Genomic DNA, 72,089 nt, shown 5'->3' on the forward strand with positions numbered 1-72,089 from the left:
ATTTCGGCCTTTCTCTTGTCGAGTGGTTTAATAAAATGCTTGAATGGTTTATTTTATTAACTGTGCCTTTCGCCAACTTGTATAAATTAAATTGAATAGTAAAACGTTACATTGTGCAAATAGAAGTTCCAAAGTTCACTTTGTGCTTTAAATTTTAACACTATTTCCGTAATATTATAAAATTGTAAGGTAGTGTAAGACTGCCATACTCCAATATGGAGACTTAGAATAATTTTCTTCTATTGAACTGTATCGTCCGTTGTAAAACAAACAGAAAAACGAAAATTTTCTATTTTAATATTTATCACCACATAAAACTGCATCTATCATTGCGAGGTGAACTACGGATTAACCAAAAGAACCACTTTCGTAAGTGTCAGGTCAAGTTCAAACAAGTTTAATCTCTCTTCACAATGGGCAGTGCTGGCCCAACAAATTATCGTCGATGTCGACACTGTAACTATCGTGATTGCCTCTTTTCACCCAACGCTGCCCATTGCAAACAGATCCCAGTAGTTATTCATAATCGACGAAGTGGTGGCAAGCATATACGATCATTTGTTGGGCCAACGTTGCCCATTGTGAAAAGGGCCCATAATGAAATCTCGCTACTGTCATTAGTTATGCTCAAATGATTCACCTTGCTTTACCGTTTTGTCGCGTATAATCCGCTTTGAGGTTATTTTGTATCACAATAGCATACATAATTACCGGCTAATCGCTAAAGAAGTATGTCATAGTTTTTTGGTTAGCAAATGGCATCAATTCTGGTTCAGTAGGTACAAAACTGTTAGATAAATGTGGCAAAATTATCCTACCTTGCATTCTGCAGTCATAATAATCAACACTATTATGTAAAAATGTCAGTGACCTATGAAAATTCGCACTTGGCGAGCGTGGCGGATTATTTACAGGAGACCTATAGTGAGATAAACGCCAAAACTTCTAATTATTCAATTATAAAAACATTTTATTAGTTAATTTCAGTATAACAAGATCTTCACTAATCATTCTAGAAACACAATATTATCTCATTCACAAATTCATTCGTGTCTCAAGACTGTTCATTCGCTATACATACGTCATTCTGCTCATTGATACTCGACTAAATTGTATTGTGTTCATGGTTATCGGATTCTCATAGTATCCGACATTCGTAGCTTGCGGCGGGGTGTTAACAGGCAGTAATGAATAGCTGTAGAGTACTAAGGCTGCGTTTCCACCAGAGATTTGTAACCAGGAATGTGTTTGTAAGTAACCAATCATATCGCTTCATTTAATTTGAAGTTTGAAGCGATACTACTGGTTATTTACAAACACATCTCTCGCTACGCATCCTCTCATATCGATGGTGACACGTAGCCTTAAGGGTGCATTTCCACCAATAATGTGCGAGGATGTGATTCATTTACCTCGCCTCTACTTCAGCACAGCTCTAGTGGAAAAGGCTCAGCGGTAAATTTTTGTGCATATAAAACAAGCGAGGAATATGTGCGAGGTGTGTTCAATAGATCTATATTTAATTTCGAGCGAGAGAATAAAGTTCACAGCTTCACAAGGCATCCTCGCACGATGTATTTACGCAGCACAGATAGACGTCCTCGCACGACACATTGCCCTCACATATTTGTGGAAACGCAGCCTAACACTCAAATAGTGGAGAGTATGTTTATTTGCGCGATTATGTGCGTAGTAAATATCAAATACTGTACTTTGTTTGACTTCGGAATTGCCTATAGGCTAAGTTCCATGGCAATACGTTATCTGTGCTATATTTAGTATTTTATAGCAGCAACTTATGAATTCTACATATAATATTATATAATCTTGCAAGTATTAGGTATATAGAGTTCGGCTATTATCAAAACTAGACGATTTTCACGTGAATTTAGTACATTTTCCTGTTATTTTTTTATGCAATTCCATCATCAAGATTGCATCAAAATGCCTTTCAAACATATGCATGTAACATTTTCTGTAGCAAAACGTGTTTGTAAAAGTATTCGGTCATTTAAAAGTAATGTTTTACTTATTTCTATAAATAAATACGTAAAAGGTAGTTGAGAGTCAGCAAGTGAAGTAGTTAACACGAACGATGAATAATGTTCGCGAGTTTTGTTTTCTGCAAACTTTTGAATATTTTCGTGTGAATAAATCAGAAATAGAATGTTATGAGATTTTAAAGCTTTATCTTTATCGCTGTTATACCTGCTTTTAGCTGAATTTTGACACATTTTTATGTGGTACTGTTTATTGATTAGTTACTAAAGGTGTGATAACTTATGTATTTATTTTACCGGCTCAATAACTGTCATTGGTTATCGTAGCGTTTTATTGCAGATATATAAATATATTCTACACTCTGGTACGATGAAATAAAAATATTAATTAAAATATGCCTGATCTGAACAAAAAGAAGGAATATTTAATATTATATTGTACAGGTAAGTATAATTATTGCAAATAGCGTATTCAAATTATAATCACAGTCAACATGACCCCCTGGAGTGGGAAAAGAGAGGGGATTACAACTCTCGATTTTTTCCCCTTGTCCCCATGATTTTTGTACGGCGTTGCGGAATAATGGATTAAAAGCAGTATAGCAATAGTATGACACAGATGCCGTACATGGTCAAATGACCAAATTTACCCCCGCTAACTCTCGGAAATTAAATAAAAATTCCGACTTGGTGGACCACCATTTTTGTACGGCACTGAGCGGTTTCTTATTATTTTTAATGGATCTATCGATGGTTAAGAATGCCGTACAAAAATATATTACCAAAATTGACCGAGTCTACCTGTACTTTTCAATTCTCATCTGCACTCAGTTGGACAGCTTACAAGTGACGGCATAGTGATGAATCTTATTATTTTTTGCTCTGCTATCGTTCTAGATATGTCCCCTGGTGGTTCATTTGACCCATATTTTTGACCTATGCGGGCTTGTAGTCTATACATTTTTCATAAGTCGAAAATCTCACTATAAAACATTCCATAAAGCCACTTCCACAATCTAAAATTAACTGCACTAAACTAAAAGTACAAATACAAATCTCATTGGGTTTCGAAACGAAATTTTCAAGCCCTTGTTCAAAGTGATGATGAAACAGCTCTTGTAATTAAACCTCAAATTTCATGTTTGCAAAAGTATTTTCCGTCGGCATTTCGTCAAATGTCGAATTTCGTAAAGGAATTTTTAAGACTTCATAGCAAAATGTCCTCGTTTCAGATTGTTCATCTTTATATCATTAGGCTTTATAAATACCTGATTAAATACATAATAATATGATAGTTATTAGTTACGTAAAGACGAATATGAATCAGGCTACTAGACACTAATTGTCATAGAAATGTGTTCAGTAATTTCAACGTGATGTAGGTACCAAACATTCAAAAGACATCAGAATATATCTAGTATATTTACTAAGTACATAATATGTTTGTTTAATAATATGATATTTAATTATATCAATTGATCTTAATTCCATCATTCTTTAGCGATTGTAATACTGACATGATTTAAAAGAGCAACTATGGATTGTCTTGTCGGTTCTTCTCCATATATACTGCTTTCCGAATCGGTGGTAAATGTTAAAAATATGTAATACCGAATCAAAAGTGCTTCTAGATTCTTCTAGATCTTCTTCATCTTATTGAATCTATACATATAATAAATCTGTAGAAGGGTCAATTCTGTACATTGAAAATATTGAAATAGTAGGGGGTGTTACTGGATCGATACCAAACCCAAATATGTGATTAAAAAAATTTTTGTCTGTCTGTCTGTCTGTCTGTCTGTCTGTCTGTATGTGAAGACATCACGTGAAAACTAACGGTTCGATTTCGATGAAACTTGGTATAATTATACCTTATTATCCTGGGCGTAAAATAGGATACTTTTTATCCTGGAAAACTACGTAGAAAAAAATTATCTAAATTTTTCAGTTTTATCCATAGACGTTGTTCTGTAGAATCGCGAACACACGTTGCGTATTATTATAGGCCTAGCCGTATTTGGTCTTTACAATAGATATTTAAAAGATGTCATTGTCAGAGTTACTCAAAATGGAGAAATAAACCATCCACGCGAAGACCGACATCCACGCGGACGGAGTCGCGGGCGGAAGCTAGTAAATAAATAAAATAAAGGTTTGAGTTTGAGTTTGATTGTGAAATTATTTTAAACTTGAAATAGGCATTTCTAATCCAGAACAAATAGCAAAAACTAACAAGAAAATAAATTAAACCTAGCTAAACATTTCAGTAATACATTATTGGATTGTAAAAACTGTTTACGGAATCGAAACAGAACGGTTCGGTCACATGTTCATGGCTTGTATGTTTTCAATGGTAATAAATTCCTTATTTTAAGATTACATCACGATTGGGAAACAGGGAAGCGATTGACCGCATTTCTATTGCATTTCTTTGGGATTTCGTTTTTAATTATGCGCAATTAAAGTGTGGATTGTTGGGAAATATTGGAATTCTATTGTTGTGCTAAATTGTGGTAGGATAAAGAATGTTTAAAATATATCGAATAAAATATTAAAGTATGTTTTTCAACAGAATTGTGTTTTGTGTCGTGACGTGATAGAAACCAAACAATAAAATCGTCATAAAGTGATTGAAAATAGACTTTAAGGTGTAGGTTTAAAGTTCATTAAATTGGGGATATGTGGTCTGTGTGGAGAAAATTCATTGTATTATACTAATTTATTTGTTTAATTAGGCGGTAATGAAATAGTGCAGGTAAATAAATAATAAATATCTACATTTTAAATAAATATCTACTTATGTAGATAAAATTAGGCGAGATATTTATTTTTATAATTTTATTGTACTCTTGATACCCAGAAATTTTCGGTTAAAACGCGTAATTATCAACCATTATACCATGAGGCACTCAAATTAAAATAATCCATGTAATTTATTATCAGGATGAAGATAGATAAGAAAAGCCGAGATATTTATATCGCACATTAAAATTCCTTAAAATTTTCACCAAAAGCTTTCTTCATAAATTGCCTTTGTTTCTTGCCTTATTATCTGCCCATTAATTACTACTAAGAGGTATAAATGAGGCTAGGAATTAGCATTTTAAAGAAGCATTATAAAAACCGCTCTGTCCTGCCGTCCATTCTATTTTAGGTTACAATAGTAGAGCTTGGCTAATTAAGATTGTAAACTTTATTTTAAAGGATACTAACGGTCCGCCCCGGCTTTGACCGTGGTACATTTTTACGTTTGCTATCCAGAACCATCCTCATACTTCAAGAAATATTATTATAAAAATAGAACGAAATCTGTTCAGCCGTTCTCGAGTTATGCGCTTACCAACACAAAACCTATGAGGTAACGGCTTTATGTGGAAAGGACAGCAAAATTAAGAAAGAAAACAAATACAGTTTAGAAACAAAAGTTACATGGTATAAAACAGGAAAAAATAGTATCACATAAAAGTAACACATGTGTAGTGTGGTGTAATGAAAAAGGCAAAGTAATCAGCATAGCCTTTCGTATTCGTATGTAAATGTAAAAATGTGTTTCAGAGTTCATGTTATGTGACATTTTATGTAAAAGAAACGAGTAAATCAGTATTCTCAAGGTATTCACAGACTTTTTACACAATAAGATTAATAAGGCAATACCGTCACGTCATGGAGTAAGGCGACGATTTTGGTATCTTTGAGTCTTGCCAAAGATGTTTCACTTCTGACACGTATGCTAGGTACATACGCTATTATTTTTAAATCCATACCTTCTAAAAGACACTGCTTTTATAATAGCGGTCACATTTGTGTCGCTATCGTTATTATACTAATTTTATTGCAGCAAATAACCGTTTGACCGCCTCCTTGGTACAGTGGTTGACGCGTGAGCGTAGCACCGAGGGGTCCTGGGTCGATTCCCGGTGGAGACGAAGAAAAAAAAATGTCTCGCTCTGGCAGGACACAGAAAGCTGATCACCTACTTGTCCCTAAAGAAAATCGATTAGTGAAACAGATGTATAATGCATCTGCCCCTTACCCCACTAGGACATAGGACTTCACAAACAACCCGTTTTGTTGTTTGACGTTTTCTTTTTTCATGAATTTTCTTTAGTCCTCACACTGATCCCTCACAAAAAGGAACAATCATTTCTTCCCATGATTTATTCTTATTTTTTGCTCATTTCGTACATAAATCATGGTAATTTAAAACCAATTAAATATGCTTTCGAAGTCAGTTTTAACTCATTCAACTCTTGCCCTTTGCTTGTGATCAAAACAAACAAAGTATGCGGATGTAAATCATTTGAATTTAATTGAATAATGCCGCCACCAAATCACAGTATAAAGAGAACAAGTAGGCCAACTCCCAGCGTGTAGGAGCGCACGGTACCTAAACTCTCAAAGGCTCTAAGTTGTCATTTGTCACGTTGATATCCTATCCTTCCTATCCTACTAATATTATAAATGCTAAAGTTTGTGAGGATGTGTGTGTGTTTGTTACTCTTTCACGCAAATACTGCTGAACCGTAACTTGGATTAACACATAGGATAGGTTTTATCCCGGAAATCCCACGGGAACTGGAACTATGCGAGTTTAGCTATGAAAACGCAGGCGAAACCGCGGGCAGAAATCTAGTTTTAAATAATTGTATAAACAAATACCGACCGCTCACAGCAATGGCACGGCCACGAGAACGGTCCATGAGAAGTAACCGAGCGTCGTTGTGTGCGTGTGTCAAGCTTGCGTACGTACATGAACAGGGGGCGTGGCCAAGCGCTCCGCGTACATACAAACGGCGCGATGTACTTTTGTTCGAAGATAACTTACGTGTTCTCTTATACTATGACCAAGTGTAGGGAACATAGGCCATTCTTCGGGAGTTTCAAGAGCCTTCTTAATTAACTTTGCTAATGATATAAGTTTCACTGCGAGTTCAAGTTCACCCGTTTTTGTTTTATTTCATTAATTGAAATTTTATCTTTGCACAAATTTAACGCTCTTTTCACTATCTTCTGTTTAAAATGGTTTTATTGTTCTTTGATTATAGTGAAATGAGAGATACTGAAAATTAAAAGAAAGGATATTTTGACCTTAAAATATTAATGTATTCTCTATCTGTGCTTAATAATAATAATTAAAGGCGAAGATACATTTATTATGACACTATTTTTAATGAAGTAACATAAAAAAGCAATATCTATTATTGGGAAAGCTCTGAAGAAGAGGAGTATTGAGAATAAAGAATAAATAGTCATAATGTACTTCGTTTTACTACTACTATTACAATAGGTGAAGAAAAATATCCCAAACAAAAACTGCACCCTAACTATGTAAAAAAAATATGGTTTTGCACGCCTCATAAGCGAAGCGTTGAGGTGGGTACTACTGTCACTTCGCGCAAAACATCTGATTTTTCAAACTTAAAATGTCTTTATGTATCATACATTGCACTTGTAAGATAATACATACACACACATATTAAGAAAAAACACTATTTTTAACATTCATGATATTTTTGATGTCATTTTTGTTATTTAAACTAGTTAAAAAACAGTTTAAAAAAGTTCTGTCTTGGACGTCCGTGTGTCTGTATGTGCGGAGGATTTTCTTGTTAACACGATAGCGACCGAAATACTTTACTAATCGAGTCTTTTTTTTCTCTTACGCTTGAGTATGCTCAGGAATAGAACCCTTTCATTTTTCAGGGTCTGATTCGATGTGGTTTAATTGTTATTAAATAAACAAAAATAATAATTAATAAATAATTATTAAAAAAAATTATGAGGCGTGCACTTTTGGATTTTCCAATTTATTTTATTATTCAATGAGTTAATCATTCGTTCTATTATGTTCACAATAAATCAGACAAGTATCTATCAACCTTCACAAACGTTCTAGATTATGGAAAATCTATCCAGTCTTTATCACGATAAGCCATTGTAGGGCTTCCCAAGGTTAAGTGGTATCGGGGGAAATTGTTAAGTCAGATCTCTTGTTTGAACTTGAAGTTATAATAGTTAAGTATGGGATAATAACTTGTGAGCTGAATTGTATGAGGCTATTGAAGGAAGTATCGTACTAATATTATAAATGCGAAAGTTTGTGAGGATGGACGGATGGATGCATGTTTGTTACGCTTTCGCGCAAATACTACTGAACCGATTACAATGAAATTTGGTATGTAGGTAGCTGATAACCGAGAATATAAAATAATAAAACACACACACACACACACACACAAAACATAAGACATAGGCTACTTTTTATCCCGGAAATTTCACAGGAATGGAAACTATGCGGGTTATTCTTTCAAAAACGGGCGGAAATCTAGTAGGGATTATAAATAAAGCCAAACTCAAGTCATGGTAACAAAAATAAAAATCTGCAAGTTGGAAATTTAAAACAATTTTTTAACAGGAATTTGTGGCAATTATTTTCTTGCACAAACACACATTTATAACATACAAAATACTGAACTTGACAATGAAGTGTATTTTTCACAATGAGTAATAAGAAAAATATTGTCTAAAATCCACTATCCGCTTTACAGTGTTCTATGGAAATATCACGAATAATATTTTCCCACCTAGATACCTTTCGGAAATGAACAAAAATTAATATACCACCTTGATCCCACCTTTCTGAAAAAATAACCTAAAAATAATATCTCTCAAGTAAATTCTAATCCCGCTGCATGTTATTCCAAAACTAACTTATAGTTATTTCCTTGTTGCAACTGCGTCTAGAATGAGTTAGTTTTAAAAATTCACTAAAATAGCCTCGCTTCCAAATGCCTCTGGGAGTCACGTTCGCTAACGAAATGAGAATTGTGGCTATATAAGAAGAGAATGAAAATTTTAATGCTACGTTCTTTGCATTATAATATAAAAATATCTTATTTCAGGTGAAGTTAGAATTAATTGAAGGGGACTAGAATAATCAATGAAATGCACACGTGAAAGACGTGTTTGTAGCGATATTACTGCTTTAAATGCTGAACCGATTTTGATAATATTTCCGATACAAAAGTTTGTTTTGAAGACTTCGATGCAACAACTTCTTTTTTCAGAAATCTGCTCTCAAATTTTCTTAAGTAATTCATTTTTAGTTATGCATAATATAATCAGCTTATTTGATTTTCATTTATTACAGTCTCGATTCTTCTCATTTCTAGATACATTTATTATTACTTAAATCCATGACTTTACAAAAAGTTCAAAGTTAATTGAAAGTAAGTGCTAATTATAACACAACTTCGTTAAATATCCTTTGCAATTTTAATCAAGATATTAAAGGTTCGTTAATCTTAACGTATATGAGAGTACATATAGTTAGAAGTAATAATTTAAATAAAAGCTCGTCTGCATGATAAAAATAAGTTTTCGAATTTTCATAGTCTTCATCTTTGTATTTTTATTTCGATAAACAAAAATTTAAAAGAATATTTCGAATGTAATCCGAAATTATTTTTAATAATTCAGCTACGCCCAGTATCCCTGTCAAAACTATATTTATTTTTAATTAATTTAATTTATTTCAAACTAGTGGCCCGCCCCGGCTTCGCCCGTGGTACATATTTCGCAATAAAAGGTAGCCTATGTCCTTTCTCGAGTATCAAAATATCTCCATACCAAATTTCATGCAAATTGGTTCAGTAGTTTAGGCGTGATTGAGTAACAGACAGACAGACAGAGTTACTTTCGCATTTATAATATTAGTAAGGATTGTAATTCATTAAGGGATGATTTTTCAATCCTTGGTTAATACTTATTCGTCGAATAACGTACTAAACTACCATTTCAAAAATGTATTCTTTGGCCGTATTTGACAATTTACGCGTGGCATTTTAATATTATCGTGTAATACTTTATTGGGCGGATAAGTCTGGATTGAAAAATCGGCCCTAAATCGTTTGCTACGTAGCACGACAGACATTCATGAATACTACAAAATTATACAAGAAAAAGAAAACTCCACATGCCACAATGGGTTAAATACAGAATAAAACTAACCTCATCCAATTAGTTCTCAACTTAGTTTCCAATTATACAAAGCATTTCTCATCTCCACTCAAAAAATCTAAACAATAAAATACTTCAATTTTTTACTCCCCACGTACGTAACAATTAACTGCACAGAGCACTCAAAGCCCAGACACGTAAACAGAGAGTCTGTTAACTACACTGTACAGGTCCATAGAGCTATAAACCAAAATCGCTTTAGAAGTGGAAGGTGCATGAGAACATAAAATTTCGAGTACGCTCTATGTAGGTTACATTTGATGTTTTGTTTGCGTGTCGAGCTACGAACGCACTATAAAAGGTAACTTTTAGTTTTCAGGTGTCATAAAAAATTGCATATTTCAACTTTTGTGTCACGTCGTGACGCAGTAAAGTGGGTTCTACAGAGCGAGCAGCCTCGCGATGCAATTGCTGCGTGAAGCAGCTTCGTCTATGTGGACGTGGCTCGGCTGTGGAAAGTGACAGCATAAAAATTCCTTTATTTAACATACAGAAGAAATTAGATATCATTATTTCAGGTGGTTGTCTGGATGAGATCACTCATAAGTGACATGGCCGCTCGTTCGCACCGTGTACCCGCCTGTTGACATTAAATATAAAAATTATCGGAATGAACTGTAACCTAATTGCTTATTCACAAAACCTAAGTAGTTAGCGAAATAAAGAAGTTGTCAAAGTAAGAACTTGACAGCGAAAGTTACATTAGCAATATAATTTGGTGCCTGAATAACTGAGCAATTTTGATAAAACTTTATCACCTAGTTTCCAACCATGGTGCCGAAAATAAATTATACGTATTTATGAAATCTCATGCGATTCGGTACAGGTGTTAATACGTAACGGTCAAAGAGATTATTTTATAAGCTGTTGCAAAGCTTCTATCGCAGGCCTTGAGCGCGGGGACCGAATCGAGAAATTCCGTAACGAAAAAACCTCACGCTCCCCACTCCGACGGGCACGGAGGTGTGGCTTGAAGGCATGCTATGCAATAGCTTTACCGCGACAGTCCCCGAGCGCCACACATCTTTTTTTTATTGAAGTGAAACTTCTTCAGGCGCGTTGAGAGTAAAATGTCAAGGTCACGTCATGGCAAAACCGTCACGTCATGGAGTTAGTAGACGGTTTTGGTATCTTTGAATCTTGCCAAAGAAGTATCACTTCTGACATGTGTTCTCGGCACACACGCTTTTTTTTACAATGTATTTTCAAATAAAAATATTTCCAAACATTTATTTAAACGTTATAGACCTCTAGCTTTTGAGCGCATGAGCTTTTTCTAATTGGTGTTATATTTTTATTATTTCTAAAAAAAAATAATTAATCGCACATATAAGCTTATATTATAAACTGACACAAACAGACATACAGTAAATTAAAAAATTCCCTGTATTCTTAATAAAGTGTAAAGGAATTTAATTATAATAAAAACGCTAGCTAATTCTCTGCTATTCTAAAATGCAAAAGTAATTTGTAAGTTAGGAATGTTAAATAAGATAAAATTAAATTACGTATAAAAATGAATTATTTCTGCGAAATAACATGTTTCTCAAAATTTCATGAACTGTATTCTAGACCTCATAAAAGGCCGAATTTAAGTAAGTTTATGACCTTATTTTTCAAAAAATAATTTACTATATCATGCAACTTTACAGAAATACGTCGAATCACGCGTGGTAGGGATAAGAAAAAGATGGCGCGTAACGGAAAAATGTCACGCGTAACTAAAAAATGTTACACTAAATTTTTTTCCGTCCCCGATAAAGAAGTTTCACTTCAATGAAATACAATAATATCAACAAAAAGGCTCATACGATATGAATTGTTTGACAAAAACGATATCTCGCTATATTTTTCAATAAACCACACAGTTTCTTTCATACAATAATATTTCATTATTCTCTCTTGTTATTATAATATTAACATATTACGTGGCTTGAATAGCTGACAAAATACACGATGTATGAATGTTCCACAATTGTTGGAACGTGACAGGTTTGGTGTTTGACCTGACCCTGTACCATGATGTCTTAAAGCAGTATTATCACCGTATTATTTCCAGTGTGGATAAAATGACAGCGCTATCTTAATATATATAAATCTCGTGTCACAATGTTTGTCCTCAATGGACTCCTAAACCACTTAACCGATTATAATAAAATTTGCACACCATGTGCAGTTCGATCCAACTTGAGAGATAGGATAGTTTAAACGTGTAGGTACCACGGGCGAAGCCGGGGCGGACCACTTGTACATATATATAGTTCGATTCCCGGTGGAAACGAAGAAAAATAAAATGTGTCAGTCTGGCAGGACACAGAAGGCTGATCACCTTCTTGTCCCTGAAGAAAATCGATCAGTGAAACAGATGCACAATGCATCTGCCCCTTACCCCACTAGGGGACATGGGACTTCACTTTTTATACATATAGTGCGTCTAGCGCCATCACTATCCTATGCTGGAAATAATACTGCTAAAAGATGGTAAGACACCTGCATGTCTTTGCCACACATTTTTTTTATTGTATGTAAGTTCACCAGCAGAAGAGCAGGCGACTCATTTTCTGGAAGCTCGTGGCTAGATAATTTTAATTTATTTAATTATGACGTTATTTGTGTGTGTAGAGGCTTTATGTATTATACAGTGTTTAAAACGATTTTAAAATGCATTTTATTCTCATCATGCTATCTGCATGCAATTTTAATTACTAATACTTTACATTTCAACAGATCCAAATTTCTCCCATCGAAGCATTACTACATCATCTAAAACAATTCCAAACGCAACCACGATTCAATTGCGAACACCATAGCTTCAAAACTCAATTAACAGTTGAGTCTTGAAAAAGATTCATAACGCTAACCTACAAAGAGGGGTGAGCTCTAGACATGCGCAAAACAGTACGTCAAATAGTAATGCAACATCACGCATCTCTTCCACGGAAGTGATATTACTCCGTAACATCACACATTACCCGATCGATTTTTAATGAAATGATGACATTAATAATATTATAATGTTTATATTATATTAATGGTGATATGTGAAGTATTACAGATCATAATATTGAAAAATAGCAATAATAACTGCAATGCTTATTAGTTATTAGTGTTATTACATATCGTAAAATTACAATTTAAGTAAATATTTAAAAAATGTAGTTGATTTTCCTTCATACTTGGCCACGTACTTTGTGTTGTTTGTTAATAATTGTAATGAACGCAAGCAAATGTAAAACAAAATAAAAAAAAGCGAGTGATGCGAGTGATGTTTGTAACTGATGCGTAATGCGTGATGTTGCATTACGTGTCAAAGTGATATTACTTTTGTACTATTACACACATTACCTACCCATGTCTAGTGAGCTCAGACAGGCGCGGACGGGCGTCGCGTTAGCACGTCAACACGTTGTCAACAAATCGGCCGATTAATTGCCGAAATGTGATACATGTTTGTGTGTGTGTGTGTGTGTAAGAAAACGTAAGTATTTCACACCTGTATACTAGTGATAGCTCTTAATTGAATCAATTAGTTGTGTCATTAACCTTTGCAACCTTTTTAATTGTTAAAAAAGATTCGTGTAAATAGTGGATTTTTTTTTAAATAATGTAAGCATTTTGTTTCAAGGATATATTGTGTTAAAATACGTATGAATAATATTGATTTTGATTGTGTTAATACTTCGCGCGTTACTACTTCTATAATGTTTCGCGTAATTTAATTAATGAGTTGGTTCGTTTTCATTTCTTATGTAATTACTTTGTAGTTATAGAGATATAGAGCCTCGTTTTTTAAGACTGAATATTTTTTTTTCTTTATTTCTAAATATTTATTTCTGTCAAAGTATTTTATTGCTTATGTATTTGGAGTAAACGTAACCGACGTAACATAACGAGTTTAAATAATTATAGTAGAGCCAATTTAATAGGCAACATTTGACGTCTATCAATTTTATCTTCATAGGGTGGTAACCTGCTTAAAAACATCGATTAAAGTGAATTAATCGATACGGACTTGAAACATTTGTCAATCGAACTTGAAACACATGTCAATAATTTATGATAATTTTTATTCCCAAGTAATCAATGCATTCGATTCTAGATGTCAGATTTCGATTTTTAGAGTAACGTCTCTGGTATTTAAAAAGAAAAAAGGTTTATTGACACAAAATTGTAGCGACGTCAGTTCTTTAAATCAGAAATTGTTCATTATGTTTAGAATGGTTTATCAGTAAAATCAAGTCCTAAAATTACTTCTATCGGTCATTATTATTATAAATATGTAATCGTAATTGAAAAAAGTTAAACAAATGTGCAGTTCTAACAAAACGAAATATCATGTTATTCTATGTCGTGGTTACTAGGTTACGTTGTTGAATTTTGTTGAACTGTCAAATGTTGCCTATTAAAATGGCTCTACAATAGATCACAGTTATGTATTTTCAAATGAAAAATATTTCCAAACAGTTATTTAAACGTAATAGACCTGCTAGCTTTTAAGTGCATTAGCTTTTTCTAATTGGTGTTATATTTTTATTGTTTCTAAAGAAAAATTATGGTGGATTAACTGGCATTTTGGTTGTTTTTATTGGATAGAAAAGAATAATTGAGATCGTTCAAATCGTTACAGTCTTCAGAAGAATATTATGTTTTAAAATATTTTTAAATTTCAATTGTCATTATAAATTACTTATTTAAATTAAATCCAGTACAATTATAACATTTCAATTATTGTGTATGATCTGTATTTGACAAGAATCAAGAGCTAATGATGTTTCAGATACAATATATTAATAACTAAATACCCATTTAGCTTTCTCACGATTGGAAATTAATTTCATGATTTTGGTTCAGTTTCTATTCACATTTAGAACAAAATTAATTTTATTTATTTTCATGATTTAGGAGTAGCCATTTTTCGGTAGGATCGGTTTGATAGCTGCTTTTTGTAGAGTTTAAATTGTAGGTATATTTTGAAATTTATGCATTTTTTTAAGGATTTCTTTTAATTATTTTGAATGATTATCATCCAGTAGAGTTCCGTGTTTCTGTAGTTAGGCATAAATACTTAAATATCTGAAAAAAAGAAACGAAAGAGGGAAATGTGATTGAAGCGGGAAATATTTTTATCCTTTTATTTTCAAATTCATCAGATATTTATAAATTACATTGAATTCAATGAAGGTAACGAAAATAATAACATTGCCAGATCTTTCAAGATTTATTTTACATCGGAAACTAAAGTGAAGACGTCTCACTGCCACGCGTTCAAGCAAATGTATCAAGGAAATAACAGGTGCTCTTTAAGCAGACTATCTTCTCGTCCTGGCTTTACCTGGGCTTAAATATGTCAAGCTGTAATACTGAAATTGTATCAAATAGTTTCAATAGTCAAGTAATTTTTGATATTATTCTTTACGAACATTAGAACTCTATCCATTACAACGTATTATGTCCTTAACAGAAAGGTATCAGACAAAAAAAATGTATTCAGTCTGTAACAGAAAGGTATCAGACAAAAAAAATGTAGTCAGACAAAAAAAATGTATTCAGACGAAAAAAATGTATTCAGACTTAATTTTTAAGCTATTGCATAGCTTCTATCGCCGGCCTTGAGCGCGGGAACCGAATCCAGAAATTTAGTAACGAAAAACCTCACGCTCCCCACTCCGACGGGCGCGGAGGTGTGGCTTGAAGGCATAGCATGCCATAAATAGCTTTACCGCGGCAGTCCCCGAGTGCCACACGTCTTTTTTTGTCATAATATGTTTTATAGATTCCTTTTAATTTGGGGTTTGATTTATTATGTAATTATTGTAAAAATAGCTGTTAGGAATAAATGAATACGTTGCCGATCAGCACCGTCACGTGGCATGCACGGAGCGTCAACAATTGTCCATACATACGGCGTTGATACGTAATTGATACGTTCTTGTGGGCATAGTAGAGCAATGGTAGAGCATATCGTGTTGCTTCCCGAGACCCGATCCTGACACGTTTCTATTACGGTCATAGTAGAGTTACGAGTACGTATACGTTGGAGTGAATAGAATTAAAGACTCAAATCTTTCCTGGTTATAATTTTAGTTTATAGTATCTGTAACGCATTCTTAGGATGTAATATCTAAATATATATAACTGAAAGGTGACTGACTGACTGACATAGTGATCTATGAACGCACAGCCGCTACCACTGGACGGATCGACTGAAATTTGGCATGCAGATGTTAAGACGTAGGCGTCCGCTAAGAAAGGATTTCCCGAAATTCTTAAGGGAACGGGAAAAAACGGGATGCATGTACAAAGTCGTGGGAGGAAGCTAGTTTATACTAAAATTTAAAAATGTAACGGAAAGTAACTTTGTTATTTTATGTGTATAATTTTATTTTAAGTGTATGCCTTTTCATGTAAATCATATTACGTATTTTGAAATACAGTACCCACTGTAAATATGTTGAGTTAATACTAATCCTATATGATACACGCTACGATAAAGTGAGATCAACTTTCCGAAGATCTGAAATATAGTCTAATCATATTTAGGCTAGACCCAAACATAAAGAAAAAGTCACGTCTATTTTCTTAGCTCTATAAATATGCTAAACCCTGTCTAGATAATTTACATTCTGAACGCGACTTCGACAGATGTGTAGCAAATGTTCAACTTTACTACTATTTCCTAAAGTGACCTAGAAAAGTTCTAGGCCTTGTAAGTTGAGGGCATAAACTGTGAAGTCTTCTAAATACTATCTAGAATTGATAGACCTAATACTATAAGTATATCACTCCATAATATTTACATGTTTTTTACACGTTTCGGAAGTCAAGATGGCAGTCTGCTATGTATGATTAGATGTTTAAACCCACGCCATATTATATTAAAATGATTCAAATACGAGGTTTATAATATGAACATAATATTATATAAGGGATACGGATTTGACTTATAAGATTAAAGTAGTAATCGCATAGCTTCATAATTTTTTTTCATAAAAAAGAAAGGACGTACGGTACAAAATTCTGTACCAGTAAGTCCAGGAAATTGGTGCGAAATTTATAGATACACGGAAAACTCATTTAATTTTTCATACTCATGTATGTAAACTATTAAATATTAATACTTTTAATATTTAAAAGAATAAGAAGCAATCAATACTCGATTATGACCGACTTCGCTTGCGTGATGCTCACTGTTTTATAGCTATTCTATTGTTAAATATACAGTTTAAAACTCACAAGCTCTTAGCCCTTTAGTCTGACAATAAAACAGCGTAATAATTACTTTGTCATATACAGCTGGCTAAAGGGTTTTGTGGGCCTTTAGATCAAGCAACAGAGGGTGAAATAAAGACCCTTTAATTACGACTTACGCATTCCCTAATTAAATTTCAAACAAACCAAATGGGTGTAATTTAAAGAAAATCATATACATTAGGACTATATTTTGCTAAGAGCTAACCAGAACTCATTTCTTTGTGATGTTTTATCGATTAAGCTTTAAAAAATCCATTTTACTTATTATTTTTTGACCTTTCAAGGTTATTAAAACAACATTCAAATTTAATATTCAGTTTTATAGAATCCAATTGCTTTTTATTTTAAAAATTTAAAATTTAAAAGAAGAGAAAAAATCGATTACTAAGCGGGATACGAACCAGCGTCTTTCCTGCAGTGTTAAGTTGATAATATGTCAGTCAGATTTTATATATTTACTAAATGTTCTGCACTATTACTTATTTTTCGTGTTTTCACTCCATTAGAACATACCATAACAAAAACGTAAAAAAAATTGCCGGATTGATCGAGCTGTCCTCGAGTTTTACGCTTAACAACTTATTTGGCAATTCATTTTTATAATAGAGATATTATAATATCCTTCTATATTACTCTCGATAATAATTAGTTTGGCTTATGAGTTTACGAGATAACGTAGATCCAACGTGATGTGCAAAGTTTCAGATTTACTTTTGTCCAAGTTTACGAACACTTGTATTGCACGACTCATGATGCGAAGCATCAGAGAGTGCTTTACGATCGAAAAATTTTTTTCGCCTCATTTTTGCAGCTATTCTTATTATTATAGCCTTGTTAGTTCACGGAATCAAGATATTTTGTCGAGATAATTTAATGGAGATTAATCCCATACTTTTTAAAAATTGATTTACTTCAATAGAATTGGAAAAAAACACCGAAATAGGTCAAAAAATTTTCCTGTCCGTCATGTGTGAAACCTGAAAACACTATAACTTGTGAAAAAATCCATCATTTGAGTTAAATTGTTTTTTTAAATATTCTAATCGACGATTGTAGGTCACTGAATGCGAATGATTAATTAATTCAGTGTCGTTTAATTGCAATTAATAAAAAACGAAAACTACAATAAGTTTTTTTTTTTTTATATTTCATAGTCAAATGAGCATTATGAGTCGTGCACTTTTGGATTTTCCAAACTTTAGTTTAAAATTATTAGGGTAGCTTGGGAAGTAATTCGAAAGTTTGTATTGTTTGGCATTTGTACATTTTAAAGATTTAAATATGATTTATATTTTAAGGTATAAGGTATGATTATTGAATTACCTATTACTCTATATTGTACAATTGTTGGTTTTATAAAATTAAATATAAAATTAAAACCAAAAGTATGCCTCTGTATGTGAATTGCACAAATGGCGGCAGCTAAGGAAGATAAGGTTTTAACTAATTTTGCCCAGTGTCATTAGTAAAAGTACAGTATAATATCAGTAGAGATTTTTATTTATCTCTTGCATACAGGGTGTAATCGTTGTGTGCACAAGCGATTATTCCGCAACTATGGCAGATATCAAACAACTTTAAACTGATATCGAAATTTAAAGCTTTTTGATATCTGTAATAGTTACGGAATAATCGCCTGTGCACACTTAACGATTACACACTGTATTACTAGCATGATACAATAAAGAAGATGATACAATAAATTTCCATTTATATACTCAAGAAAAACAAGGACTTTACTTTCCAAAATCTGTAAACAACCAAAACAAGCCTACATAGTTGCAGTGTCTTCTATCTACATATTTTTCACATGACATGACCTAAATTGCATCGCACTTGCAACCCGGCTTGTGCAATAAATTTAAGCTATTTTAACAAATCAAAATATGTATATTGAAGCTCTAGTTTCGAAATACATTCTGTTTTCTGTAATATATTTACTATAATTGAATCGAAACATGCTTGTATCTTTGTAGCTCATATATCTTTAAATGTTTTAGAAACTTTTAATTGGTTAAATTTTTATTTTTATTATTTGAAGAACGTCTATTCTTCGTTTTGAGAACAGAATTGAATGTTCAAATTGTGTCTTTCATTACATTTTTATAATGATATTAAGGGAAATCCATCTTTAGTTCGAGTTTAGTTTAAACTTTATTTGAGTTTTAGTTCGTTACAACAAGGCTCTAGATCGGAATTTTATGTGTAAATAATGATAATGATAAAATTATTCTTCTAACGAAACTTGAAGTTTACTCACCTAATTATCCGAAAAAAGTACACCAAAAGTACAGGATGTCCCACCATCGGTATACTAAGATCAAAGGAGGTTATAGTTGTGCATACGCTGAGTACGTAAAAAATACTTATAAATTCCATACACTCCAGACACATTTTATTTTTTTTTTCAAATAGATGAATTCTTAAAACTCCAAGTGTCCACCCATAACAAGCAACCGCCCAGCTTTGCCACCAGCACGTGAGCTATCGTTTAAGGCGCGGGACATATACAGGCGGCGCGGGCGCGCTGCCGGCGTGCATCGGGTGCGCTATTGGCATTTTGTATGAAATAATTTTGGAAAGGCGGCGCAACCTTGGCACAACCGTGGCGTGCCGTCTCGACGCCTGTCCAACATTCTTTCATACAAAATGTATAAGAAGGACGTGGTGCAAAACAGATTCAAGAGGTGCGCTTATGGCACGCCCGCGCCCGCGCCGCTTGTGTTTGACCCGCGCCTAAGATTATGTGTTCACATTAGAGAAGCGGTATATGCCGGCTGCGCGAATCTAGAGAAGAAAACTTGTTTTTTTTTTTTAGGAAAAATTAAGTAAACAATTTTTGACGTAATTTTGTTGTTTAAGTATTTTTTACGTGATCAGGGTATGCAAAACTACAAGTCCCTTCGCGCTTAGTATACCAATAGTGGGACAGCCTGTATAATGTAATGAATGTAAATCTCGCAATCTCAACCTAAGAAAAATAAAATGTACATTCCCATGTGCCAATAAATAAGCAAAAAGAAGTTATCCAATTTTAAATGTTTCCTTCCAAATTAAAATCCACAGACAAACGGATACGATTAATGAAAAGTTTTACAGAGCAATAAAACTTCGTAGACACGTCATTTCGTTTATCACAGTACAGTCTAATTGTTTCTAAGTCTGTGGCATTTCATTCTGAAACACAATGTAGACTATAGATATTATTGTGTTTTGAACAAGACATAATCTTCTTATATATAAAAATGAATCGCAAAATGTGTTGGTAAGCGCATAACTCGAGAACGGCTGAACCGATTTCGATAATTCTTTTTTTATTATATTCCTTGAAGTACGAGGATGGTTTTTATGTAGAGAAAACGTAAGTACCACGGGCGAAGCCGGGGCGGACCGCTAGTTTGAAATAAGAAAAGATAAGTAGATATTCCTTCTTTTAATGGATATTAATTACTTGCTGTGCCCCGCGGTTTCACCCGCATTGCTCCGCTCCTGTTGGTCTAAGCGTGATGATATATAGCTTTTCAGCTTTACAATATAGATTTGTCTATTTTGTGACTACATAAACTTCGAGGAGTTTCCGTAGCAAATAATTTAATGTCTAAAATGCATAATATCATTTGCATATTCATTTTCAGAAATTTATTGTATCAAAGTGTAAAATTAACAAAACAAATATAATTATATTAATATGTTGCGTTAACCAATCTCTACTTTGTAACGGTTAACTTTACAATGCAATACTCAAATAAAATAATATTGAGCGACTCTTTTATCGTTTCTTGAAAAAATGAGTTTGAGTTAACTATAAATAACGAAAGAGTTTACCTACATATTTATACGACAATCATTGTGTACTTGTTAGAGATAACAATTCTATAAATGCGGAATGATGAATATATGCGTCTTCTTCTTTCCTTTTTATTTTTGAAGTGAAAACTTCTTTAGCGGCGTTGGGTATAAAATCTTAAACTCGCGTCAGGACACGTGGCCTGATCGAAAAAGCGTAAGACGGATGTTTTTTTTTTTTGCCCTTATATTCCATGCGTAAGACGGATACCATTCCAAAATATCAAACATGCTGAACGTTAATAATCAAGTTTTCACTTCTGCCGGCACTCCCGGAGTGCAACCCGTCTTTTTTTTCTTAAAAAACATCAAACCTTCAAACTAGGTTAAAATTGTTTACAGACGTTTACAAGTTGATATAAACGTACCCGGGCGTGACAGTTAAACACCTGACAATATGTTTACGAGAACACTCGCGCTGAAAGCACTCAAGACATGACGTTTTTAAAACGTTTTACTTTATCTCGTTCTTTACCAGAATAAGGCTGTTTTGTGAGCCTCACGTATGTGGTAGATAGGACTTTAATACAAGTCTGCGCAAACTAAACATTTTTATCTATTTATTTAAAGATATGACATATCGATTGAAACCATTTTAGTTCGAAGCATTTAATTAGACTCGTTTCACTGAAGTAATTTTTTGAAGTGAAACTTCTTTATCAGGTTGGACAAAAATTTTGTGTAACATTTTTGCGTTACGTTACGTCGTACGCGTGACATTTTTGCGTTACGCCATACTCGTGACATTTTTAAGGTCATAAAGAAGTTTCACTTCTTACACTATGTACTCTAGTACACGCATACATTTTTTTTATATTTATTTATAGTTTAATTATTAATTGATCGATATACAATACTGAAATTTAAAGCTGCATCTCATTCTACACACACTGAATAGTTTTCCTTTTAGACATATATTTTATCTTTTTTTTTTCATTAAGTTGCGGTGTTAGGACAAAGTTTTCTTTCTAATAACCAGTCTACCTAACCAATACTGAAGAACCGTGGGGTCCTGGGTTCGATTCCCGGTGGAGACGAAGAAAAAAAAAATGTCTCGGTCTGGCAGGACACAGAAGGCTGATCACCTACTTGTCCCTAAAGAAAATCAATCAGTGAAACAGATGTATGAATAATGCATCTGCCTCTTACCCCACTACGGGGACACGGGACTTCACTATATAATCAAAACACTTCGGTATTTTAGTACCAACAAAGCTGTTCACTCGATTTGACGCCATGACAAAATGTTTATCTTCGTGTAATTAACTTTATTGGAATTTTAGCTAAAGCCTCCATTATATTAATTGAATTTACGTTCCGTAAACAGATGATCTCAATAGAAATGTTTTATATGAATTGCCAATATTGCTGTTATGGATCGATCAAATTATTTTCATAATCAAAAAACTTTCGGATTGAATCAATGTTTGTTGTTTATTTCTGTTAAGATGTTTCAAATTAAATTTGTTGAAACCTCTTTATTTAACTTTACGTTTGATGTAGATTTTATAATTATACTAGCGGTCCGCCCCGGCTTCGCCCGTGGTACATATGAAAAATAGATGTTGGCCGATTCTCAGACTTACCCGATATGCACAGAAAATTTTATGACACGAGAATTTTATATATAAGATGATGATGATATAATATTATTTATCTTTTCCGTGATTCTGCTCCCGGGTATTTCCACACGAGAAAAATATTGAAGTGAAAATCTTTAGACGCGATGAGAGTAAAATTTCAAGATCGCGTCATGGAAATATCGTCACGTCATGGAGTTAGGCGACGATTTTGGTATCTTTGAATCTTGCCAAAGAAGTTTCACTTCTGACACGTCGTGTGCTCGGCACAAATGCTCTTCTTTTGTTGACTTTCTCGTTAATGTTTTCGCTACAATATCTTATGGTCTAAGATCCGAATAGAAGTCGAAATGCAACGGCGTGATAATAGAATGAGACCAATTTTATAATAAATTTAGTGTATTAAAAAATGTATTAAAAATGGGTTGACTGGGAAAATCCTTGACAGGATATTTTTAATGAATTAAAAAAAAAACATTTATTTTAATTAATTGCAGTATCAACATAATAAAAAAAAATTATAATAGACTTAAAGTATGAAACCTACAGAATATGCAGGCATAGTCGTTTTCTAATATTTACCGGGACAAACGGCTAGGTTGGTAGGTATAAACAGTTATGTCGGTACCAGTTACTTTCACTTGATAGGATGATGAAAAAAAAATCTTTAAGGTCTCATTCTATTATCACGCCGTTGCATTTCGACTTATATTCGGATCTTAGACCATTATAATTTTCACAACTTTCAATGTTTCTCTTTAAACAGTTCACCTTAAAATGCTTGAGCCGTTCCGTTACAAAATTTTTGTATATATTTTTTCATTTCCATAATTTATTATTTATATACAAAAATACATACACATAACACACTTTCAAATGATCTTGTATAACATATTTTAATGTACAGTTTAGTTTTAACTAAATATATACAATGAAATTAATTTTGTTGTATCGTGTAACAAAATAAACCCCAATAATAATACAGAACGGAATTTCCTCCGAATAGACTTCGTTCAATTTCTGGATAAACCTAAGCCTATTTAGTGTTGGGATCTGAATCTGTATCGATAGATTTGGAATATCGGCAATTCAATTCGTACGAACTGTTTTTACTGGGAATATTTGGTATTATGGGTTTTTATAGCGAATTTCTATAGTATTGTAGATAATGTAAGTATTATTTGATCAAAATAAGTACGTTCTTTTGAAGATTCTGCTCTTACTTAAGGGTAATCATGTGTTTTTCCTCGGATATTCGTTAAAATTGGCATTCATATTGGTAAAGTCTACGGTTAGCGCGTTGCATTGTTTAGTCAGTGTACTTATCTAATGTCTAGTGTATTATCTAAATGACTAACCTTTTCAATATTTTAATTATTTTCCTATAAACTAAGTTCCCTTTAAGAAATTGCTTCTTAGCGGTCAAAAGCCTCTTCAATTTAGGGCCGATTTTTCAATGCTTGGATAAAACTTATTCGTCGAATAATGTATAAAACTACCATTTTAAAAACGTATTCTAATAATTGCCCGTATTTGAAAGTTTATGTGACATTTTAAAATTATCGTGTAATACTTTATTGGACGGATAAGTTTTATCCAAGCATTGAAAAAATCGGCCCTTAGTCTCTCTTATCAATGCTTTTAACGATCATCGGTCAATCGTAGACCTAACCTCAAAACATTGCAAAGCTTCCTGACTTACCTGGCGACGGGCACGCAATAAATTCGACTGCTATAAGAAAAGTTCAGCAGTTTCTTACACTTGCTAGTTTTCGAGGTTAATCCGTAGGCAGACGGCCAAGTGGGAATCGGGCATTGGCTTTACACGTATTGGAAACTAGGTGTTCGCCGCGGCGTTAGCTGCTTTAAGCATATTTTTCAATTTGATATTACTAAGTAACTACTTGTAAATATTATTAAACTACTTAGTATTAAACTATTTGAAAATTAAAACTAGCTTTCCGCCCGCGGCATCGCTCGCTTTGTCTAAAGCTTAATAAATTATATACTAAAACATTCTTCTTGAATCATTTAATCTATGAAAAACTGCATCAAAATCCGTTGTGTTAAAGATCTAAGCATACATACATACAGACACGGGAAGCGAATTTGCTCTATACTATTTAGTGATAACTACTAATTAAATAAAATATAAATTAATATTTCAGGACAATTTTCACACACGGCACGATCTGATCCCATACTAAGCTTTCGCTTGTGTTATGGAATACCTGATGGCTTATAAACATACATATATAATTTTAAATAAATACTTAACATTTTTCATTAATACCCAGACACAGAGCAAACATCTATGTTCATCACACAAATATTTGCCCCAGGTGGGAATCGAACCCACGACCATTGGCTTGGAAGGCAGGGCCACTACCAACCAAGCCAACCGGCCAGTCAAATACTTATCCTTATAATATAGTTTTATTTGATTGTACGAGGTGACTAATAAAACCTATTTTATATAAAAATACGACGTATAAAATGACTAACCTTTATAGAGGTTAGCAAATCTTATTTACTTTAATAATACCGATTAAATAACAAATTTACTCAGGACTAATTAACCTTATCCTATTTGTGATAGTATTATACTAAATTAATATTATCTTATGATAAGCAATGCATAATATATTTGTGGAAACAAACCATTGCATCTGCTGGACTATATTTGATGCTTTATGTAGATTTAGATGCTATAGTACATTTTACCCTATCTATAGATACAATTGTCTTTCTTCTATTTTAAATCGAACCTTCCTAGTGGTTAATATTTTTGCCGCGAAACATAATATTTTCTCAATTTCGACCCGTTACATTACCCGATTCAGAGTAAATTTTTATGTTTGTTGGGAAAATACCTATATTTTGAACCTATAGTAAAAATAATTAAATAAGATTTTAGTTTTGATTCTAGATATTATCAAAACAAGCTTGTTCTATTTCTGTATAAATTACACTTAAAAAAAAAGATAAATCACAATATTAGTCTGACTGTGTTTTTATAGATGAAAATTAAAATTCTACGTTTTGTAATTATAACGAACGAATTTTAATGCACTATGTTTTGATAGCTCTACTTATTTTTAATTATTATAGTTCATATTGAAATTTGTTTTTGGTTTATTTCGAACTGAAATTTAAAAGATTATGAAAACATCAAAACTGTTTATTCAGTTTTAATTAGCAGCCTGTATTTATGTTGTAACTTTTATTATGTTTTCTTAATAGACCCACTACAGAGATATAGATAAGATTTTAAAAGGTACATGTATAGATAGAAACAGTATGTTTGAGATTCTTTATTTCCCGCAGGTTATAAGCAATTTGTCATTACGAAAAGAAAATTGTCAGACATTGATTAAAAGTATAAATTTTTTTATGTTGAATATATAACATCTGTCTGTCTGTCTCTTCTTCACTATACCGCGAAACCAATTTGGATGAAATTTGTTACAAAAATAGTTTGCATAGTTCAGAAATAACTTTACGCGATAACATCTGTCTGTCTCTTCTTCACTATACCGCGAAACCAATTTGGATGAAATTTGTTACAAAAATAGTTTTCATAGTTCAGAAATAACATACGATTGATTTTGTCACGGAAATCCGACTGAAACGGACACCATGCGAGATTTCCTTAATTCCTTTCACTACGCAAGCGAAGCAGCGGGCAACAGCTAGCTAAAAAATGTTCCTTAATGAATCGCCAATGTGTAATTAATTATAAAAATCGTAATTATCCCGAGACAGTGATTAACTAAGGTGGAATTACATCAAGTATGGCAGTGCGGCTGGCGCGCCGCCAACCAGCATTTATATTCCTCAGCGGGTCGTTGAACTTACTAAAAATCACTATGACGTTGAATGTATTGTTATTATTTTGTGGTAATTGTAATAAGGAAATGGATATTTATTAATGCAGTAAATAGACATATAAGGAAATCGCTAATCTCAAGGAATAATTAATAATTTAACGATAAAATAATATAAAAATCGTCATAGGCTAAACTTATAGTAGTCCAGTCTGTGGGGAAATGTAAAATCCTCTGCTCTACAAAAGGTGGCGTAGAAAATGTTTTGAAACGATATTGTTTAGTTATGAAAGGTTAATAAAAATCCAAGTTCTCGACCTTGACGGACCCAGGCGCTAGCCGCCATCTTGAATTAAAGGTGCTAAAATTAGGTATATTTTAAATAACTTCTCAATCGTTTACTAAATCACAAAAGTGTCTATGAGGGGTTCGAAGAAGACAAAATTACCTACTTTTTTGCATACATGATTATTCTGTAAGTCTTAAATGTAAAAAGTTACAAGCGACGGAAATAATAATATTTACACAAATCATATAATTTTAATTTTGTTTAAAAATTGTACAGCTATCATTTTTTAATTCTTTTTGATGGCCCGGGCTGGTTAATGGTGGCTTCTTCATTATCGTCGCTGAAATTTTCTGTTTCATTGTCTGTATTTTTAATTTCCAACCATGAAATTTCGTCTGGCTAGCGCCTGGGTCCGTCAAGGTCGAGAACTTGGATTTTTATTAACCTTTCATACCCAAACAATATCGTTTCAAAACATTTTCTACGCCACCTTTTGTAGAGCATAAATACCTACTGACTGGATTATAGAAATAACAGGAAAGATAGTTTTGCAAATCGAAATTTTATTTATTGACGTCGCACTACACCATTTTTTTCAAACGTTTTAGAAATGAAATAGAAATATTTCAGGACAATTTTCACACACGATCCGATCCCATACTAAGCTTTCGCTTAACATCGCTAACTTAACAAATAAATACTTATTTATACTATAGATAATTAACACCAACGTTGAATAGAATATTTTATTATTGAGACATGTAGCGCATATTAATATTAAACCAATACAAAAAAAGTTTATAAATCTAGACATTATCCGGCACACGATTTAGTGTTGAGTTAAACAGATAGATAAACAGACAATGACTTAATTACATAGCTTACTTTATAAATAAAAACTAACAGGAGTTAGAAAAACTTTCTCATTACAGCATAATAAAGTTCGCAAGAAAAACATTTCAACCTAGTCCATTATAAAGACGAGAATAAAAGCAAAAATGTAGTAAGTATGTGCGAAATTTAAACCAAGGTATTTCGTATAAAATAGAGATGTTTTTCAAAGACTCATTTATTTTAAAAGCCCGGTAAACTTTGAACTAAGTAAATAAGTATTTGTACTAACTGGCACTATTAATTTTGCTTATGAATGTTGGAAGGGTTACAAATGAAGGAGAAATCTACATTTTCCATGTTTATTTTAATTTGATAAATTAACATTTATAATATGAATTGTTTTTTATCGTTATAACATCTTATCCAATATTTGCCATTCATATTTTACTTTGTTTTCTATGTATTTTTACATGGACTCGATTAAATAAAAAATAGAAAGGTAAATGATTAGCATTATTGAATTCTTATTATTATTTATCTTCTTACTTGTATTTGATTATTAATAATCGTCAGGTGCTTCTCAAATGTAGAGACTCACCTTAGATTATTTGGAAAAATAAATGATCAATCAGAATTTCTTGCATCATATCGTATTAAATATACTGAAAAATGGTACTTACTATAATGCTGTATGATTAAGAATAAAGGTATAAATACATAGAGATGGAGAGATAACATAATATACGACATTCTATGGAAATGTTATTAATTATATAATACATAATTACATAGTATGTTTTTGAAAATAATACTTTTTATTTTTGCTCCAAAATAACTCCTAAGCAAATCAATAGCTAGTTTGTGCCGCATATTTAACGGTCGCAGTTGGCTCTACACAGCCTGTCTGGCTCAGATAATTTACAGACAAGTAAATGAGCTTATTTAGTGCGTTACTTGTTAGTGCATAAGTTATGGTTAGTTGTGCTTACGATGCAAGTAGGCTTACACGGGACTATAGTCCTACGTAGAGTATGCAGTTGTTTTCATTTAGGTTTTAATGAGAATAATATTTTCTTTTAAACAGTATATGAATTATTGTATAGATTGGATATTAATAGTAATAAGGATGCTTCTTACTATCAAATGTGAGACATTATCATAGAATCAATAGTTTTAATAATGGCTATAATAGTGGCTTCGCTCGCGTGATCGAAGAAAATAAACAATTGTCATTCATGTGAAGTGCAAGAAGGATGAACAAACAAACTCACATTTATAATATTAAGGACCGATTTTTCAATGCTTGGATAAAACTTATTCGTCGAATAATGTATTAAACTACCATTTTAACAAGAATTATTATTAAAAAAACAAAATACCCGACTGCACACTAAAAAAAGAGTAAAACTATTATTATGTCTTTATCCCGTGGGACTTTTAGGATAAAATGTATCCTATGACACTCCCGTAATCAAGACAAATCTAACGATACCTCATACATCAAAACCCATCAAGCCGTTTAGGCTACAGGTGGTCAAAAAGGAAAAGACATACATACATACTTACATACACTCGAAAAACATTACCCTCCTTCTTTGGCAGTCGGGTAAAAACATATTCTAATTGCCCGCATTTGACAGGTTACGTTACATTTTTATATTATCGTGTAATACTTTATTGGACGGATAAGTTTTAACCAAGGATTTAAAATCAGCCCTTAGAGATACATTTGACTTTTAGCGAACTTACCTGTATCTTAGAATGGTGGCTAAATTAGATAATTACTATATTAGCTAGTTAATACATTTTACGATTTATAATTTATTTTAATTATTATTTATTTATGATACTTTATTGTACATTTACCAGGAATCGAAATGAAATCAGCACATAAATTGGAAAGTGTATAATAAATAGGTGGCATTATTGCTTAGAAACAATCTCTTCCAGGCAACCATGAATATAAAGGACATGTACGACAATGGTTAAATGCGAAGGAGCATCAAAAAGTTAAAAATATTAATTAGTAAGAGATAATTGTTTTTATTCTTTGTAATTTAACTTATAGATACGCAATTTACATATTACTAGCTTTCCGCCCGCAGCTTCGCCCGCGCTTTCAAAGAAAAACCCGCATAGTTCCCGTTCCCTTGGGATTTTCGGGATAAAACCTATCCTATGTGTTAATCCAAGTTACCCTCTATACGTGTGCAAAATTTCTCTGTAATCGGTTCAGTAGTATTTGCGTGAAAGAGTAACAAACACACACATGCACATCCTCACAAACTTTCGCATTTATAATATTAGTATGAAGTAGGATAATATTAGAGTAGGTAGGATTACCTATTCACTACCAGACCTAGGCTCTATTTTAATTACATCCACCGGGATTCGAACATTAAGAACCTTGCTCAGCCTTGTAATTGTTTTCCCAAGAAGCCTTTCGTTTACTTTATTGGATAAAAATTAAGAAAGACTGTAGAAGCAAAAACGCTAACAAGATTCAATTAAAATTAAAATCTAAGTCAATTAATAGAGCTCCTTAATTATAGATAAGGTCAGATAGAAGCTGATTACGTGTGTGTCTTGTTTGTGAATTGATCTATTTAATTTAAAAGAAAGACTTGTTAGTCACAACCGTTGAACCAGTGATTATTACACAACAGTCCAAACAGTAATAAATTATTATTTACTCAAGAACGACTGGATCGACTTTAATGAATTTTGGTCTGTTGGATTTGCCTCGGCATTTCAATGCAGATGATAATTATAAATTTATAAAGAATAGAAAAAAAATCGATCACGATGCGGGACTCGAATCCGCATCCTTTCGCGCCAATCCGGGGCGGATGCCTAACCAACTCGGCCACGCGTGAACCGCCAGAGCGATCGAATTCATTCTATCCTTTCAGTTTTATGTGTCTAAGAGACACACTGCGTTAATTGAGATGATAATTGTTAAAATGTTAAAATATAACCTACCAGGGTGAAGCTGGGACAAGCAGCTGCTAGTTTATGTATAGATAAATAAGTAGTCATTTCTGTAGTTGTTGAAAAGAAGACCATGAGCATTTATAATTTAAACATATAAATACTTACATTCAAATTAAATTAAAACATTCACAGCATATGCGAAAAACTCATTTCTTACATTATTCTAAAAGCTAGAATATTTTCCAGCATTCAACGCTTGAATTAAATCGTACGTTCACTTTGTCACTTGAGACTCACATTGGAATGATCTAGACGTTAGATTTTATTGCTCTGACATATTTCTTCGATCTTGGGTTAGGTTCAACAGGTATTATCACATAGATAAGGGCGTTTTTATTTCTCCTTGTTAAAGATTTTCATAGATTGATTGGACTTACTAGTGCTTTTTGATTTACTAAAGACAGTACATAAAAAAAAGACGGGTTGCACTCCGGGAGTGCCGGCAGAAGTGAAAACTTGATTATTAACGTTGAGCATGTTTGATATTTTGGAATGGTATCCGTCTAACGCTTTTTCGATCAGGTCACGTGTCCTGACGCGAGTTTAAGATTTTATACCCTGCTGATTTTATATTACTGCAGAAAAAGTGCTCAACGCCACTAAAGAAGTTTTCACTTCAAAAAATTTAATTTTCTTTAGAGCATACATTTATTTGGACATAGGAGTAAAGGCAAACATATTATATTCAACGCTAATTTGAACATAGATTTAAAGGAATTTATACTTAGTAAAACGACAACGAGCGGATGACCGCGCTCCAAGGCGTGCCATGACTGAGGCCTATGTCCAGCAGTGGACAAACATGGGCTGTTAATGATGATGATGAATTGATGGTGATGATGATACTTATTAAAAGTTTCTCGTTACTATATTGGTATTACAGCAGAAACTAATTAATAGCAAATTTATAAACGTATAGGTATGTACGTACTACGTAGGTACATAAAAATGACAATTACAATATCCATATCTTATATTATGTAAAAATACTGCTACAAATGTTATTCTATAAATAATACGTGCATACTTAGAAATTTATTAAATTAATTATTGCATATATAACTCAATGTCACGACTTCACTACCAACTATCTCACTTCATAAAGATATAAGTAGCGAGCATATTAAATTGAATATTTCAAAATTTATGCAGACGACTCTTAAAAGCTATTCAGTTTCAGCGAAACACCAGACCTTAGCTACGTAAACTAATTTCGTATACTGTGGACGAGTAATAGACCGGGAGATACTGACACAAAATTTCGAGTCATTTGTAACAGGATGGCGGTTCTACAGGGGTCTTAGTACGCAATAATAAAAAGAAAAATGATGGTGTGATCGCTGGTATCGGTGGTTTAGTCGCGTGGGCGTTAGCCGAACTCGTCGGAAAAATAGCGAAAGTCAAACGATTTGTAACACAAAAATTTTAGTATTTACCGATAGCCCATAAAAAAGAAGTAGGCGGTAGTGTCATGCCATACTTTTCCGGTGTGACTTACAGCCCGCCATACCGACGCGAATATGTTGATTTAAATAAAACAATTATTCAACCATTTGTACCAGGCTAACTTTTGCACAGGTAACCATCGTCGTGCAGCCATTTACGAAAATCGCCATGCCATACTTTTCGGACGATTCCAAATGGTCGCCATACCGCCGAAAATCTGCAAAAAAAATTTATTTCGCCAAACTTTTTGTACCAGTATTGCATTTGGATTTTTGGAGAGTATTTGATAAAATATGACCATTATTACATTTGCCATACTTCTAGTAGGGGGAAAAAGTGCTGTCATACTTGAAAAATTAATTTAGTATTAATTTATATAAGTGAAGATTTCCAACACCTAGATCTTTGAAATTTTGTATTTATATTCTTTGATCCTCAAACTTCCAGGAAAAATAAGTGCCATACTGTTACAAATCGTTTGACTTTCGCTATTTTCCGACGATTTCGACTAACGCCCACGCGACTAAGCCGCCGGTACCAGCGTTCACACCATCATTTTTCTTTTTGTCATTGCGTACTAAGAACCCTGTAGAACCGCCATCCTGTTACAAATGACTCGAAATTTTGTGTCAGTATCTCCCGGTCTATAAGGCTGTTTATTCTCGAGTAATATAAACGCGACTTTTATACCTCTCCTTTGTATAAATAATAAAACACTTTTGTATGTAAAATGACTAAATGTTTATAATTCATTATTTATTAACATCGTACAGAAAAAACTACTATCAGTAGGTAACGGTCAAATTAGGCGAGTTTTTTAGATTTTAAAAATAACTTTTAATCTCTTCAATATATGAAACGCTCAATAATTGCGATCACATTTTTGTAGAAGACCACCGCTACTGTTTGTTGTTTCTGTTTTACTCCTTCCATTAGAAGAAGACAAACAAATCTCCTCCTTCTACCTTTTGCAAATCTATCACTACTTACAACTTTAAAATTTAAATAAAAACAATCCGCTGAATGGTCCCGCACGTTGATAATCAGCCTAAACCGTGCAAACTAATTTCATAAGTTCATACAGGTTTACGTTTTAGGCTATGTATGGTCAGAGCTGTATAATTAGCGGCACTTGCTTCGTAGTTATTAAAATTTTAAAGGCTAAGAGTTTATGAAACAGATTCATTTTATCTTATCTTGTGGGAAATGCAGCCTAGAAAATTTGATTATCGATATATTTACATTTTACAGGCAAGTAAATAATAATTATTCCTTCCATAACGTACAGGTCCTTAAATGATATAATTCCTACGTGAAATGGATACGCCACGTATTGCCCAGTAAGGATACTTTTATTTAATATATTATACTGTAAAAAACAGGAATACTTATATTACTGTTTTGTTATAAAAACATGTCAAAGCCAACCTTTTCTTACTATTTGTTCACTTATTAAGAAAATGTTAGTTTAACAACGGATTGGGTGAATGTACCTATGAATATAAATAAATACAATCGTACTTTCTATAACTGATACTTAATTCAAAAAAATAAAAATAATAATTTTCTGTCAGTATCTCCCGGCCTAACAGTTCCTATTCTATCTTAGCCAATTCATGTTTTGTAGCGCAAATCTATACCATTTAAGCATATAAAGAACGGCTCAGCAATAATCCGCCCGCAATAAATCTTCAGAAGAAAATATTTTCACACTCCTGGGAAATTCCGAGTTGGCGAAGCTTCCATAAAGTTTAGCTTTCCACTCCAATAGTGTGGGAATGCATAGGGGATTATGCAGAACTGCTTATAGAATGTTCGTGATACAAAATTTTAACATGATAGCAGTTTGTCGAACTGATTTCAGGGCAACTTTTGATGTGTGAATGTGGTGGAGACAGGAAGGGTTGTATTTGTGAAATTTATTTATACCGTTGCATCTGTATTCTTTGTATGTATATTACATTGTATGTATGTGTGTTCCTTTTTTACAACTACTTACATAGACACGCCTGAGCTGAAAAAAGAGGTTTTGAAAATTTCACGATTTTAAAGTTTGATTTAATTATAAATATTGTCAGCATCTCGTTTTTGACAAAAATAAGCGTGTTTGAATCCCACCTCGTGATAATACTAATACGCAAGTAACTATTTAACTTACACAACCTAACCATGACTCTCGTTTTCGCCAAACATGATGTAACAATTATATTCCTTAGTTGTAGCCAGTAATTGATACAGTTTCCGTCAGACCATTAACAGGGGATCTCCAGAGCCAATTAATTTGTATACCCGTGACGCCTGAACTTGTAACTTTGACTGATCATCTTGAAACAAATTAGTACTCAACAATGAGGTACTATTTGAGGTACTATTTTAGAATGATTTTCTTGAACGAGACAAACGATGAAAAATTATACGTGAATATATAGGAAATTTTCAGTTTTTCGTTTTAATTTTAGAGCACGAAGGAGTAAATTGCAAAATAGAATTTTTAATATCAATGGCTATAAAAGCGATAGTTTCATGAGATTCGTTTTTATGTATAGTGAATTTACTAAGTTATGTTGTTATAAATTATGATGTTATTTGTATTATTCCAAGATATTTTTGTGCTTTACACGAAGTGATTTACAGGACGAGTTCCTGCATTTTTATGAGAAAAAATCTCATATAAAATACACTTAATTAACATACATTTCTTTGTTCCAGGTACTTAACACAAGAAGGGGATATGAAATGGGCATTCGAGCACTATGGTGCTTATTACTGACTCTTCTAATCAATACGTCAGGAGGCGACTGGCTGAACTGTGCTCACATCATAGAATGCCACTGCAAATGGTCATCAGGCAAAAAAACTGCAACATGTGTAACAGCCGCACTTACAGAAGTACCGCATTTAGCCTCAGACATACAAGTTCTCGATCTCCACGGCAATCCTTTAAGAGAATTACACGAAGACGCTTTCGCCACTATAGAATTATTAAACTTGCAACGGTTAAACTTAAGTGCCACACATTTGCATTATTTGCATCCGAACGCTTTCAGAGAGCTCCGTATTTTGATAGAGTTAGACCTTTCCGGAAACGATCTTACACAACTCTCTCCTGACACGTTCAAAGGGAACGAACGTTTGAGGCTTCTAGTCCTAAACGACAATCCTTTGAGCCAATTAGTTGCCGAGCAATTCCCACCTCTACTACATTTAAAGAAGTTAGAACTCGTACGTTGCCATCTGAAGAAAGTGCACCCGTTTGCATTCGTGAATCTGCGGGCGCTTGAAACTATTAAAGTCCATCAAAATCTTTTATCTTACTTACACCAAGATACGTTTAACTTGCCAGTTTTAAAGACGCTCACCTTGTCAGATAATCCCTGGTTCTGTGACTGCAGATTAAGAAACTTTCACGAGTGGTTTTTAACTAGTAATTTAGGTAATGAAGAAGTAGTGTGTCGAGGACCAAGTGATAAGAGTCAGCTGTCTTGGAGGGAATTCAAGAGTGAAGATTTAGTGTGTCCGCCTTCCGCTATAACTAGTCCCTCGGTAATAAGAACTGAAATAGGTGCAGAAATTAGTTTCGGTTGTTTTGTTAGAGGTGAACCAATACCCCATATCTCTTGGACATTTAATCAGAAACAAATTAGGAATAATACAGATAGTGATAGCCAAATATTAATATACAATCATAGTGTAGGACAATTTAATGAATATAGAGACGATTTTATAAATAAAAGTGCTCAATGGATAAATATTACTATTAATAATATCACGAGTGAATTTTCTGGAGAGTGGAAGTGTACTGCATCGAGTAGGGTAGGGGAAGCTAGTGGGTATTTGACTATTTTCTTACCTAAAGCAAGAATGGCAACTGCCAGAAGCGCGCCAGACTATTCTAACTTCTTTATCGCTGCTGGGTCCATGGTTGCTATGGCGGGAACCGGTTTTATCGCCACTTGCGTGTGTTGGAAAACTCGACGACGAAGAGTACCACCTAGTAGGAGTTTTACGGACCAAGAAAAGAAGCTTTTAGATACATCCTTAGCGGCTAGTTGTGATAGAACCAGTACAGAGATGGGTTCCTCATATGGATTTGAAATGTTCGATCGATCGATATCGATGGAGAGTGATAACCAGCGTTGTATGGAACCCGTACAGATTACGATCGAAGGTCCTTCTGGAGGCTTTCCGCCTCCTCCGGCAGAGTTTGCGTTGCCAGCGCCTTATGGCAATATTTTTATATCGGTACACGTAACTGGTCATAATGAAAAGTATCCAGATTTATTGGGAGGTGGCTCTACACTACCAAGGCGGAGTAGAACATGTTTATTACGACCCACGTATGATAACATGGGGCCAAGAGTGACAGCAACCGGCAGTTCCACTTGGTCACTTCCAGGAGCAAAACCTGATAAAAACGATGATGCCAAATTTTCAGTACCTCTACCCACTTTTTCTACTGAGTTTACAGCTTTATAATTTATTATTGTATTATTGTATTACAAATCATGACAAATCCCGTAATTATTTTTACCCTTGTGAATATTGTATTATTCGTGAAATAGGACCTTAACAGATAAATGTACGGACAGAGGGACATCAAATTTATCCTGTAAGGATCCCGTTTAAATATTAACGGAGCCTTTCATTGAAAGAAGGTTTCAAATTATTGACGAATTGCTTTTATTTGTTTTGATGCCAATCTGATTTTGATTGATCTATAATATCCGTGTTGGTAATTTTTTAACATTAGTTACTATAATTATTGTGTTGTTTGAATTTGTTAATAACGAAATTAAGTAAAATTTTCCTATTCTTGTTGAGCATGTGTTAGTTAAATTGAGTATTTAATATTTATATTTTATTTTAAAACATTACATTTAACCATTGTGTATTTAATGAACTTGTTAAAATTTATGAACAATGTAACACAGATTATCCATTTTTAGAATACATGTAGAGAAATAAACTTCCACTATTAAAAAAAACATTTATACAATCCATACTAATATTATAAATGCGAAAGTAACTCTGTCTGTCTGTCTGTTACTCAATCACGCCTAAACTACTGAACCAATTTGCATGAAATTTGGTATGGAGATATTTTGATACACGAGAAAGGACATAGGCTACCTTTTATTGTGAAATATGTACCACGGGCGAAGCCGGGGCGGACCTCTAGTATGTAAATAAAATGTTTTTCCCGACTTAGTACACAGATAAAACAAATACATATTTTAAAAATGGAATTGAAAAATCCCAACCTGAATAATAGTTGTATATAGATGAGATTAAATAGGATAGAATAAAAAAAATGCTTTACATTTTTGAAATAAATATGAAGTACTGAATCATTTGCTGTTTTTTTTTAACATGATCTATGAACTATATATAATTATTGACATAAAAAACAGTGAGTAAATCTTTATGTCTGAGTGTTAGGCATTTATCGCCAAAAAAAAGCTTAAAAGTACAGGACATGTACATTGTACAGCTTGTATTGATACTTCTATACTAAAGATTGATCTATTGTGTCTTTGTCTTGTTAATAACACATAATAGAACAAATGAAATAATAGTTTTTGTGGTAAAATGTTTTAAATCCATACTAATATTATAAATGCGAAAGTAACTCTGTCTGTCTGTCTGTTACTCAATCACGCCTAAACTACTGAACCAATTTGCATGAAATTTGGTATGGAAATATTTTAATATCCAAGAAAGGACATAGGCTACTTTTTACCCCGGGACATAGGATAGGTTCTATCCCGGAAATCCCACGGGAACTATGCGGGTTTTTCTTTGACTGCGCGGGCGAAGCCGGGGTGGAAAGCTTTATACAGTACTGTATAAATCGTATTCGTATTCGGTTTCTATCCCGCTAATTATAGTGATCTTTTTGCTTGTTACCTTCTACCGTGGTTGCCTGGAAGAGATCACTATTAAGTTATAAAGCCGTCAAAATAGTTGTACTCTGTTCTATCTGTAAGTAGCTCTAAGGTTTCCTATTTTTTACAACTATTTAAGCGTAATCTAGACACGCGGCAGAGTGTCAAGCCAAGTATAATAATCATTCTGGGTCAGCAACGACGCTATCTGCGTTACCACTCAAACTCAAACTCAAACTCAAACATTCATTTATTCAATTAGACTACTATTTAGTAGCACTTTCGAATCGTCATTACATAAGTATTTTTAACATTTACCACCGATTCGGAAAGCAGTATCTATGGAGAAGTATCGGCAAGAAACTCCATAGTTGCTCTTTTAAATCATGTCAATATTACATAATATGTAACTTATATCTAACTACATAATAATATATCATAATATGCCAAAGAACTGTCCTGTGGTTTTTACGCGATAACCCTCCATGGGTCTTTATCGTCTATATATTCCTGAATACTGTAGTACGCTCTCTGAACTAGTACATTTTTATATTCCAACTACCTGGATCCCGCAGCTTCATTTATATCATAAAAATGGAGCATTTGTACTAATCCAGACTGTAGTTTATCTCTGTATCAAAAGACAAGCAGGTCGCATCAGCTGATTTAGCCTGAAACAAAAAAAAAACCATCATTACAAAATTTCAATTAGTAATATTATTAGGAAAATTGGATTGAATATCTTACAACACATCCACATTTAATATTATTTTTTATCCAACTTCCCAGCAACGGGAATAGCCGATATTAACTCAACCCAAAGTTCTGTTATATCACAAAAAGTTCCAAGGAGTTACCTCTTGCCGCATCAAGTTTGGAGTCGAGATAACATTCACTTGATATTGGACTTTGATGGACTGTAATCCCGACTTATGTTTGTTTTATATAGTAGGTACTAGAAAATGTGATATAACTGTAAAGTTAAGATTTGAATGGATAGATTTGAAATTTGTTTTGATAAAGAAATGCAATATAAATTAATAAATTGTATTTCTAAATACGATGCCTGCCCTTATCTTGCTTCAATCCATTCCTCTATAGACTTTTGTAGAAAAATGGCTTTTCTATAGATGCAGATAAGCTATGGACATCAAAGTAAAGTATGAAAATATGCCAGAAAATCGGAAACCAATTTTTGATACTGTTGAAAGCTTACATAATTTCCATAAACAACCTTTCTTATTGCACAGGAAAAAGGGATACTGTTGAATACTTCCTTATTAAGTTAAAAATCAATCATTGTTACAATAACAATTATTATTTTAACTGCAACTACTCATACTCGTAAACAAAGTTCTCACTACACCAATACGCGGAACACCATCAATGTATCGTGATCTCCCGCCAAATTCCCTTTCAGCCTTCGTTAGGGGCTCAACACATCGGAACAGAATCGTTTAGGAGCATTTCAATTTTGAAATAATGACGTCATTGTAAGGCCTCGTACGTTCCGTACGCTCGGGCTGTGATACGCATATAAAGTATATAATGTAACTGAATTTTGCAAACAGCGCCTGGGGATTTACGTGTATCGAATACATGCCAATTTTCTCATCCAATGGCCCTTTTTATACCTTTGTTTTTCTTGTAAAGTTTGCATGTTTGAGCATTACGTGGTGGCGGAATGTGTGTGAATAAGAATAAAATAAATTTATTAGGCATATACATATTGTTTGCATGTGTGTGTGTATAATTGTATGTGTATTGGGTATTGATGATGTCATTGAGTAATAGTATTAGAAAATACTTTTTAGTATGAAGCTGAATTTCCAAGGTAATTATGTAAAGAAGAAGAATTAATAGATATAGATACTAATTTGAGGGAAAATGTAAAGAAGTCGCTTTATCAGAGTATTATAAATATCTTCTAATATTCTGAGAAAGACTTTATAAATTATCTTTTCCACGAAAATTCAAACCAGTAACAAGTACCATGTAAATTCCGCCTAAATTAGACCGATAGATATCTTATCTTAATTCTTAATACTATTATAAAGGCGAAAGTTTGTAAGGATGTATGGATGTATGGATGTATGGATGTATGGATGTTTGTTACTCTTTCACGTAAAAACTACTGAACCGATTACAATGAAATTTAGCGCACATATAGAGGGTAACTTGGATTAACACATAGGATAGGTTTTATCCCGGAAATCCCACGGGAACGGGAACTATGCGGGTTTTCCTTTGAAAACGCGGGCGAAGCCGCGGGCGGAAATCTAGTTCTAATATAAAAGGGTCTCTGAATGATTTTGGAAGATGGATTATTATAGATCATGTTATTATTTATATTTTGTTAATTTTCCAATTTCTTACACCATTAATCATAAAAATAATCATAGTTTCAGTTTACATACTGGAAAATTCTCATCAAAATCTGTCCAGCTAATTATAGCACATACCAATAATTATTAAGATGCATATACATAACCTCCTCTTATCCAGCACCAAGACCATTTATACCATAAGAGCCACTGAACTTTCGTAATTGCTCCAAACAGGAACAACTTCAAATCATTGATTTCCCGGGACAGTACATTTCATTAGGCTTTTTCCCGGGTAAATTCTTTCCCATTTGGAATGTATTCCACTCATAAATAACGTTCTCGCTTAATGGACTCCACAAAACCACTGGGAACTGCTAATTGTCACATTTGTGAATGCATTTCTACGGTTTTAAGGGATTTGCTAGCAAATAACGAACGCGATGTTTTATTTAGTTTTTCGCTACATTTGTAAGTTAATGAAGTGAATTTATAGGCTTTCGTTTGTGGAATTTATACGCAGTGGAACTGCGTCGGTAGGTATGTACAACCCCCCTAGTCAAGTGGCTTTCTATTAGCGTTGCGTTCAATAGAATAGACTACGAATGTATGAGATTGACGTAGGCTGTAGATAAACGTATCTACAGCTTACGTCAATCTCATACATTCGTAGTCTATTCTATTGAACGCTACGCTAACAGAAAGCCACTTGACTAGGGGGCTGGTATGTCTTTAAACCTTAGGTATACTGTTTTCCGAATCGATGGTAAGTGTTAAAACTGTTATGACGGTTCAAAAGTTGTTAGAAAAAGTCTTATTGAATAAATAAATGTTTGAAATTTAGGTCATAGTCTTGAAAACGAATGAACTAAAAACATCGATATGGTACGTTTATTATGAAAAATTCAAATTCAAAAAAAAAAAACTGGTATCTCCGAAAGCAGAATGAATAACATCACATGTAGGTATATTATTATTAGTTAGTGCTGTTTTGTCTTAATTTTTAGTAATTTAATTAAAAGCAAATATTCTAATTCTACAATATCCTATGATATAAAAATAAATTTGAACAAAATCCAAACAAAGAGACAAAATCAAATCAAAGAGTATGGGTTTTATTTTGAAGAATATTTTCCATAAACAGACTACGCTCACAATGGACAGTAAGCTTGCAAATTCAATAAACAATCAAATTGAATATAACAAAAATCGTATACAGCAGTATCCAAACATTTTGAACAAAATATTCATACCTAGAAACAAAAAGCTGATTTTCGCTTTCCTACCGCACTTTTATTTCTAAGTTTATGTCCTTTTCTTACTTGGATTTGTGTTAGAAATGTTTCTTATTCAAACCTTTTTAGGGCTTCGTAAATTGACAAGGACAGGGTGACATGTTAGGGAGTCTTAAATTGAGTTCCGTTTAAGTACAAGCCATCAAACTAACACACTGAGCGTAAAATTGGCTTAAACACATTTGAACTGAACTGTTTGTAACCTTTCTTGATGTGAGATTTTAAAGGAAGGAAAGACATGCTTTTAGGTTTTAGTAGAGGCAAACGTTTAAGTTGTGTGATTTAGTTTCAATAATTATCATAATATTTACTAGTATTCATAACTTAGGCAGGATATTACAGCGTATATTTCAGGAATAACCAACATAAATATTAATAAAAAGACGTGTGGCACTCGGGGACTGCCGCGGTAATGCTGTTGCATAGCATGCCTTCAAGCCACACCTCCGAACCCGTCGGAGTGGGGAGCGTGAGGTTTTTTCGTTACGGAATTTCTCGATTCGGTCCCCGCACTCAAGGCCCGCGATAGAAGCTATGCAATAGCTTAAAAATAAAAGTAGGATTTTCTCATTACGCCCACTAATAATGTTATACCAGCGAGCAGTATGACCACAGAATAATAACAATTATTATGACTATGTAATGCATGTTCTATAATTTGAGTCAAATACGATATAGTTTGGAAATATAAGCGAATTTTAAACGCGATTTATGCAATCGCAATCTAATAAATCGTGTTTAAAATCCGTTAAAGTCTTTGATTTATAAACATAATACTCGCGTAAAATCAAACGCATAAAAATACAACGATATCGTTCATCTATACTAATATTATAAAGCTGAAGAGTTTGTTTGTTTGTATGAACGCGCTAATCTCGGAAACCACTGGTCCGATTTGAAAAATTCTTTTTGTGTTAGATAGGTCAATTATCGAGGAAATCAACATCACGCTAAGACCAACAGGAGTGGAGCCACGGGGGTGAAACCGCGCGGAGCAGCTAGTTTTAAATATTATATCCTCGCTTACAAAACATCTAGTATTATAATACGCGTAGAACGTTGCCCTTTGATATGACTTTCACAGAAGATAAATACTCCACTTTCACGCTTCTCGCGTGATACACGAAGGCTACATTCGCATGATTTATGCTAAACTATACAATAATACTAATGTATATCTATTATATACGTAGAGGTAACTAGAACCTTCGACTTGAATATATAGGTTGCGGATTCGAGACTGTGTATTTGAGTTTGGGTTAAAATGATAATCCCTACTTTAATATAATATTATAAATGCGAAAGTAACTCTGTCTGTCTGTCTGTTACGCTTTCCTGCTTAAACCTCTCAATCGATTTTGATGAAATTTGGCACAGACAATCTTTAGACCCTGAGAAAGAACATAGGCTAACTTTTTATTGCGAAATATGTACCACGGGCACGGGCAAGCCGGGGCGGACCGCTAGTATTATATAAATTAAGTATTGGAAGCATTATATTTGAGTTAAGTGTACCTTGGCATGAATTATTATAAATCTAAAAAGGATGTCAGAATTATTTAATTGCAATTGTTTCACCTAGCTCTACTTCTATTTTTTTTTATAAAAACTTTCAATTGAAGGTTACGACACGTTCTTACTTTTAATAAAAAAAATAATAGTCTTATTAATTTTCCAAAATAAAAATACTGCTTGGATTAAAATATTATAATAGGACGTGACATATAAATTCCTTCGTCAGCACAATATTATACAGTTCCGTGCTAACTAATTTAAATAATAATAAGTAGGTCATATTTACACTCATATACATTACAAGTAACACGCAGCGGTATTTTTACCAAAACTTACTTACTTACTAGAGTGGCGCAGGGACCCAAAGTGAGTCTTGGCCTCCGACAATAAGAGCCTCCATTTGACTCTATCCTGCACCATCTCTTGCCAGTTTTCAATCTGGAGGCTGCGCAGGTCTTTGGCAATTTCGTCTTTCCAGCGGTACCTAGGACGTCCAACCGGACGGCGTCCAGATGGCTGTCCCAGGTACGCTCGTTTCGCTGCTCGATCTTCCCCCATTCTTTCCACATGGCCGAGCCATCGGAGTCTTTGGGCTTTAAGGTGATCACTATGGTCAAAACCGAAAAACACCTTATACATATTGAATTTTGTTGAGGAAACTGTTGGTACGATTGTCTTAAAAAAAATATATGTGATACTCAAGGATATAATTAACAAAGTGTATTGTTTACTTTTCAGTTTAGAACGGCCTAAACATAAAAAAAATACATACAAATCAACCCCTTTTTGAACATAAAATGCATTTTGTTAGGAAAACGGCTACATATTTATACATGAAATTTATACCAAAAAATATGTTATGATATTTGTAACAATTTGTATTGATTGTTTTTTCAATTTTCATTATTATCGTTAAATTATCAAGAAAAAACTCGAATTTATAATAAAACCCACATAAAACCTCACCTCTATTGCATATTTTCGACGAAATTTGACGGTGTCAGTTCGACTCGGACGGGGGACTGTACGTGCGGTTTTTTTTGCAAAATAACGCTAAAATTCACCGAATTGAATGTTTTGTTAAATTAAACCAGATTGTAATAGGTATTTACATGAGCAGTTCATGAAATGAAAGTTAAAAATAGGTATGTAAAGATATAAAAATCTGTTTGTAAATTAGTTTTGTTTTTGAAAGGCGTCATTGAATAATATCCAGACTTGATAATTTTTGACAGTAAAATATTATCAAAAAACACATACCTATAAAACAGTAACCAGACTTTCCCTGTGCCTTGAATATTTTTTAAAAAAGATTAATTGCTGTTCTATCGTATATTTTAAGGGTCCAAAACAATCCAAAGCCGGGAGATACTGACACAAAATTTTGGGTCATTTGTAACAGGATGCCGGTTCTACAGTGGTCTTAGTACGCAATGACAAAAAGAAAAATCATGGTCAGAACAGTGGTACCGGCAGACTAGTCGCGTGGGCGTTAGTCGAACTCGTCGGATAATTAATAACGGAAGGCAAACGATTAGTAACACAAAAATTTTAGGATTTACCGATAGCCCATAAAAAAGAAGTAGGCGGTAGTTTCATGCTATACTTTTCCGGTGTAATTTACAGCCCACAATACCGACGTGAATGCGTTGATTTAAAAAAAAATTCAACCATTTGTACCAGGCTAATTTTTGCACAGGTAATCATCGTCCAGTAGCCATGTACGAAAATCGCCATGCCATACTTTTCAGACAGTTCCAAATGGTCGCCATACCGCCGAAAATCAGCAATTTTGTTTATATTGTATAAAATCATTTAATTTTATATTATTGTATAAAGTCGTAGGAAAGTCAAAACTGACATAAACGTATAGCAACATTTTTAGCCGACGCCATTATAGGACGAAATTCTCAATTCAACTGAATTTTTTGTTGGTTCCGTTACCTCCGCACTTTTAACTGGGTGAACCGATGATTTCTTCTACACTAATATTATAAAGAGGAAAACTTTGTATGTTTGTTTGTTTGATTGTAATGAATAGGCTCATAAACTACTGGACCGATTTTAAAAATTCTTTCACCATTCAAAAGCTACATTATCCACGAGTAATATAGGATAGGTTTTATCCCGGAAATTCCACGGGAACGGGAACTATGCGAGTTTTTCTTTGAAACCGCGAGCGGAGCCGCCGGCGGAAAGCTAGTGATTCATAAAAATATAAATTATTCCTTTTCAGTGACTCTCCGAGGAAAAAAGAAATAGATTCGTGTTACAAATTTTAAAATCATACATAGAACATTTCCATCGACAAGGTTTTCTGGTATTTTTAATCTACCGCCTGACAACTTAACCTCCCCTCCAGTTGGTTAGTTGACAGTCGATGGCTTACATTTTTTGAAGAGACGATCAGCGAGCCAATTGATCTTAAACAGCCGACCAGTGCGGTCTATAAGTGCCATAGCCGTGCCTTGTGATTTATGTAAGACTAGCTTTCCGCCCCCGGCTTCGCCCGCGCAGTCAAAGAAAAGCCCTCATAGTTCCCGTGGGATTTCCGGGATAAAACCTATCCAAAGTCCCGGGGTAAAAAGTAGCCTATGTCCTTTCTCGGGTATCAAAATATCTCCATACCAAATTTCATGCAAATTGGTTCAGTAGTTTAGGCGTGATTGAGTAACAGACAGACAGACAGAGTTACTTTCGCATTTATAATATTAAGTATGGATTTAAGAAAACTATCAAGTGAATGTACCAAGTGAAGGAATAATAAAATATGAATTGTCACGAAGGCGTTTTTATTCTACAACCCAACATTCAAATTAGGATTTAAAAAATTAACCCCGAACTAACTACAAAATACATAACAAGTCGAAAAAAACGTGATTTCTTGTCCGTTCCCCTATTTTTTTTCGGTGTGTGTAGGTTGCATGCATATATTCCTACTAGGTATGAAGAGATATACAGAGAACGCTAAATACATTTGCCTGGTCACCATTACCATTCGATACACCATGACATGGTAGAGGCCGTTCTATAGAATTACGTCAAATAATGTACTCCATCTTTTATATCTCTGTAGGTGAGATGTTCTCCACCCTAGCCATCATCAGGTCTCCAGAATATAGTAGAGTCCGTGTTGAATAAAATTAATTTCTAAATCGGTGTTTTCTTAACTGTTCCCCACTCTAGAACTTATAATTACTTGCTTAGTCATCTTAAGGTCTCCAGAATGGGTCATGTAGTAGAGACTTTGCTTATAACGGTTAATGTTGAAAGATGAGTCTTCCTACATTACATTTACAACATACATTGTACACAATAACTATTCATAAATATAATACGTTACTGCCTCTCAGAGAAAACATAAATTAGGTAGAAACCACTAACACATTACGATACAATACGATACAGTATACAATTCCATAATCTTTGGTCACTTTTACTTCAACAACGATGTATATTTATAGAGGGCGGTTAAAAAAACAAATTCAAATGTAGTGACAGAATCATTAAGGTCGTTGAACCATGTAATTGCCTTAATCTCACCTATGACGTTTGGCTCGGCCATTAGATCTTGAAGTTCTAGGTTTTTACGTCACTTCATTTTCATTATAATTCCTTTTTTTTGCGTATTTTTGTTTAGCAAAATATGTATTAGCGTATAAAAATTTGTCACAGATAACGTAGAAAGCTATATAAATTAAAATAATCTTCTTCTTATATATAAAAATGAATCGCAAAATGTGTTGGTAAGCGCATAACTCGAGAACGGCTGAACCGATTTCGATAATTCTTTTTTTATTATATTCCTTGAAGTACGAGGATGGTTCTTATGTAGAGAAAACGTAAACACGTACCACGGGCGAAGCCGGGGCGGACCGCTAGTGTTAAATAGTAATATGAAAAGTAGTAGTGAAGTCCCGTGTCCCCAAGTGGGGTAAGGGGCAGATGCATTATTCATACATCTGTTTGACTGATCGATTTTCTTTAGGGACAAGTAGGTGATCAAACTTCTGTGTCGTTCCAGACCGAGACATTTTTTTTTCTTCGTCTCCACCGGGAATCGAACCCTGCATTATTGATGACCCTGATTAGCATAGTGATACTAAATATATAATACTAGAGGTCCGCCCCGGCTTCGCCCGTGGTACATATTTCGCAATTAAAGGTAGCCTATGTCCTTTCTCGGGTATCAAAATATCTCCATACCAAATTTCATGCAAATTGGTTCAGTAGTTTAGGCGTGATTGAGTAACAGACAGACAGACAGACAGAGTTACTTTGGCATTTATAATATTAGTATGGATGATAGAGATCAACATACACTATCCGCAATCTATAATATTTTTTAAACCTAGGAAAATATTGCCTACAAATCCTCTCGATACTGACAGACTACGTTCGCTCACAATTTGTAGATACGCCTGCTCGATTGCCTTCATTGATAAAGGAAATAAAAATTTGTATGATTATTGATTATTTTTCCGACCCAAATATCGACCAATAGAATTGCACCATTCGACGTCACGTGGTTACAACCTACATGGTATAAATACTGATAATTTTTTGAAAATTTTCTCTGGTCGTTGACGTCAAACTGACAGGTTGAATTCAATTGTGAAATTATTGGCAGACATTTGGGACGGAAAAATAATCCCCCGAATACCACACGAGCTCTTGTGGTATTATAAGTGAAAATTTGTGACGCGGCGCGTCGATGAAGATATAGCTACGTTTGTGATTGGTAGATATATATATATATATATATATACATATAGTCTATAAATTCATACCCTTTTCATACCTATGAATAGTATAATAAATAATTTAGACTACTTAGAGGCTATAGAGTCTACATAATATATATAGTAAACATCAGCAGAAATGTATTGAAGAACAAACCCTTGTTAAAGGGAATATCAAGTGGCCTGTAAGCTAATTAGCAATAAGCCACCCTTTTTATTATAAACTAGTATTTTCCATTAATATGTATTGTTTTTTAATAAATAATAAAACCGTATGCAATGAAAAACATTTGAATGATTTCATGGAGTTAACATTCCTAAAGGCTTATTTGACATCGCGGGAATTACCGAGTTATCTGCACAGGTAATCTGCAGATTACCTAGATTATACGCACTTTACCGGCTTGGTGAACATTAATGTAATATATGATCGAATGATGTCGATCCTTGAAAGCAGAACTCTGCTTTTACCATTGTATTTATGTTCTAATTGAAAGAATATTTTAATCATGAACTTACATTTTTTGCAAGTTTTAAATGTAGAAAACGACAAAAAATGGTTAAATTGTTATTGGAGATAATAAATAGCAGTTAAATATTCAATCAAAAGTAATTCTAAAAAGATTATCACCAAACGTACATAAGGGCTTCGTAAATAATCCAACGTTCGATTCAGTAGTAAAAATTTTATCTATTGAAAACCCTGAAATATGTATAACAAGTATAATATTAACTTCACTATCCTACCACACACAAATATTCGCAAAGAAAAAGGAAACAACACAGATGAAAACAAAATATACATTAAAAGAAGCAAGCTTTCACAGGGAGCTATTCCAAAAAACCGCGCAAATTTATCGCATGAAAAACTATCTCGAAAAGTATCGAACGTGTAGAGATAATAAATAATGCATGAAACACGTACTCGTATCATTGATTAAAGTATTACATCACTTTCATTGGAGCCGATGGGTACTAAGCTGAGGGCACAGCTTAAAAATGAATGAACGTAGCGAATAATCTGTGTGGCTATGAAAAATATGGAAATGTGACAAAGTTTGAAGTAATTGTTTGGTATAAAACAGGATTTACAACAAAATTCAAATTCAAATTCAAATTGCTTTATTTGCAGAATGTAGAATTACAAAGATGTTTGTAGGTACAGATAATATAGATCCTTAAACATTCTGCTCGTAGTTGAGCGTGCAAATATATTATAAACTACATTATACAATACTAGCTTTCCACCCGCAGCTTCGCCCGCGCAGTCAAAGAAAAACCCGCATAGTTCCCGTTCCCGTGGGATTTCCGGGATAAAACCTATCCTATTTCCCGGGATAAAAAGTAGCCTATGTCCTTTCTCGGGTATCAAAATATCTCTATACCAAATTTCATCCAAATTGGTTCAGTAGTTAAGGCGTGATTGAGTAACAGACAGACAGACAGAGTTACTTTCGCATTTATAATATTAGTATGGATTATATCGCACAACACTTATAGATCCCAATACAGTAGAAAAAAAGTATAAATTTATGTGCAAATATGATGTCCATTAATTTTAAATTACTATTTTTGATTTGTCAAGTCATTTATATCATAGAATTGCTTTGTAAATAAGGGGTAAGTTACCCCTTATTATTATTTATACCCCTTATATTATTATGTGACTCTAATTTTTTTCCTAAATTTAAAATAGAAATAAATATGCCCTAACAATGGCAATCGATCTTGTTATCTTCCCTTGGACCTGACACCAGTGTCTCCAAACACCTATACATAAAGACTCATCATCTACTTGCGTATAAACTGCTCGATATTAAATAAATAAATAAATAAATAAAATAAAATTCATTTAATTCAGGCCACATAGATAATATGTTACTTGTTTTGAGCACTACAGAACTGTCAACCTGATTTTATTTTTTCTTATTGAAGGGCTTTAGTTTTCACTAAAAACAGTTTGATAAGTAAAGTATTTATTTTTATTCTTTTAAAACTTACAAAGAACAACGTTATAACACCGAAAAACACCAAAAAACCGTACCCGCTTATCTCGGAGCCCACGAATGAGAGATGCAACGGACAGAGAATGATAATGAGCCGCTCTCAGCGCTCCATTCACCTTGCACGAATAACGAACGACATAATCACTGCCTTTTGATACTTCGAGTCTTCTGCAATTTAGATACGATAATAGCTTGCTCGTAATTTAAGTTATCGCCTGAAAAATTCGATTCAAGAACAACTTTATTGGAATGTTTTCGTTGTCTTGTTTGAGTTTTATATTGTGTTAACGACCACTCCATTGCATACTTGTGAATCTATAAAAATACAGGGTGTCTCAAAAGAAAGTTTATATTTTGTGGATGAATAAAAAAAAAGTAAGCGGTGTATTGAAAAAATGTTTATTAATTATTAAAGTGCATAATATGGGAATTTATTTATTAAAAATAATATCGTCCAAATGCAGTCCATTGCGTTCACGGCACTCATTTAATCGAACACTAAAATTATTTATGACAGCTCGGCAGGTAGACACAGTGATGGCTGCCATTTCGTGTCGGATATTTTCTTTTAAATGCACTAGAGAAGTTGGTTTTTTGGCATACACTTTAATAATTAATAAACATTTTTTCAATACACCGCTTACTTTTTTTTTATTCATCCACAAAATATAAACTTTCTTTTGAGACACCCTGTATAATAGGAATATGGATACAAAATCCGTTGAGTCTTTTACGTGATCAAATAATAATGTATTTCTGCAATTGCTGGCGACTTTAAGATATTTTATGTGGGAAATTCAGTAATTCATCATTCATACAAACGATAATATAAATAAAAACACTTCGTTTATAGCATTATTTTTCTTTATTACTCTCGTTGAAGACATGCAGATAATATAGATATTATTTGTTCCCACTGTGGGAACAAATAATATATCTATAACAAATATAATAATATAAATCTATTATATTAGCTGATGGTTATGGCAAAAATTTTCTACATTCTATTTCATAACTTTCAAGCAACCAATTATCTAACTAAGAAAATAACAATTACCTAGATATTATAGCAGCCTATTAACAAAATATCAAACAATGTTAACCACAAACTTCCTCTCATAAAACAACACATGCGACCACAACGTTATTATTATCCAAATTAAACTATAATAACATTCACTGAAAAGACAAACATACAGCGTCAGTCCTGCGGTTTTGGTTACAGATGGGATTAACTTAACGTTTAGGTAATAGGAGTCATTTAAATTATTAATTGATGTATTTATATACTTCAATTAAAAAATAAAAGACGTGTATCACTCGGGGACTGCCGCGGTAAAGCTATTGCATGCTATGCCTTCAAGCCACACCTCCGCGCCCGTCGGGAGTGGGGAGCGTGAGGTTTTTTCGTTACGGAATTTCTGGATTCGGTCCCCGCGCTCAAGGCCCGCGATAGAAGCTATGCAATAGCTTAAAAGCGAAGGAAAAGATCGTGAGGAAGCGACATGTCCAAGAAAGAAAGTTCGACATGTGACATCCGCCAACCCACACTTGGCCAGCGTGTGGCCAGCGTGGTGGATTATGTCCTGAACCCTCGTAGGAGGTCCCAGCAGTAGGAATATGTATTGGCTGATAATGATGATGAAAAAGAAGAAACTCAAGCAAATACTGTTGAACTAGACAAAATATAGATATTCGAATATTATTATGTTTATTAAAATATTTTTAGCAAGCATATCTATTGAATCAAATCCTACAATACATTTACTGGCTTATTATGGAATAATAATATCATTTAAATCTTTAACAATGTATATAGGAACCAAAGTTAAATCGAATCGTTAGAAGAAAAAATATTTTCCTATTTAAAATAGGTACAGTTAAAAACTGGGTCAGAGTATTTAATATTTTAATTAGAAATACGTAATATGGTTAGAAAAAATCTGATCATATAGATGACAGAGCAGACGACACTTTAACGATACAATTACATATCCATACTAATATTATAAATGCGAAAGTAACTCTGTCTGTCTGTCTGTTACTCAATCACGCCTTAACTACTGAACCAATTTGGATGAAATTTGGTATAGAGATATTTTGATACCCGAGAAAGGACATAGGATAGGTTTTATCCCGGAAATCCTACGGGAACGGGTTTTTCTTTGAAAACGGGGGCGCAACCGCGGGCGGAAAGCTTGTAAATAATAATATATTACAGGTAACAAACACTTGGTATACGGACTGACAAAACTAGTGTACGTATTTAAATTATTAAATATCTTCATAATGTATTTACCTGTATCCCGGAATTTGTAATGATATACTTTTAAAGCGACCCCTGAATTTATAATACTTAACATGTATAGCAATTTTCCAAAGCTACGTCGTATTTACTACTTCACTATCACTACATAGTATAAAACAAAGTCGCATTCCCTGTCCCTATGTCCCTATGTCCCTATGTCCCTTTGTACGCTTAAATCTTTGAAACTACGGAACGGATTTTGATGCGGTTTTTTTTAATAGATAGAGTGTTTCATGAGGAAGGTTTATATGTATAATAACATCCATTAAATAGTGGAGAAGTACTGTTATTTTTGAGGTTTCTAATGTGATGTCGTAAAAAATTACATTTTTTCCGCTTACATTGCAAACGCAGGCTGAACCCTACGAGTTTTATCAAAATAATGTACTAAGTATTATACACATTGAAAAGGTCTATAGAAAAGTCCGCGATGGTATATGTCTATCTCTTATGGATAACCTACAATAACTTTTTTTTGTCATTTACTTTTTACGACAAATAATGGCTAATTTTCGATGCGATTTTAACCAATACAGCATTAATCCTTAACCAATTAAATACCTTCAATACATTGTTCATTTAATATAGATCTATATGGGCCTTTACACCGTATGATTTAAGTGAATATTTTCGAAGATATTACAGATTTAAAAATTGCGGGACGTAGCGTTTGCGGCGGTACCGGCCGGCCGCCCGGCTATATACCTATTTTATACCCGTGTGCGAAGACGGAGCGCGCCGCTATTTTTTTATATACAACGTTCACAGTTTTCCTGTAGTTTATTTAGTATCAGCATTGCACCCGTGCGAAGCCGGGGCGGGTCGCTAGTAAACTTATAAACAAAAAAAATAGAATTCTGTAGTAGGTACATAATATTCGTTATAAACAATATATATAATATTATCGTCACTGAAACTATATAAAATCACGAAAGATTGATATTGCTCTAGTTCTAGCTCTATGTTCGTTTGATCTAAATGCACTGTAACAAAAAGCACGTCTTGCAAATCGGCTTACGATCTTCAACTCAAATATTTTCCGTCGCACATCAAGTAAGTAGATAGCCCCGGTAAAGGAATCTTAACAGAGTCTTATTTCCAAAGCTTACAAAAGGTTAAGCGACAAAAATATTTAAAATTTTCAAACGGTTTTGAATAGCAGATTCAGTGGATTGAAAATAAAATTGTCTTCGTCCGCATTAGATATAAATATCCGTGAAATATCCGTACGAGGATTAAACTTGGTTGTAGGGCTGCTACGCCGTTTATACATATTATATGTTGTTTTTTTTCTATTTATTTTACGAGACTGTCTATTCAATCGATGCGGATATTTATGTAGGTAAATATTTAAATAATTTAAAACATTGTACCTAGAAGATAATCTACAGTTCGATTGAGTGCTATATTTTAGCTCTATAGAAATACATAAATTAAATTAAAATAGCGCGGTCCGAATGAGTTCAAAAGTTCAAGGAAGAAGAAGAATTAGAAGTGTATCAAAAAATTTTATCAATGTACCTGTTGTGTAGTATGTACAAAAGAAAAGATTAAATAAAAAGTTTAACTCGTATCTCTTTAAAATAACAGTTTTGTATTGTATTAACGTGACATAAAATAAATAACAAAAAAAATAAAGTAATTCCTTTTCGACAACCCTACGCTTGCATAATTTTGAACGTAACCCCGTTTTGAATTTACCTTTGCTATTTCATCCTTGTAAAAATATCCCTCCTTGGGGGATGAACTTTGAAACGGTTTCAAAGAGCCATTTTATCATAAGTCGGGAACGGTACCAGTAGGAACGCTTAAGATGATGTACGGTGTGCACTGCACTAGTGAATTTGTGTACCAGATTATGCAACTAGTAGATTGAAATGAGAAATTAAAATTAAAGAAATAATGTTAGAAAGCGGCTTCAACAGTATGTAACTATCACAGTTAATACTGTTAAACTGTGTGTGTGATTATACCAACAATGTATTTAGCTCTTACCGGCCAATTTCAATTCTCCCCACTATGTCTAAAATCTTGGAACGCTTGATCAATAAACGTCTGATGAATTTTTTAGAGTCTAATGAACTACTTTCTCCTGGACAATATGGCTTTCGGTCAGGTAGGTCGACTGACGATGCTGTTCACGAACTAACCCATAATATTGTTTTCAATTTGGATAAGAGGAAGAAATGTATTGTGGTTTTCCTTGACCTAGCCAAGGCCTTTGACACCGTATCAATACCACTCTTGTTACTTAAGTTAGAAAGGATCGGTGTGAGAGGCCTTCCATTACAATTACTGGGAGATTACTTAAAACACAGAAAGCAGCGTGTAAAAATTGACAATTGGGTTAGCGATGAACTACTGGTGCAGTACGGTGTTCCCCAGGGCAGTGTTCTTGGACCTAGCCTATTTCTTGTCTATCTTAATGATTTATGCCAACTTCAACTGAATCATGGTAAAATACTGTCTTTTGCAGACGACACAGCACTTTTATTCTCGGGTGACTCATGGACAGAAGTGTTTCAAAGTACACAGAATGGCTTTGATCAGGTTTGTGAGTGGCTTAAATGTAATGTTTTAACGCTAAATGTGGATAAGACTAAATATATTGCCTTTGCGCCAAAAAAAAATCTTCTTCCTCCTGCAAGTTACAACATTACCTCACATATATGCACACCTATGACTTACCGAACCTGCTCTTGTCCTTCTATACAAAGAACTGACTCTATCAAATATCTTGGTGTTTACTTGGATCAAACTCTCACATTTAAGCCTCACATTGAAATTTTAGTCACACGGATTCGCAAACTGATAATATATATTTAAAATATTGAGACATATTGCTGATTTTCGGACAATAAAAATGGTTTACTCAGCTCTATGCCATTCAGTCATAAATTACTGTATTAGCTCCTGGGGAGGCGCTTGCAAGGTACACCTCATAGAAGCTGAAAGAGCACAAAGAGCCATACTCAGAGTAGGGGCTGGTTTACCATTTCGCTATCCTACCTGCGAACTATACAAACGTTGGGATGTCCTAACTGTCAGACAGACTTTTATCTTATCTATTATAATAAGGCAACATGCACAAATAAAATATGATCCGAATTTCAATAGGGACAAGCGTAGAAAAGATATTATATGTAAAAACAACTCTTTTAATACATGTCTGTCACATAGATTTTACTATTATCTTGGGGCATTTTTATACAATAAAATCAATAAGTCTATTTCAATATACTCCCTTAGTACATCAAGGTGTAAGACGTCGGTATGTAAATGGCTGAAAAAATTAGACTATCAAACATCAGAAAATTTTATTCATACAATTCGGTAAGTAGAGAAACTGAATCATACATACGCTATCGCAATAACTCATCCACACCTACCCTCAATCACACATATACGCGCTCACACACGCAACACGCACGCACACACACACACACACACACACGCACTGACATACGCATACACAAACACACATACACAAACACTCACATTATACACTAAGTATATCAATTCATTTTAACTCTTCACCTCATCTATAATAATTTATAATATATCCATTGGTAATTTTTCGATATTAATTTTTCATTTAACTTTAATCACAATTAATTATTATTTCTCCTTTAATGTTCACGTTCATTGTTTATCTGATAGATGTGATTGTTAATGCTTGGGGGCCTGGTGACCCGTAACTCAAGTATTTTATACTTATCGCGGGCACCAGTCTCTCACAAATGTTAGTGTTAAGATATATAGATTAACAATGTATGTGTTGATTGTGCATTTGTGATGAGAAAATAAATAAATTTAATTTAATTTAATTTAAAGCTCTATAAGGTTAAGCATTATTTTGATTGAATAAACGAACTTTTATTTGAATTTGAATTTGATTTTTTTTTTGTTTTTGATACATGTATTGTGTTGTATTTCATCAATTTTATGTTTGTTATGACGACAATTTAAATTATTTCTGTTACGTATTGTCTCTATATCCTTCTTCTTATTGCTTCTAAATAAAGCCGCCTAAGGTATTGCATTTTATCATGTGCATTGTTTTTTTCTTTTGTTTACGAAATGTACCTAAGTACTATATTTTACCCATGCATTAAATTTATCATGTTTTTATTATCTTTGTAGATTTAGAAAGAGCATTATGTAGGTAAAATTAAAGAATATTTTGCCTATCGTCTGCCTCTATATAGGTACTACAAGTACTTTTTAATACCTACCTAATAATTTTATAATTGATTTCTTTACATCGAACCAATAATACAATCGTCTATTAATTTTTCTTACTATTTATTTATTCTTATACATATTATTATTTAGAATACACTCTTTTTTACTTCTAAAAGCTCATACGAGTTTATACCGTCAGGTTCGCTTACGTTGAATTCAAATAAATAGTATCTATGTTAATTAAGTTCATATTCTATCTGCATACCAAATTTCTACCAAATCTGTTCTGTAGTTATGCGTGAACAGCGTCATACATACACATGTAATATGTATGAGGTAGACATATCATTACAATATAAGAACTATCTGTATATGTATTACATAAAATATACCCTACAAGGAGGCTCGTATTTTGTTACGCATCCCAATTCTTTTCCCTTATTTTCTCATCAATCCATTATTTTTTATGTGTTTCTTTAAAAAAGCTGACAAGTCATTTTCAGTGGCTAAGTTACTGTAAAGTTCGCTCACGGGACGACTCAACAGCTAATTTGCTTGCTCTATCACAAAAATAAATAGTTCAAATCATTTTAAATTCATACATCGCGTATTAATATCATCAATAAGTTCTTAATCAAAACTAACTCTATCCATAGTGCAATCGATAACAAAATAAACTTTAAATCATCATATTTATCAGCATAATTACATATTCAAAGCACATTGCTTAGAATATCGAGTCTAAAACAAGAAGGAAGTAACAAAACCAATTTAACTTTCAACTGCTTCTGCAAATGCAGTCACTTCCTTATTATGCACTGAAGATTCTATTTTTAACCTACTATGGTGTTATGGTAATGTTTTTAAGTCTTGAAAGCATTTTACAACGCAACGTGTCAAAATGAGGTACTAGAGCTAGAAATTCGAGAATGACGTCTGTGTAAGTGTAAGTTTTCATATTTAAACTGCTGAACGGATTCGATATTTTTTAAATATATTATATGTGTAGAATAAATAATTGAAATTTGGATTGGCTATATGTAATAATATAGTAGCTCGCGCTATAAGGTTAGGTGCGAGCGGAAACCTACAAATCCATACTATCCATACTAATATTATAAATGCGAAAGTAACTCTGTCTGTCTGTTACTTAATCACGCCTTAACTACTGAACCAATTTGCATGAAATTTGATATAGAGATATTTTGATACCCGAGAAAGGACATAGGATAGGTTTATCCCGGAAATCCCACGGGAACGCGAACTATGCGGGTTTTTCTTTAACTGCGCGGGCGATGCCGCGGGTGGAAAGCTAGTAGTAGGTAATAACTTCGATTTGTTTTAGAGTTCCGTGTAAATAAACTGTGATATAAACCAGAATTTTAAGAAATTTCAATTTACTCAAAAATGCAGCAAAGATATAATCTATAAAAGCACATGTGTCGCACCTTAACGCAGGTAATAAAATCGAAATGACACAATATGAAACAAAAAAGATTCACCCAATGAAGGCCATAAACCTTAAAGTTTCCTCGTAAAGCAGATAGGACCTTTAAATTCGGTTACGGGACAAATAAACTAAATCTTACGTCGCGTAAAATTTTCATGACATTGTTTGGCGGGTTTAAGGGGTTTTGTTTGAAAATCTCGAATTTTATCGGCTACGACTTAATATCATAAAATCGTTTTTGCAATAATAGCGCTTGGCAAGCTTGGTACTCTAGCGCAGACCTATAAAATTGAACAAGGTTTCTTTTGGACGCTTCCGAATGGTTACAATCATTCATTTGTTCTAAAATCACTACATAGTATAAAACAAAGTCGCATTCTCTGTCCCTATGTCCCTTTGTATGCTTAAATCTTTGAAACTACGCAACGGATTTTGATGCGGTTTTTTTTAATAGATAGAGTGATTCAAGAGGAAGGCTTATATGTATAATAACATCCATTAAATAGTGGAGAAGTACTGTTATTTTTGAGGTTTCTAGTGTGATGTCGTAAATAATTACATTTTTTCCGCTTACATTGCAAACGCAGGCAAGTTTTATCAAAATAATGTACTAAGACGTATTGTACACATTGAAAAGGTCTACAGAAAAGTCCGTGATGGTATATGTCTATCTCTTATGGATAACCCACAATAACTTTTTTTTGTCATTTACTTTTTACGACAAATAATGGCTACTTTTCGAAGCGATTTTAACCAATACCGCATTAATCCTTAACCAATTAAATACCTTGAATACATTGTTCATTGAATATAGATCTATATGGCCCTTTACACCGTATGATTTAAGTGAATATTTTCGAAGATAATATTAGAGATTTAATAATTGCGGGACGTACCGTTTGCGGCGGTACCGGCCGGCCGTGCCGCTATGTTTTTATATACAACGTTCACAGTTTTTCTGTAGTGTATTTAGTATGAGCATTGCACCCGTGCCAAGCCGGGGCGGGTCGCTAGTTACATATAATTGAAATAACTAAAATCCTGTTTCTTATATACTGATTGAATATGCTAAATGTTACTAAAACGAATGTAAAACCAAGTTTATTCAACGCTTGAGAACAAATCGCAAAACAATAATTGAGCAACAGTGAACACTATAATAATTATGTAACTCCGGAAAATGAGATAAATACATTTTGTGTTAGATTCATTAGAGTAACTATTTTGATATTAAATCCATACTAATATTATAAATGCGAAAGTAACTCTGTCTGTCTGTCTGTTACTAAATTACGCCTAAACTACTGAACCAATTTGCATAAAATTTGGTATGGAGATATTTTGATACCCGAGAAAGGACATAGGCTACCTTTTATTGCGACATATGTACCACGGGCGAAGCCGGGGCGGACCAATAGTTATTAATAATATAGTAGGACATTATTCCCAATATCTAATACACAGAACATGGCAGCAACTGAAATTTACTGGTTTTCGTTGATTTAGAGTGAAGCCTGAAATAAGGCCGCACTATGTCATATTTCAGCATTGCAATTCTCTATGGTATGAGTCGAGAAAAAAAATAGAATTCGGCGTTTCGATATTTCTATGTAACTGCGAAATATTATTTGTTTCGCAATTATGTGACGTATATTATCTAAATACAGGCTAAAATTGCACGAATTCACAGTTTCTTTACAGAAAAAAAACAAAGTACTTGTTCTTATATTTTATAGAGACTTATCATACAAAATATATAAATCGATTTACTATATTACCTTAAAAATGTCCATATTTTCTAATAATTAACCTTAATCTATAAAGACTACATTCAAGTTCGCAAAACTGTAGAAAATATGAAAAAGAATTCACAAAACATCCAAGCGAACATGGTCCCAATTACCGCAATATTCGGCTTATTATCGCTTCAATATATTTTTCTATAGACGCTATTTCCCTCGAAAAGAGCACAAAAGAATAATGATCAGTAAGAATAGCTGATTGGCAGCCTCATCTAATAGGATAGAGGAATATAATTACACTGCTGAATAGTATTTTATGTTAGTAAATTATTATCAGTACAAGCAGTACATATAAGTACTTAGTATAAAACAAAGACGCTTTCCCTATGTATGCTTATCTTTAAAACTACGCAACGGATTTTGATGCGGTTTTATAGATAGAGTAATTCAAGAGGAAAGTTTTAGTATATAATTTATTATGTTTTAGACAAAGCGGGCGAAGCCGCGGGCGGAAAGCTAGTCTTGATATAATATGTACATAATATGTGTATATTTTGTAAAATTAAATTGTAATATTGACATGATTTTTAAAGAACAACTATGGACTTTCTTGCCGGTTCTTCTCCAAAGACACTGCTTTCCGGAATCGGTGGTAAATGTTACAAATATATTGTTACGATTCAAAAGTGCTTCTAGAAGAAGTCTAATTGAATAAATAGATGTTTGAATTTGATTCATATACGTAATTGTGTTAAGATATAGGTACACGCTACAAGTGAAAATAGATCACACAAGGATGCTGTTTCAATTCCATTGTCAGGAAATGTGTCAGGTTGAGAGACCATTGTTCTTTTGTTCGATTTGATACGTGGGCTTATTTAATTGTGTCATATGAAAATAGGATGGAAAATTATGGCAGACGCGGCAAACTTTCTGCGGCAAAGGCACGTCCACGCTGATCGAGCTGCTTCACGATGTTGCCCGCCTTTTAAATTGTTATTCTTCTAGAAATTATTTTGGCCGTAAGTTGAATGGCGTCGTTAAATAAATACCATTAACTCATGATTAAAATTACCTACACTTGATGTTACTACTAAACTTCAACTATGTTTAAGAAACACAAATTGTATTGATACATTTAATGAGTCTAATGACTCTATACTAGCTTGATAATGTATGCTCTAAGCTCTATGCTTTCTCTATACTCTGCACATAGGTACATTATCCGAAAATATGACTTTCTAAGACTAAACTAAGTTAAGAAGAGTTTAAGAATAATAATAAACACTTAACACACCCACATCTTTACCCACCTATGTTTATCTACTAATCCAGAAATATAATCTCATGAAATAATAATAAACATTCTCATTTCATATAATTTACGCAATTATTATATAAAAAATATCTTCTCAGTACCTCATAAAAGGACAGTTCCTAAAAGTCCGTCAAAAATGTTTAGATAATATTATGTATTTTGCATATTCACCAAAGGCAATTCTAATTAATAATATTTTAGAGAATTTGCGATATTCTATTAAATTTATTCATAAAAATACATTTCATCGAAAACATTGACTTATACGAATGGAGTTACAATATATTACGTCAAAGGCAATTTATTCATGCAATCGATACTTGCCTAATCCATTTTCACTTACGATATGAGTTTTTCAACAAAGCTACTCTTGCCGGGTTCAATTTTATATGTCGTTATGAATATTCTCCAATATGTAGGAATAGGTTTCGCTAAGTTTTCACGTGAGGCAACTATATTTAGAAGCGTACATATCGTTTATGTGATTTGTTAGAGTTTTGAACATTATGGGACAAATGCATTTTTTTCAACTCAAAAGTCAATATGGAGGTCATATTTATTTTTTTAGTTTCTTATACAATAACATAATATGAAATACCTAGAGATACCTTCGTAATTCCGATAAACATATTAATAAATTTAAATTAAATGAATGTTGTAATATTGAATTGTGTAAATGATGTAATATTTTATTATGATGAATAAATAATTGTGCACATAGGTATAAATAAATTAGTTTTGTCTAATCAACTATATCAATCTTTGAACTAGATGATATCGTATTTCGTATTAGCATTATAAATTATGTTAGTACATTCGTATTAATTTGCAGCCCATTCGGATCCATAATTTGATGTTTGTCGTCATTGAAATATTTCCTGCATCCAGTTAGTTTATTGATGACGCAAAATGTTGATACGTTGATATTTAATAATTGAACTATTGGCTTATGGTTAGGGAGCCAGGTGCAAATTTGGAAAAAAAACTATTTCCTCTCAAGAGATAATTCGTCAGACGCATAAGAGTATAGTATTATAAAGCCTCGTGAACGTCAGCTGGCGCTCGGTTGGGGGGGTGAGCGGTTGTAGCCTCCCACGCACATAGGAAAAAAAATACATTCATTCATTCATTTCCTCTCAGCTAAAAATTTGTCAAATTGTAGCTAACCCAATATCTCAACGAAAAAAAATAGTCAGCTGGTTACAACATGGTGTATTATACGTCAGCTGGTGTCTCGAACATGAAAGTTAAATTTAAAGAAAAATTTATTTTCCGTTATTTCCTCTCAAACAAAAATTTACCTGATGATAGCTTATATGTAACTGTGGATAAATATATATGTCAGCTGGCTGTATCTTGGTGGAAAAACCGTCAGCTGATACGGGAGGCTACAACCGCTCTTCCCCCCAACCGAGCTCCAGCTGACGTTCACGAGGCTTCATAATACTATACTTTGATGCATTTTACTAATTACCGCTTGAGAGGAACTTGGTCATAAAATCTGCTGCTGGCTCCCGGACCATTATTTTGATACTCGAGTTCGGATATATTTAGGACTGTATTTTAGATTTCTGACGCAAGTCCTTCTAAGTAAAGAACAAAGCCTGCCGCGATTATGTAAATTATTTTAAAGAAGGAAAATTTTGTTTTATTTTTGGTTGTTACATTTTTATTCTTAAAATACTTTGCTATTAAAAAGCTATATGCTTATCAATTAGTAACAAAGGCTATTTCCATACTAATATTATAAATGTGAAAGTAACTCTGTCTGTCTGTCTGTTACTCAATCACGTCTTAACTACTGAACCAATTTGCATGAAATTCGGTATAGAGATATTTTGATACCCGAGAAAGGATAAGGGATAGGTTTTATCCCGGAAATCCTACGGGAACGGGTTTTTCTTTGAAAACGCGGGCGAAGCCGCGGGCGGAAAGCTAGTTGTTATATAAAGAACAACGTGTATAGGTATCTGATTTAATTAATTATTATAATTGAATGAACTAAAGTTGCTAACATATTATTCATTTTACAGTAATTTAAACTACCTATTTGAAACCGATCGTTCATTCAACAATGTCATATATTTACAAACTTTTCTCTCTATATTTTGAACTAAAATAAATAATATAGTCGTTTGCATAAATAGTTATTTATTAAATATATATTAATCAAAACCACAGCTCCAACTCATAATGAATGAAACAATAAAAACGACTTTCAAAACTATAACAGCGGCGAAAACTTCCTCCGCGGTTTGCAGAAGGAATATTATTGATTCGGCATAACTTTAAAAACTTTATGTCTGCCATTGTTGGTTTTAATAAAGGTATATTTTATTTATTTTTATTCTGTATAACTATATACTTTAATCTTTATTGTAAACTAGCGGTCCGCCCCGGCTTCGCCCGTGGTACATAATATTTACGTTTTCTCTACATAAGAACCATCCTCGTACTTCAAGGAATATAATAAAAAATTCATTTTTATATTATAGATAGTAATTATGTAGATACCTATTAGTATAACTGTATTATTACACACTATATTCTAAATAGGTAAGTATATATAGATAATATTATTAAACACATAATTTAAATAGATTTACTATATATTATAGTAAATCTATTTAAATTATGATACGATATATTATAATTGATAATTATATTCAAACCAAAACACACCACAATAATTGCTTCAATTTATACCTACGTTTATGAACTCAATTATGAAGGTGATGGAATGTAGGTATTCGGTTGATTAAATTTCACACCAGCTTATTTAAATTCTAAAATAATCCCATAATTTTTAGCATACAACAATAGAAATTCGTCACAAAAGAAAAAAAGAACAATATTTACAAGACACAAAATTCGATAAAACAAAGAACAATATTAATAAGATACCTACAAATGCAAATCTCAGCAAAAAGGATTTCAAAAACATCCTTAAACTAGTGCATTTAAAACGTATATTTTAAACGCAATACATGTACATTTGGCCAGTGTTACCGCTATAAAAAATTGTAACTTTAGTCCATTTTGTAAAATACACCCCTTTGTACTGCGCTGGTAATGGGCCGAATTAAAAACAATTCTATACTTCGCTTTGTTTTATTTGAGTTGAGATATTTTTGCATAATTCCATCGTTTATTGTAATGCGGATTCTATTTTGTTCGATAAAAATTGTTTATTCGTTTGATTGGGAATGGTTTTTATACGCGTATGTGTGATAATTTGTAGGTATTGGAAAATTATGCTCTGTATTATGAGTTCTACGCAATTTGGAATAGAAAGCGTATTTTTAAGCATTCTTATTACAAAATTAGCATACAGATTATATTTAATTCTTGACTGTAAGTAAATATAGTCTCGAATCATTCTTGAATCGATTTTTTTATATTTATTAAATTTTGAAGTTTCAACGAAATGAAACGAAATATCATTTTATTGTTTCATTACACAAACAAAATAAATAAGGAAACTAAACACATAAAAACGCAGATTCTTACCCAAAAACATTGATACAATAGATACATACATACATAATATGACGTACATAATAGATACATACATACATACAATAGATACATACATACGTAATATGACGTACATAATATTATGACGAACTCCTACCTATTAAAGGTTTTAATTTAAAATGATCATAAACAAAGTATTCCAATACTCATTTGTTTCGATATTAAATATCTCTTGTTTATTGTCCCTTTCAAATACAAGGCGAGACACCTAAAAATTGCTACTTTGCTCCAGGATTTATTTTATGCATTTCATATTAGATAACATTTGTTTCTGCCATGTGTAGTGCCACTTACATGAAAATTGTCTGGCTCATGTTAGCTTTATTCGCTTGTGTCCACGTTTGTAAAGAAATGAGACAGTTTTATGCATATCTTTGACTAGCTGCGCCTCACGGCTTCACCCGCTTAACTCCGCTCCTGTTTGTCTTACATTTATATTGACATATATAATAATATAGCCTTCCTCGATAAATGAGCTATCTAACACGGGAATAATTTTTCAAATCGGACCAGTAATTCCTGAAATTAGCGCGATCAAACAAATAAACATACAAACTCTTCAGCTTTATAATATTAAAATAATATAGTATAAATGTAAATAATATGATATAGTATAGCGTTTTTTATGGCTTATGAGAAGTTATTTGTAAATTCATAATTTAAATGACAAACGTTCTGTTACGTAATTTATCTGCGTGTAAAGGATATTTTTTAAAGCAACGATAATTCAAGTAATAATAATTATTAGACACATTTTATGAAACAAACTCAAAATTATGAATAATTGACTACTAAATAACATAGAATGGTCACTATAATTTTGTCACGGTATAAAAGTCAAATATTTGTGAATCATATTCTGCATACACGAGAGGACAATGATTCGTTGTGGTTTATGTTTTAATAATGTTTTATACAATATAAATAAAATATACTTTAATTACGATGGAGTATATAAGTATTAAGTATGTCATATAGGTACCTAGTATATTCTTTTATCTTTTTAATATCCATTTTAAAAGCTGATCTTAGTCTTCTCTAGGTTATCAGACAATATTTTTTATTTATTTACATTAATATTTTATCAACAAACTTATGACCAAACTATCTACGCACATATCGTTACAAATCTCAAAAATTCAAAATTCAAATTCAAATTAATTCATTTGCCAAAAAAACATAACAAAGTTAGATGTGGAAGACTTAATGCATATACATACTTAGTATAGTTTTAAATATTCCAAGAGAGAGCAAATGTATGAAAGAGCTTACTTAAAAGATGAGTAAAAATGTAAAATGAAACCATACGTAGTCCACTCCCTAATTACCATCTGCAAAACCTTATTCCCAAAAATCTTCATACAATCCCACGAATTACATTAAAAAATAAAGCTCACCACTCACGCCACAGCATGAACTAAATTACAAGCCACTCGCCTTGCGTCTTTATTTTAACGTTATCACAATATTAAGCCACTGTTATTAATTACTATCCACGTAATTAAGGCAATAATTTGCGACCTAAGAGCAATATCAACTCATCCAGAAAGTTATTCATGAATATTGCATGAGGTCGCATATGCAAATGCACTTAATGGAGCCGTATAGTGAAGATTTAAGCGTAATATTATTGTTTATGTATTATAATTATAAGTGACCTCTCCTTTGTAGCTTGCAGACGACTCCTGTAGTAATTTACTTACGGAGATGATCAAATTTCTAAAATATGTCATAGAACATTTTTACGATTTAAGGCGGGTCCACACAGAGCGACGAGACTATCGACCCATCATTGAATAATTCTGTGTAGGCATCATTAAGTGGCCGGGCCTGTCCATGAAGGACAATAATTATTTGTATGACATTTTAACATAGACAATACAATCCTTCATAGGCGTGAAGCTGTCAAAAAGCAAATAATATAATGGACAGAGTATATGTGACAAACGTACTGTTACGTAAGTATACGTAAGTATCAGGACCTGTAGAACTCAACTGCACGCGATAAGAACTCACTTTTTTTTTGATCTGCTAAAAATGATCTGTTACGGGAAGTTGGCAGATCATGTTTTCAAATGTCGTTTTTTAAGGTAAAAACGCCAGAACTATTTCTAAAAAGTATCAGGAACTGTAGAACTCAACTGCACGCGATAAGAACTCACATTTTTTTTTTTGATCTGCTAAAAATGATCTGCTAAGTTCACTAACATAAAATAATCTGAGACAAATTAAAGTTGTTTAATAAAAGCGCTGATCAATCTTGTAACATATTGCGAAGCCTGTGTTTCTTAGATTGCTTGAATTGTAAAAGATTTTGTGGCTACCCATTTTTTCTATGTCGCGTCGCTGCATATTATCATATTTTATCGCGCGACAGGATTGTTTATTTTTAGAACAAGCCTTAAGACCCGGAACACTGACACAAAATTTCGGGTCATTTGTAACAGGATGGCGGTTCTACAGGGGTCTTAGTACGCAATGACAAAAAGAAAAATGATGGTCAGAACGCTGATACCGGATACCTTAAGATACTGTAATATTTTATATTAGAGAATCTTAACATAAAATATTATAGTATCTTCATCGTGTGTGATGCGCTTTACCGTGCCCGATGTAATAACAAAATGAAAAGAATTAAATGAAGAATAATATTTAAGCAAAATTACCAAGTATATTCCATGTACGAACAAACTTATTTCCGATAACCGTTTGAATAGTAATTTAAACCACATAATATATTTAGACAAATAATGTTTATTACGAAAGATATAAAAGTACGGAAACCCTTATCTACGTAGACCTTGCCAAGTCATTTAAACTGTTAAACACAGCGCTATTTAGTATTTCATAACAGGAAAGTGATCATGATGTCTTAAAGCAGTAATAATTCCAGAGTGGGAAAGTGATGGCGCTAGATGACCTATATTTGTATTATAGTATATTATATTATTTATAGATTTTATTCAATTTTAAAGCAAAATGTACCCAAATGTAATGCACCATCACTATAAAATATGTAATCCTTATGGTTTTGCGGGTTGTCTGGCAGAAATCGCTTACAGCGATAAGACCGCCCTCTGTACATATTTTAACTTGTATCGCTCTTATTTTGTAATCCTGTATTTTTGTGTGCAATAAAGAATTTTTCATTCATTCATTCATTCATTTCCACACTGGAATTAATATTGCTTTATCATGGTAACCCACTTGGAGGTATTTCAAAACTGTCCAACGACACTGTATACAATACTGACCCATTCTTATTACACGTAATGGGTCATTCAACACAAATACCGTCATAATGGACCAATAAAATCCCCTTCCGAACGTCACAATGGGTTACGTGGAATCGTAAAAATCACACGATTTATCGGCCATACAAAGTACAGTAGATATGTTGGGGTTAAAATGTAGCTTCCGTAGAGGCTTGAAATATTTCTATTGCAATCAAGATTTTTTTAAGGTGTCTATGATATTATAGGTTTATGATAATAGTTCTCTATTTGATGACTCTATAAATTAAATAATAGAGTTTTAAGAAACGCACGACGCACTGCGGTCTTGCAATCAAATATCAATCAACAAACATTTTGATAGACTTTGCTTTATGTTATGTTTTATTAATTAAGTAAAGAACGGGTTTTAGGACATCGTGAATTATTGAGAGTGAGATTTCCAAAATTCGCCTGGACGAATGTTTACTGTTCTAATATACAGGGTGTCCCACTATTGGTATACTAAGCGCGAAGAGACTTGTAGTTTTGCATACACTGATCACGTAAAAAATACTTAAACAACAAAATTACGTCAAAAATTTTTTGCTAAATTTTTCCTGAAAATCCATGTTTTCTTCTCTAGCTTCGCGCAGCCGGTATATACCGCTTCTCTTATGTGAGCATTTTGTCTATGAAAACATAATATTAAACGATAGCTCATGTGCTGGTGACAAAGTTGGGCGGGTTGCTTATTATGGGTATACACATAGAGTTTTAAGAATTCATCTACTTGAAAAAAAAATGCGTCTGGAATTTTTTAAGTATTTTTTACGTACTTAGCGTATGCAAATCTATAACCTCCTTTGGGCTTAGTATACCAACAGTGGGACACCCTGTATATTCTAACTTCTAACAAAGCTTTTTTCTTCTTCTCAATTGTTCAACTACTATTATCACACATAAACTAGTTACAAAAAAACGTCCGCAATTTCTCATTACCACGTGACGTCAACTTGAGGCGACAAAAGACCTCTTTTACAGCAGTAGAGACCAAACAATTTGTCTACGTCGCTTTTTATTTATAAAGGTTTTGCCAGATTGGACGCGAAATAAGCGCGCGTCCGAGAACTTACCTTACGCCGCGCTATGACGCCGAATTGTGTTCTAACGCGGTACCGTACTGAGTGCTAACGATATGACGCACGCGTCATGTTAGCGATCTGACGCGCGCTAAGTACGCGTTCTATTGTTCTATTTGTCAAAGCCAAGAACGCTTAGTACAATCACAGTTAATATAATGTATAATTATACAGCTCTTCGTTATAGCACGGCGTCATGTAAGCGCTCGGTTAAAAGTGTGCTATCTGGCAAAGCCATAATTACCGTGCAAGGAAACAATATGCCTTTTTGTATCCATACAGGATCCAGCCAATAAAGAAAAAACACAGCTTGTTTGAGTATGTCGTTCGTGATTCTGCCGTTAATTAAACTTAACTAGTTGATTGAACGAGCTCTCTCTGCATTGCCTTTGTTGAATCAGAACGAATAAATACATTATTTTTAATGAAACCGTCGTATAAATTGAATTAAACCCGAATTAACAAAAGAAAAAGACAAAAATAATATACTCGAGAGTTGTCACCAGTTACACAGCTTATCTTGTGTATTAAAGTTTTAAAATTTGTTTGTTCGACTGTCTTTTTCTGAAGTGTCGTAATCATAATTTATGATAATACTAGTGGTCCGCCCCGGCTTCTCCCGTGGTACATATTTAGTATCCTATGTCCTTCTCCTGGCTCTAAACTACCTACCTTCCTGCCAATTTTCAGCTGAATCGGTTCAGCCTTTCTTGACTTATAAGTGGAGTAACTAACACAAATTTATTTTATATATGTATATAGATTAAGTATGTTATTTCACTGGAACAGAATACACACAAATCTAATTCTGTACTGCCTGCAAACGATCACATTATGTTAATTAAGAAAAAGTAGTTCTTTCAAAACCTACTTACACGAAAACCCGCCTACTCAAACAGATAATCTCGACAAATCATAAACAATTACATAATAAAAGAGCTTATTTTTCAGAAAACCTCAGTACCTCAAATGGGAGTGGTCGTAATAAAAATTTATAGGCAATTTGCGGAAAAAATACAGCTTTACACAGTCTTTTGTGTTTTACTAATGAAAGGAATTTCCTTGAAGACCGCTCTTGGCACTCGTTGTATCCGCTGGCTTTCTTTATGAATATTTTGTTAGCTTTTTTGTATGAACTATTGTCAGATGCGGTTTTTCGTTCAGCAAATAAGAATGTTTCTTTGTGGCCGCGCTGCAGATTTTGTTTCGTAATGCAATTGAAATATTAAAATGGAACCTTAATTTTGTACGTGATTGTTGTTTCAATATGAGCTAAAATAAGATGAAATAGCGAAGGTTACGACAGTTATGAATTATTCATAATATTGTTTGTAGGGATCCGGATGGTCAATCTGACTCAATATAAATATTATTTTATGGATCGTTTGCAAGCTCATAAATGGCTACGTTTATTGTTGGTGCGATTGAAACTTAAACTCAACAGTCCTCATAGTTGGTAATGTACTGTATAAATTCTTTAATCATAATATTATTATGCAGATAAATGAAATAAGAAGAATCTTTTTGAACGTCATCGTAGAAATTCGGAATCATTGATGCAATTAAGAAGAATATAATTTATGCCTTACCGCTACTTTTCCTCTCCCCAGCTTGGTTTTATATCTAACTAGCTGACCACCCGCGGCTTCGCCCGCTTTGTATAAAATCTAATAAATCCTTCTAAAACCTTCCTCTTGAATCACTCTATCTATTTAAAGAAACCGCATCAAAATCCGTTGCGTAGATTCAAACATTTAAGCATATAAAGGGACATAGGGACAGAGAAAGCGACTTTGTTTTATACTATGTACCTAGTGATTCTTTGTGGAATTAGACTTCTTACATTTGCAAGTTATCATTGAAGTATTACAAAGCTCCATCGTACCTTAAAGTGTTAATACCGCCAAAATAAAGGTCATTTAAGGGTAGTTCAGATAGTTCGGTGTTCTCATTTCGGTCAAGTTATAACATTTATAATGATACAGGTGCGCTCGTTTCTCGCAAAACTTTCCTCATTCCTGTCCCGTGGCCATCGCCTTGCGCCCAATAATGATAATAATTTGTTACCAACTTCAATAGGACTTTGTGCAAAGAAATTGTTTTTGTGAACCTATATTGTTTTGTAACTTCAAGATTTTGTAAGTTTATTTTTAAACAGATGTCTATTAGTTGTATTTTAGAGTTGTTTGGAAGCTTATAGGCTGCTATTTGCCTATTTGATTTGATATAATCGTAATTGATTTTATACGTCGTTTGCTCATATATTGATTTTTACTATCGTAAATTACAAATTGAAGATGAATCCAGTTAGAAATTAAAAATTATAACGGATTTTAAACGCGATTTATTATAATAACGTCATCTATATCAATATTAATATACAGTTATGCAGTCGCATTTTTGAGCTAGAATCTTGTAGATTCTAGCTCAAAAATGCGACTGCATAACCTTTTTAATAACTACCTCCAACAATGTATAAATAATAGCATAACATAGGTGCATATAACGTAACTCACTAAAACACCGCAACTAAACTATTCAAGCAACTTGAGCGTGAAATATCTCAGTTTTAACTAAGTTTACGGCCATGTTTAGGATGATAAGCGAAGCGGGAACGAAAAATTTGATATTTGAAAAAAATTATTATTATTTTATCGTCTTTTCGTACATGTACTAGACATTCTTCTCTACATAATATTGCGAGAATATAGGATATGTTCAGAATATAGTCTATGCTACTACTATGCTGATCAATCAGAGGTTAAGGTTCATTTCATCGATATAACAAAATATTATGCAGTGGAACAAAGGATATGAAAGAACAAATTGGTAGACGACGCATCCACTCAGTAAATTATGAATTTTTTGAAGTTCATGATTAACTTATTTTAGATCATGATTCACAAAATTGTATAGCAAAATAAATATTGGTACAGGGCATGTCCTGTTATGGCAAGTGATGTTTTTAAATAAATAAATCCGCTTATCGCTCCGCTCGCACTCGTCGCGTTTCTCGTCTAAAAGTTAACTTATAAGAGAACAAGCGATGCATGAAACTTGCTTGTTCTGAGATGCTATGGATTGTTTGGTCTTTGGTTTGTTATTGAGTTTGGTCTATACATTGGGGTAATTGGTTTTTGTAACTCTGCAGTTGAAGGAATGTGGGCTGAATTTGTATTTTTGGAGCTAAAGAGAGCTGTATCATACAAACTTAACTCGAAGTTTTCTAGCAGCGCCCAAATTCTACCTACAATGATATATTTTTACTTGGAATTCTTATAACATGTTTCTGATGAAATTTTTAGTCAACTTGGCATTAATATTATGTGAAAACAAGGAGCA

At 33.2% G+C, this 72,089-nt stretch overlaps 1 protein-coding gene across 1 annotated transcript; it reads left to right on the top strand.

The window, feature by feature from the left end:
• Positions 1-13,382: 13,382 nt before the first annotated feature.
• On the top strand, positions 13,383-36,810 carry LOC149476753 (leucine-rich repeat, immunoglobulin-like domain and transmembrane domain-containing protein 2). Its single transcript, XM_089711203.1, has 2 exons — positions 13,383-13,497; positions 34,796-36,810. Exon 2 carries the CDS (start codon positions 34,823-34,825, stop codon positions 36,560-36,562), a length of 1,740 nt encoding a protein of 579 aa, XP_089567329.1. The 5' UTR covers positions 13,383-13,497; positions 34,796-34,822; the 3' UTR covers positions 36,563-36,810.
• The last annotated feature ends 35,279 nt before the right edge of the window (positions 36,811-72,089 follow it).

This window comes from Colias philodice, chromosome 26, assembly GCF_061535455.1.
Source record: "Colias philodice isolate Cphi_HAF_F1 chromosome 26, ilColPhil1 Martin Lab GWU primary, whole genome shotgun sequence".
Classification (NCBI taxonomy): domain Eukaryota; kingdom Metazoa; phylum Arthropoda; class Insecta; order Lepidoptera; family Pieridae; genus Colias; species Colias philodice.

Coding starts and splice junctions, on each gene's coding strand:
- LOC149476753 (XM_089711203.1), top strand. CDS start 34,823: ATGGGCATTCGAGCACTATGGTGCTTATTACTGACTCTTCTAATCAAT.